Source organism: Adelges cooleyi, unplaced genomic scaffold (genome assembly GCF_023614345.1).
Source record: "Adelges cooleyi isolate 19-005CV unplaced genomic scaffold, UGA_ACOO_1.1 ACOO_flye_CR_arks_rails_tigmint_CR_PRNA_651, whole genome shotgun sequence".
NCBI lineage: Eukaryota > Metazoa > Arthropoda > Insecta > Hemiptera > Adelgidae > Adelges > Adelges cooleyi.
The window spans coordinates 3036851-3094991 of record NW_026096352.1 but is presented as its reverse complement, the minus strand read 5'-3'; the positions used below and the strand labels follow the sequence as shown (position 1 = coordinate 3094991).

The window sequence follows — 58141 nt, the reverse complement described above, 5'->3', positions numbered from 1 at the left end:
CGTTGAACGTTAGCCAGAATAACTTTAGAAGTACAATTGGAATATACAATAATAATAACAATAGTTGTGTTATAATAATAACGCGTTTGCGGACAGAAATATTCCGCGGAGTTAAATAAAATCTACAGTACAAGAAAGTACTAATTTGCAGTAAAAAAGACACACAATGTGTTAAATACATTGTGCATTAAATACTATCATTTAGTCTTAAAAGTTTTACATAATTAATAAATACAACAATAGGTAGCGAATTTTCAAAAAAAAAAAAAAATAATTAAAGAGTTTTATTCAACAGTACTTTTGTTTAACATTATTATTAAATATATTAAATACAATTATTCGAAGTCCACTTTATATAACACACTTTTGTAAATTATGTAATGGCAATGAAATATTATGTACTATCATTCTAATAAATATATATACGAATCTAAAATAACAACAAATTTAACTATAATAAGATGTATTTTAAAAGTTCTTCATTGGAAAAACGATACCTATCGGTGATGATATTATACATTATTATCAAAATTATTATAAATTTGTCGACCACAACCGAACGCTAACGGTCTTCGGTTAAATAAAAGAGAAAGGAAGGAAGTACGTATGTAAAAATTATAAAATAGTATTCGCGATCGTTACGCTTATCAATATATAAATATAATAAATATATATTGTGTATATTTATGTGCTTAAATATTTTAAAATCTACTATTGAGTTAGCGCGAGTAATAAAAAAAAAACTAAGTTTAAATACAATACACGTGGATAATGATATTTTTTTTTTTATAATACACAATATTATGTTATATTTGTTATTACTATTAATTATTTGAATGTTTTTTTAGTTCAAAATTCGTATAGCTAAATATATTTTAATCAATAATTATACATAGTATTAAAAATATTGTTCCAGCAGTCGAGCACTAAAATACTTAAAATAGCTCCGACAGCAAAATTGAACAACAATAAGAAGATATGGCCAAGTACATTATGATTCTTTATCTTAATTAGGTAAAAAAAAAAAACAATTTAGAATTTGTTCATTGTAACACTTCTTCAGTGTTTTTGTTGTTGTTATTATTATTATATTGGTGTCATTATTCGTATAGAAGAATTAAATATCTAATATGAAATTGTTTATTACTATTACTTTAGTTGATACAATTACGACGTTTATATACAGTCGTTAATGAGCATTCGCTTAATGGGAACTAACTATTGAATTAAATTCATCTAATTACATTAAATATAACTCTGGGATAAAATATTTCCCAAATGCTAATGCACAATAACATAACTAGGATTAATTTAATGCAAATTAACGACAGCACATAAACGTGGCAGTTAATAATTACAATCAAACCAAAAACCCGATTTTGTCAACTTTGTATATTATGCGGTACTACAAGACATGGTAATATACAATTTATAGTGAAGGTAAGGTTTATAGTTATTTTAAAAATAATATCGATAGCAGGTGTAGGTTTTCAGCAAGTAGTTGAACGTTGTTGAGATTTTTGAAAAATGTGTCCTGTATAGATAAAAGAATAAAAAGTGAAAAATTTGCCTCTATTCATTTAGTTATAATATATAGCATTATATTTTTACTGCGGAAAACCCACAAGTATGTGTACTACTTCAAGTGTAATATGTCTGAAAGTGTTGAAAATTATGTAGTCTCTGATGGACAGAAAATTGTTGTAGTTATCATTTTCGGTAAGGTTAAACAAGGAAAGTATTTTGTTACAGTTGTTTCACGGGGAATATTATTATTTACTATAGTTTGTATTTGTTTCGAAGAACATACATAATAGCGGAACACACATTAACACATAACAAGTATTGTTTTTTTCATCCGTCTGCAAATTACTCATTATATAATAGCTATGTAGCGGGTAACTATCAAATATTATTTGGCATATTATAAGATCTTATTACAATTATACGGACCTAATAATAATAATAATAATAACAACAACAACAAAAAAAATGTAATATAATTACAAAAAAATAATTGGACAGCCAATAGTATATAATAGTTATTATTACTACTGTTATTAATACTTAGTTATAATAAATAATAATAATAACGTTAAGACAATAACTGATGCCAGAGTGTTGACGATAACAGGTGTTACACTATAAAATAACTTATGTACATAATAATAGTGTAATTATATACATACATATTGTATTAGGTATGCACGCCGAGGGCGTTAAATTAGAGAAGCGACATGGTTTATGTGGCACCATGCCCGGTTTTCCATTGACCAATCGAATGAAATTACTCTTAAAAATAGTAAATACAATTTTTTTAACCAAAAATTTTACTTTGTATAAGTTAAGATAAATACTTGTTATAAATTCGCTAAAATACTGAAAAATCGACCAATTTTTAATTAATTAAAAAATCAAAGAGATGAAATTTTTTCAACCGACACAATACGACTAAAAGAATCAACGTAATATAAGTAAGTAATTGTTTTTATTATTATAATATGCATTTTCCAAAAAAAACATAACATTTATCTATAAAAAATACTTCACACGTTTAATGGCTTAAAATGATATGAGTTTTAATGTGCACATAGTTTACATACGATAATTACAATAACAATAAACTTCAAACATTTTTTTTTAAAATAAAATTGCCTATGCGAATGTATTTTCATAGGCAGATGTTAAGTATACTAACATTTTCTTAGTTGAATATTCACGATATTAATTTTATAGTTAATTCGTATAATTGAAATAATGAAATGTTTTACAAATAATATTTAAGCTATGTATTTTTTGAAAAATTTAAACAATTTTTTTTTGACACGATGATATATATATGTATATATCATCGTAATATCGTAATATATACACATCTTAATTTATAATGATTAATGTAGTATAGGTTTGTTTTTTAATGGGTTTTTTTGGTTAGTAATCCGGTCATTGCTTCAACATTGTAATTGTAATAGTAAGAACTAATAATAATGTGCCGTAGCCGAATCGCTTTTCTCGTACAGTGCAGATCCTCTGCTCCCTACCGCCTAGGATTAGTTTTCCAAGAAGGAGTTTTATCGCCCGTTTCCTTACTCAACACACGTACAATATTATAATTTGATTATTATTACTATGTTTGTTTGTTATTGTTATTTGTGCGGGCAGGCCGGTTCAGTAATGTTATTACAGGTCGGGTATAGCGGCAAAATGGTTGAACGCGCTCTCGACGTGCAGATTATACGGGTATTAGATGTTACCCGGCGACTGTAGCGGTCGGGGAGGCAAGGGGGGTTGTATATAGTAATTGAATAATATATATATTTAAAATGGTATTCACAACGCGCTACACTTAAGTCTATTGAAACAATTAATAAATATAAGACAAACAAATAAATAAATAAAAAACGTTTAGACGCACTAGAGGAACGTGATGCGCACATCCGATCTGTCGGCATCGGCAGCCGTAATGGACGGGGACGGCGGGTAGGAAGCCGTGCCATACTCGGCGTCCGAGTTGGGATAGGACTCGGGTATGTTGACTACCACGGACGAATTGCCGATGTTGGGTTGGCGGGTCGCTGGAGCCATGTTCACCATGGGGACGGAACCGATTCCGCCGCCGACGTCGATGTTGTCCGCATCGCTGCTCGCACAGCCGCCGAAGCCGCCGCCGCCGCCGGATCCGCTGGTACTCGCCACGGGAGTGTCCTTGTTCGATAACGCCATGTCACAGCTGTTGTACTCCAGAGAGTTACTCGACATGCCGACTGACATGGCCTGAGCACTGTTCACGTGCACTTCCACCAGCGTCTCCCTCGCGACCGGTTCGGCCGCTGAATCCGGCGAGCCCTCTCGGTCGTGCATCTGAAAAACGTCCAACTAGGATTATTGCAAATATTTTTAGTTTTCCCAATCAAAAAAAAAAAAAAAATACAAAATTTTAATTATACAGTCGCAACTAGGGTTAAAATTCTGGGGGAGGGGGGAGTCAACAGTCCTCACCAAAACTGTGGACTACCAATAAGCCGTGGGGGTCAACCCTACATACATACCATCACACGTTTTCAAACTAAATTTTAGTCAGAAGGGGCTAAGCCCCCCCCCTAGTTGCGTCACTGATTTTATTATAGCTGTGTCAGTACAACATGTTTCAGCGTACGGCACAAGCTTTTTAATACCGGACCGCGTGGTTAAGTGCTAATTAAACGATAACAATGATGACAATACAATAATATAATATAATATCGTTTGTGTTAAAAGTATTAATATATATACAGTATATAAAGACTAGTAGAACAAAACTACTTTTGAGCGGCGAGTGTGTGTGTCAGTGTGTTGGGGGCGGTAGAGGAGAGGAATCGTGTCCGTAATCAGACCGGCCGAGAGGTCTCTTTTGGTCGTACACCGTAGATGTGTATTTACAAAAACCACGGTCAATGTTTCTGGGCCAGAGTCGTGCCATTAGTGTTAGGTTTCCATTAATAATACACAATACGGTATACACGCTATCGTTGAGGCCATATTTTATACAGCCGGGTACTTACATGCATAGATTCTAAACTATATATTATAAGGTTTACTAGGTTTACTAATTAGTGCCTAGACAATAACTAGATTAATGACATCGATTACAATAAAGCCTTGAACTATGGCGAACAAGAGACCAGAAGCAATCTTCAGCTGTTAAAGTCGTTATAGCTTGTATACAGACCAAGCTGTGGTTAAAGAAATAAAGCGTAACAATATTGCATACAAATTATGTAAATGTAGATCATAATACAGTGGTCTCTAATAAATATATCCATAAGAAAGTAATTATAAAACTCTTTTAGTGGCTGCTACAGCCTTATACAACATCCTGTAATCGAATGTTACGTACACTAAGATATTGGACACGATATGTTATAGCATAAAAACGAATAATTCGACAAAATTCCATATGGTGAAAAAAATGGAAGAAGCCAAACTGAAATCAATAACCAAGGTGAACTCTTAAAACATTTTTGTAAACCATAAAGCTGTGTGCTCTCAAGGTTATGCTGTCAGTACAGTACATACATATTCAAGCAAACATTTTATTTTCGAATTAATGTAGCCTACTAAGATTAGTCGATAAAATATTATTCGGGTAGTATTAGATTACTTGAAATGTACATATGCGTTACGTTTTATTTCCATCGTAATTTATACCCCCCTCTATAATAAACTGTGTAATTCAAATTAAAAACTAGAATAAAATGACTAAGAACTGATTGAGTTGATTCTCAGCTACAGAATTAGTAGTTAATTTAGCGAGCTACAATAAGATAATAGTTTTAACTACATTAAGTATCTAAATTGACTAACAACCATTATGAAAAATATACATATTATATACTCTACTTATTATACCCACGTTGAATAGCTCCACTCAACGTGTCGCATGTATGGAATATAGAAACTAACAAACCTGATACCGTGGATTACAGCATCTTGTACAGCACGAGCTTAGGAAGTTCACCCTGCTTAGTGCCGAATGGCTTGGGCTCAGTAGGGGAGATGGCGAACACGGCCTTTTTGACTGAACATTATATGGCACTTCTAGTTCCACAAACTCTCTATCCTATCAACCGAAAAACAAATTTGTAATAATAATTATAATTCATTTTCATATAGTTTAATATTCGTATTATAAATCTGTAATTATTTAAACATTTTAATCAGGATGGCCCATAAAATGTCTATAATGTAAATTGTTAAAACAGAGTAAGATGCTTTTTTTTTACAAAACATTCAAATACAGATTGTCTCATTTATCACTTTTACAGTACTTATATCCATCTATACATTTTCTTATCGTTTTTCATTTATCCAAAACATAATTTTTGACCTCACTATAGTTTTTTACACCTATTCTTGCACCCTAAGTGTCAGTTTTTCTTTGTTATACAACACACCTGTTACCTTCTTCTATAACATCAGACCACACGATTTATTTTAGTTTACTCGTAATATCTTCGATTAAATTACATCATTCTCTTGAGTATTCCCAATTAGCAAATACTTAAAACGTTCAACTCTACATACTCTACTCTTTTTTTAAAACACCGCAGGTTTTCTACTTCAATTTCTAAAACTACTATAGCTTAACCTTAACTCTGAAGTATTGTTTTCTGTACTAAACCTACATACTTACACTCAAACGATCTTCTCCAATGTCTTAACCTTCATTTTTCTAGTCTAACCATACGCATCTTATAAATTGATTTATTACCAAAAAGGATAAGGCTTTAATAATGACTTTTATACAAATTAGGTATTTATTTGAATGTAAAAAGTATATTTCAACAAAACGCAATTTTTTAGGGTAATTATTTTACTCAGTTATTTTTGTATAGAAGATTAAAACAAATGTAGTGAATAACCCGTCTCAACGGTATTGTTACCTTGAAGTGACGAGAATCTAACGCGTATGAGTGATTTGTACATTTTACAGGAGAGAATAATTAAATAAAGTGTTCTTATGGATGATGTTTATTAGTTTTATTTAATATCTCTTTTTAAAAATGCAAGAATAATTATAAAACAACACAAATAATAAACGTCTTCTTTATAAATACTGTATGATCAAAAATTTCTTTTTGAAAAGTATTTTACTTATGTTCTTTGGTTCTTGTCGCTTTATTTATTGACTATTTAATTTAAACATTAACCACGAATAACAAAACATTATTTATAATTTTGAAATTACGTATCATTAAAATAAAATAAAAAGTTCAGTTGGCTCAATCTATATTAGATATGTTATAAGTAAAGAAATAATAAAAAAACAAGTGCAATACGATAAAAATAAGAACTAACTGTAAAATAGTTTGAAAAACTGTACTTTCACTATTAAATATCTGACTAAAAATGATATTTATATTCATGAATTTGTGTTTTATTGACAATATATTATTTTTTGAGAAGGAGGAATGGCCGAGTGGGTAAAACGACCAGTCCCGGATAGCGATTTCACAAAGAAACCATCTCATGATGGTAGCGTTGGGCCTTTATGGCCCGTTAAGCTAAATGATGATGATGATATTATTTTTTGGCATAATATCTTTTATATTATAAATTTTGTTTTCAAAAGAGTTTAAGTAAGAAAAAAACACAAATGAATATTATACAGGATGAGTTTTTAAGGAGAAAATACTTATTTATCTCAATATAGTTGAAATTTGTAGTTTTTTTTTTTAGAAACTTAATGAAAATGAATGTCATTAAGAATATTTGCTGAACATTTTTAATGGTCGATATCAGTTTTTGAGTCAGTACTTTTAAAGTTATTAAAGTTTAATATTTAGGGCGGGATAAATAAGGCAAATATTTGTTAATTTTATAAAATTTTACAACAACATAAATAAAAAACAAAAGTCTGTAATTATTTACCAAGAAAATGACTGACATTTTCCTTAATGAATCATTCCGTAATCGAGTACTTTCATTTTGCTCATTAATAAAAGTTCAAAATAAAATAACAAAATCGTACTGGCCATTTCGTTCACTATTAATTATTTATTTAATTGCTATGTTTATTAAATTATTGTCGGAGGGAGCAAAATAATTAGTATTTGATTTAGTTAGCAAGTTTCAAAATAACTAATTTAATTGTGGCCAAACGGTAAGCGGTGATGAAGTTGTATAATTTACTTGCTCCCTCAATTTTCAAACGTCTGTTTACAACCCGTTTTTGTAATTTAATTTTAAGACCCCTTAAATGATGTCGTCATTGTAATATGAGGTGATGGCAAAAGCTACTTTAGTGTGTTTGAGGGAATAATTTAATCAATAATAATGATATCATGAAAAATGTTTTCGCTAACAACGGAAGAGTGTTAAGTGTTTTATCATAAATTAACTAGGTCACGCGCAAACGGTGGCTTGTACGTCGTTTTGCAATGAATTCTACTAATCAGCCAGGCAATGTTTACACGGCGCCAAATCAAATTGTTATTGACCAAGCAATTTTAAATGGAATACAAAATGAAAACGAAAGTTTAAAAAAAATGGTATTAGATCTACAAGCGAATATCGCACAATTGCAGAGCCAATTGTTAGACTTCCAAGTGAGTAAAATAAATAATACTAATACAAATAAAAACTCTAGTCATATAGAGTTACATGAAGAAACGGGTTCTAGCTCAGGTGCTAGTTATAGCCCGCAGAAAAAACGCACAAAATTGGGAGAAAACACTTCTGTTAAAACTGTGCCCAAAATATACAAACCACCACCGATTACGGCTTGTGGTGTTCAAAATATACAACATTTAATTAGTTGTTTAACACGCGAAGAAGCTGCTGGTCACGAGCAACAGCTAAAAACAAATGCTAACGGTGACATAAAAATCCTAACAGGCGATGAACACCAATTCAGACGCACATTAAAAATTTTAGACGAAAACAAAATTGAGTATCACAGATATCAGCTAAAAACGGAAAAAAAAATGTCGTGTTGTATTACGCGGTTTACATCCAGATACTGATATCTGCGAGATCAAAAGAGACCTTGCCGACCTAGGTCATTCTGCAGTCGAGGTTTCGAATATCCAAATTAAAAAGAAACTTAACCCAAATGAAAAAAACAGCAAATGGAAGTATATAAAACTACCTTTGTTTTTTGTGGACCTAGATCCGCAAGCAAATAACAAAGATATCTTTGGAGTAGACAGTCTTTGCTACCACAAAATTAAAGTCGAACCTCCAAGAAAAAAAAAAGAAGTGCCACAGTGTAAAAATTGTCAATCCTTTTTACATACCCTCAATTTTTGTCACAAAAAACCGGTTTATGTCAAATGTGGCGAAGGTCATAAAACAGAGAAACTGTTCAAAACCAAAAAAATCAAAAGCTAAATGTGCAAATTGTGGGGAAGCTCACACCGCCAACTGGAAGGGGTGCTCTGCCTACAAAAAGGCTGAAGAACGGGTGCATCCAAAGAAGACAACTGCGGTACAGCGTATTCAGCAAAAGTCAGTTAAAAAAGTAACCACGAATAATACCTATGCTCAAACGGCTAGTTCTTCTAGTACCCAACAGATGACGACACAAAAGCCTTTACAGCAACAGCAGGAAAATAATGATGTCTCCTTAAAAAAGGTATTATCCGCTCTGGCTAACATTACAAAAACGCTAAACAATGTTACTTCTAGATTAGATAGGTTAGAAAATAATAACCAGTCCAAAGCTAAGAACAACGCGCAAAAGAAAAATAAATGAACCGTACACTGCGGATCATAGCGTGGAACGCCAACGGGTTAGTACAACGTAAACAAGAACTTGAAAACTTCTTAAACACTGAAAATATTGACATTGCTCTTGTATCTGAAATACACTTCACATCATGGACTGTTCTAAAAATAAAAAACTATAAAATCTATACAACTTTACACCTGAGTGGTAGAGAACGTGGAGGTACAGCTGTAATCATAAGAGATACCATAAAGCACTTCGAGCTTGAAAAATACTCAGAACTGTACATACAAACTACAAGTGTTCGTGTTAAAGATGGGAATAATAACCTCACGGTTACGGCTATTTAATGCCCACCGCAAGGAGGTGCAGATGAAATTAAATTTACTGCATTTTTCCAAACGCTAGGAGACCGATTCATTGCTGGTGGTGACTATAATGCCAAGCACTCTCACTGGGGATCAAGACTGATCACTCCGAAAGGGCGTGCTCTACTAAAAGTAGCTAACACTATAAATGCTGAAATAATTTCTACTAGAGAGCCAACCTACTGGCCAACCGATTCTAAGAAAATCCTCGACCTGCTTGACTTCTTCGTAATTAAAGGCATCTCCTCTAATTATCTTGAAGCTGAAGGACTAACAGAGCTAACGTCCGACCACATCCCTGTGTTATTATCGTTAAGCTCAAATGTCATTATGAAAAAACGAAAATAGTTTCTAACAAACAAATACACGGACTGGGACCTGTTTAGAAATATTCTGGAAGAAGCTATCACTCTTTTTGTGCGGTTAAAGTCGTCAACAGACATCGAAATAGTAGTACATAAACTGACTAATGACATTGTTGAAGCGGCAAAAACGGCAACATCTGAAGCTCAAAAAGGCAACGACCGCGAGTTTAACTACCCGAAAGAAATCAGAGAGTTTGTTCAACAAAAGCGGCGAACAAGACGAATTTGGCACAGAACTCGACACCCATCCGATAAAACCGAATGGAACCGAGTCAGCAAAATACTACACGATAAAATCAAAGAAGTGAAAAATGAAACATTTAAATCGTATTTGTGTGGCTTATCTGCAACAGCCGATTCCGATTACTCGTTATGGAAAGCCACAAGACGATTAAAAAGACTTCGCGTTCATATACCACCCATCCGAAAGGAAGATGGCACTTGGGCGCGCAGTGAACAAGATAAAGCTGAAGTATACGGACATTATCTCGAGCGTGTATTTCAGCCAAACAACATAATTTCTGAACTTGACAGCATCCAATGTCAGCCACTTATTTCTACAAGAGAAATCATACGGAATTTTACACCACTTGAAGTAGCCCATGAAATCGATACCAACATCAACACGAAAAAGGCACCTGGATACGACGAGATCAGCCCACGCATCCTTAAAGAGCTACCTAAGAAGGCAATCATCCACCTTACTCACATCTTCAACGCCATCTTTCGAACGAAATTTGTTTCCGAACAATGGAAAAAAGAGCGGAGGTAATTATGTTGCTCAAACCTGGGAAACCGCCCGAACAAGCCACCTCTTATCGGCCGATATCGCTTCTACCATGCATGTCAAAACTATTCGAAAAACTTCTTCTTAAGCGTCTTAGCCCACTTATTGAAGCAAAACAACTCATACCAGATCACCAGTTTGGATTCCGCCATAAACACTCGACCATCGACCAAGTTCATCGCTTAACGAACGTGATCAGTAAGGCGTTGAAAGAGAAAAAATACTGCTGTGGTGTATTCCTTGATGTGGCCCAAGCTTTTGATAAAGTTTGGCACAAAGGTTTATTACTAAAACTGCAAGAGCAGCTCCCACATACGTGGTGTGCACTTCTCAAATCATATCTGACTGAAAGACAGTTTCGTGTTAGATACGAAGAAGCGATCACTAACTGGAAGAGTATATCAGCTGGAGTACCTCAAGGTAGTGTTCTCGGACCTATTTTGTACTTACTCTATACAGCTGATATTCCAACTAATGACGACACAACGATAGCTATGTTTGCCGATGACACGGCAATACTGTCAACCAATAAGGACCAACAAGCTGCGACTGAGATCCTACAAGTGACAATCAACAACGTTTACGACTGGACAAAGCGTTGGAAAATAAAAATCAGTGACAAGTCGGTGCACGCCAACTACACGCTACGTAAAACCGCATACATCCCAGTCACGCTAAATCAACAGATAATCCCACAAAATGATTCAGCAAAATATCTGGGAATGCACCTTGACTCGCGACTTAACTGGAAACATCATGTACGCCAGAAAAAGTTGCAAATCAAAGAAAAAATGCGCAAACTGTATTGGCAAGTTGGGTGACACTTCGAGCTAGACCTAACCAGCAAACGTCTCCTGTATGTATCGATCGTTAAACCGATTTGGATCTATGGTATTCAACTATGGGGTTGCGCCAGTAAGTCTAATATCGAACTCATCCAACGTTGCCAAAACATCGCTCTTCGTACCGTTGTTGCAGCATATCGGTATGATAAGAACGACATCATCCACTGCGATCTAAAAATAACATCCGTGCAGGATGAAATTACCCGGTTTGCCCGCAAACACGCAAAAAGACTGGAGCTTCACTCAAATACAGCTGCCATACAACTCCTCGACAACTCGCAAGACATCAGACGACTCAAACGACTGAAGCCATTCGACTTAGTCTAATTATTAGATTAAGAATGGGACTACTTCACTGGAAGTAGAATCCCACACATGTTTTGTATATGTATATATATATATTTTACTCATATGTATGTAGGTAGGTATGCGATTGTATTGATAATTAACGACCTGGACTTGTTTCTAAGTTTCAAATAGTTTTTGAAAATACGAATAAAGTGTTTTGGGTTTTTACTATTTAAGTGAACATGGTAGTTAAAAAAAAGGCCATTCTTGTGATTTTAAATCACTAGTTCAACGAGTTGTATGCTCAAAGGTAAACGGAAAATGTCAAAAAAAGTGTTTATACAATTACCTACTTCAAAAAACAAATAGCATAAATATTTTCCTCCCATTATCACCTGCGTTTGATTAATTTATGGCAACAAGCTGTATTTTACTGCAGAGGGTTTTGAGTTTGTATTGAAATTAAACATTAATTTCGTTTGTTGAACTTCTTGAGATACTCTAGACATAGACATATTCATAAAGCAGACAAACAACAAAATCATTGTAATCCAGATCCCCTCAAATGGTTTGCTAATAATAACTCTTAGCCAAAAACCAGATATATTTATTACCGTACTTGTTTTTAAACGACACAATTATCTTATCTTATAGTTTAGTTAGTATTGTTTATAGTCTAATCGCTAAAACAATTAGAAGATAATTATTATTTTTCATATCGACCACGTCTTTGTGTTCTCTAGTATTTGACAGATCGGGTATATTATAGTTATATTTTGAGGGTAGACGCTCAAAGTCCTCAAAATAAAATGCATTAATTCATTTTAAGTCTATAAACAAACAAAAGCGGCATATAAAAAAAAACAATAGTGCATAAAAAAAGTGTATAACAGCGTTTTAAAATAATGTACCCGGATTTTTATAATTACCGTTCAACACATAAATTTATCTCTGACGCATTGTGATTAAAATGAGAGGACGTACCATCATAATAAATAAATGGCGATACCGCAATAAATAATAATATAATAATAATAATAATAAATACATCATTATTCTCCAAAATACTGTGGCTGGATTTATCGACGTTTCGTTGCTATATAATGAGCAAATCACTAGAGAAAAATAGATTCGTTTTATGGCATTTGACGCTTTACGTGCGTATACGATACACTTAGTGTCAACTTTTTTAAAAACAACATTTATCATTTTGAAAAAAAAAATGATCTATGGGTCATAATTTGTCGTGCCAATTTTGTTATTCGTACATGATAAAAACCTGAAAGCTCTTATAGAAAGTTGGTCGAAGTTCGACCTTGTTTTATTCTACTTATAAGGTTACTTGCGTTTGCATGCATTGCACTGTTTGATTACATTGAAATATTTTACTTCTTCAAAACAATTTTGGACCACTGTTCTGACTTCTCAGTGTAGCACATTTGTACTGTGCTTTTTTTAATTTGCCAATTAGCTAGTCGGGGTTTAGTTAAAAACTATTATTTTATCAAGATGGCCATTTGATTATCTTTTCATAAACATGTAAATGCCTTAGTTTGAACTGCCATCAGGCCGTCAAGATTTTCTCTAAAGCAATTTTTAAAATAATGATTTCTTAATTTTATTATTTAAGGATTAAGATATTTTTAGGCAACCCTTTTTTATTTTTAAAGAACAAAAAATCTTAGATCCAAATGGAGTTTAAAATTGGAATTTGTATTTTTTTTGACATTAAAAATAATTATTAAATTAAAAATGTTTTAAAGTTAAATATAAACATTCAAATTTAAGTTATCATCAATAGCAATAGATTCTTGTATTTTTTAATTAAATATTATACCTAGCTGTTAATAAGAAAAGATAAAAAATAATATAATAAAATATTTATATCAATATAAATATACTAATTCTGATTTGTGAAATTATTTAGTTTACAATGAAATAATAATTTTAATATGACTATCAAATTGATTTTTCTTAAACATAGACACTTGTTAAACGATTTGTCATTACAAAATGTATAACTAGGTTGTCATAGATCTGTATTATATTTAGCTTTAGGCCATGGTAATTTGTGTAATATTTGTAATGAGTTTTTGAAGAATTGGACATATTGTGTTGTTAAATATGATTGGATGGTTAAAAAAATAGTTACATTTAGTACATTTTGTTTTTCTCGATAAGCTTAGAGTTGAACATAGTGTATATAACTAAGTGAATATAATAAATATAACCTTCAGTAGTATAGTAGTTTTTGTTCGTATGATTACAAATGTACCTTATGCACGTTCCAAATGTAACACAGAGAAATATTCAATTTTACCGTTGAAGGTTGGCCGTTAGCCTATTCGTAAAAAAAAGTTATAGTGGGTCGCTACACAAAAAGCGTTATTCGAATATTTGACAAGGAGCAAAAAGGCTAAATGTAGGTACATCAGTTATATGTGTTTAGACATTTTATTGTCATAAGAAAAAAAATTATCGAGTGTCAAACTATTTGACGGGGTTCAACGTTTCCAAGTAGGTAAGGCGTTGCAAAACCTAAGTTTTATATGAGGTCCTTTCCGAACTTTTGAATAGAAAAATACAGTAGAACTTATTGAACTTTTGACCTTCCTAAGTGGATATAGTGATAAAAACGATGTAAGATATTTAAAACTAAATCTTCTGAGCCAGACGCATCAAGGCTAAGGTGATTCTTTCAATGCATCAGTCTTACTGTTTATTATATCTTTTTGGTTTCTCCAAATTATCCACAAAATGATTGAATTAATCTTGAAAGACTGTGAACCTTTTCATTTGAACTCGGTGTAAGTCAACATTTCCTGAACGTATTTTACTGTTTTCGCGAAAAATCCACCGTCTTAATACTTACGACACACATTAAACACGAGGTGTTGCTCTAATAATCACTCTTCTTAATCTATTTTTTATTTCGTACAAAAAATGTGCATGAATGTATAAAATGAAAACTGTATCGTCGACGTGGTTTTGAATGAAAAGTATTTTTGTCGTTTGGAGACTATATATTCGCTCAAACTGTATCTACGTATGAAGTAAGCTAAAAGTTTTAGACGTCCTCGGCATAATTCTCATTTAAAATGTAAATCTGCCTTTTCCCGAATGACCCTAAGATTAGCTACGAAAAAGTTTCATTTTAAAACCGAAGAAGCTAACGTGAAATCCGTCTCTGAATTATTTTTACGTTGGGCATATAGTTAAACTTATAAATTTCGAATATTTGTTTACCAACCGGGTAGAAATAAATGCTTTGCCATCTATCTTTTTTATTTGCAAATAAATTAAGCTTATAAAAAAGAATATTTCAACGATGATTTTAACCGAAACACTACAGTAATTATATGTCCTTATCTGGGCGGTGGAAATTGCTTAGGTAATGTATATATATGTAAAATTAAATTTTTTTATGTACAAATAGACGTGGTTATTGCCTTTATTAAGTGTTACTATAATTGAGGTGCCACGCCGTAATCGTAATTATGACTTAAAGTGTTATTTTTCACATGGGGTGGACTAACTAAACTTTCTCTCAAATTCGTTTCATTTTCGTATAATGGAATCCGCGAAGACCGTCAACCCTCGGTGTACGTTATAACAGTTAAAATAACATTTTCAACTTGTGAATAGGTATCGTTTTGATACCTACAACAATGAAACTCGCTCGACCGTTATAATTGCAATTTGATAATGTAAGCTAACTTATTGAAAACGATGGCATAATATACTCGTGATACAAGTAAAAATAATTGTCCATTGATAGACTGCTGAAGTACACTGTATATACTATATACTATAAAGTGTCGGTGTATACCAGTGTATCGACCTTATTTCGGAATAAAATCCAAAATTTTGTATACATTTTATAGGATTTTTTCTTCGAACCTGAATCTGGCTACAGAATTTCTCTAGCACTCCAATTTATTTTTTAATTACCTTTAAAGTTTTAGACAATTTACAGACTTACTTACTTATGGTTCTTAAAATCGTATTTTACAGTGTTATTATTTATTACTATTCGTAGAATACGAATATTTCCTATTACCAATTTTTCACTGACCTTCAGTTTTGTTAGATATTTTCCCCCTATATTTTTTCCCGTTTGACATTTTCCCTTTTATCTGTCATATATAAATGAACTGTTGTGCAGAAATATATTTTTTTTACAGTATATACTAATGTAGAATATGTTAAATTTGGCAATGATCTGCCAACAAAGTAACTAATTAATTACAAATATTGTTTGATTTTATTATGGATTTTTGTATAATGTTTTATTTCCATAATAATAGTAAATAAAGAAAACTATTATTGACTCGCCGTATAGATTTTGTACGCTTCGTCTATCAAAACTCAGTCGATATCCTTATACGGTTTACTCGAAAACTAGGTACCTTTAGTTCCTATACTATTAACTATGATGTTATGCAGTCGGCCAATGAGACATAAAACAGTCTCATTGGAAAGTTAAACAGCTTTCTTTGTTTCGTATCGGTTAGGTTAGATTAGATTAGGTAAAGGTTAGGTAATATTTGATCTATTCATGTATAAAGAATTTTTTTAATAAAACACTTTTTAACAAACATAAGAACTTTAAAAAAAATGCATTCTCGAAAATCAATACTGTAAATATATGTATAGAGTGATCAACTTTAAGTAATGGCCTCATTATCTTAAAAATAATTGCAATTTAGTAGTTTTTCTTTTTGAAATAATTTTTGAAGGGTTCCGGGCAAATTGATTGAAGTGTCAAAAGCATACGAGTATATGCGGAAAATGAAAAAGAAACTCTTCAGTGTTACTATGGTTTTCAATGCTTTTGAACTACAAATAAAATTGGACAAACTTGTATAAGAGCACGCTGCATTAGCAGTAGTTTCCAGATTAACTGCCATAAAAAAGACGAGTTTATCATTTTTTTGATTTTGCCCCGAAACGCTTATTATATTTGGTTCATGTTTTTTTGCAATGTTTTAAGATGCCCTAATATAAAATATTTATTGTTTTTGGTATTCTAGAGCTCTATTAACTTTAGAAGTTTAAATTGTAACGTATATATGTTATCATTACTTTTTAATCATAGTGTTTTACTGAAAATGTTGACTGGTCAGCTATGAATAATTACTTATAGAGTTAATACACATAAGCGTTAAAAAGATGAGATGAGCAGTGTAGTGAAATATAATTTTTCTTTTCATGTTTTTCGTATTACATACCTACGGATTATTCCTGATACCATTTCGAGAGTTTCTACTATAATATAAAACAAATCGGTCATTAACATAATAGCGATTTTAATGTTTGTGAAAATCGAATAATGGTTGATCGTTTGAACAGTATAATCATTATTTTTAACAACTTAGTTACTATTTTTGTTTGTCTTTTATTTTTTACACAAACAGCATTTTCGCAATAACTAAACTAACAAACCTAAATGATTGAGGTTAAGCTGTGTCGATTGATGCTTGATCCCGGATGGGTGACCACCCGAGATTTTTAGCGGCGACCCATGCCATGCCATGCCCACAATAAACAGCAAAACCGATCAACAGCTAATGGCTATAGTAGTCGAAGCTTAAAAAACAAAACTTGCTTAAATAGATAAAACATTTCGTTTTGTATCTTACGCGACCCGCGTGATAATAAAACGGGCGGTGACTGATACATTTTAGGCTCAAGATACAATCTTCGAGACTAAAAACCCTTTCAGCTTTTAAATGTTAGCAGTTATTTAGGTTACACAACCGATATTTGACGTACAAACACGGTTTCGACGATCCAGATCGATTAATCTCCGTTGCGATGTAATCGAAATATAATATTATACAACTTATAAGTGAACGACTATTTGATTAACGGTGTAAGTATAATGAGAATGGCCGGGGTAGATGTCAAAGCGGTGTTTGCCGAGGGTGGAATACGGTTTTCGCTTGTGTACACACGAGATGTAGAAAAAATATTATTTGACCAGGAAAATATTACAATGAACAAGTTGAGTCGATATATGAGAGAGAGAAAGGGAGAAAAACAAATAAAAAATAAAACATATCAAACCACACAATATGCGATAATTTACTCACGGTGGTTCGTTCCAAACATCGGAGCAAATGATGATGTTGCATCTCGAATATGTCTTCTTCTCTGTAATTTTCATCAAGCTCTTGTCCAGATTCTTGAGCCGCCATCCTGGCTTCGGCTGCCTTCTTTTTGGTGACGAACGCGGCCCCTGACGATGCTTTTGCTATCCTAATTCTCGCTAGCCTCGCTTTCTGCAACACGCCCAACAACCCACATAGTGAATATCGTCAATACCCGCACAGTCATTACGCCCTTTAAGTATATACAGGGTAATTCATTAAGAACAAGCTACTAGTTTTCTTTTAAAATAGTTGCAACTTTGTATTTTGTTCTTTTCGAAAACATTTTTGTTACTTTACAGTTTACAATATTGCACAATTACTAAATATTTATCTTATTTAGTATTATCCAAAGCTCCACCGACTTTTGAACCTTGAAACGTACCTATTGTGTAAATATAAAAGAATAATTTGCTGGAAATTATGACTGGTCGATAACTGGTCTTGGATAATTACTTCTAAGTTATCAAATTTAACATTTAGGACGAAAGGAAGGACTGTAGAATTATTTTTATCTGCTCCACCTACCGTCCTAAATTTTAAGCTAAGTAACTTCAAAATTGCAAACATTTTAAGAGAAAATAAGTAGCTTTTCCTTAATGAATCACCCTATATATACGTTATAAACTCACCAAAATCCGGCAGTATCCTATACACTTCGTGAAAAGATATTTATTATTTTATTTTATAGCCAAGCTAAAAAGAAAAAAAACCCTGTACCTCTTTGTGCATATACGCACACGAGTATACGCCATTAATATTCGTCGAGTGGATCCGTGTGACGGATATAAAAAAGTGTGAAATAAAATATGCGTTAATATTAATCATATTGTATAAAGTCACGAGGGCAATATAAAGAATAAAATGATATAAAATACGGGGGTGCTAAAAAATATTTCTAGTAATAATTGATTTACTTATCGAACATGGGCTAAATTTACTATTATTGCATTACCTGCTCCTACTGTACCGTTATTATAATATCTAATCTAATAAATAATAATAAAACAGCAAAGAAAATATCTCGAATCTTGTCTGTAAAGATTTTATTTCGGTATGTTATGATGTATATTAATATATGTATATACATACACTATGTATATTATTTACTTATTAATTATTTAGGTTAATTGTATATAGTATAGAATACAATTATTGGGTTTGTTCTACCACTGTATGTTTCTTTGACAACATATCTACTCTTTGCCTTAATATACTTATCACACTATTATAAACTTGGAACTTGTCAGCCGTAAACCTCAATTACCGTGTTTATGTCGCTCAACTTTAATCATACTAAAGTATTAACTTTTTTTTTTTGAAACAGACACTGTTTCAAGATCACTGTTGATCACTCGTTATTCATAGAAAAACAAATATATTAAGAAAATTAATATAACACCAAACGACTTTAATAAATACAAACTAATTTTTGCCTTTTTACGTTATAATAAAAAACTCTTTATACGTTTTGAATTATAATTTTTCATATATTCTAAACTTTTTTGAACAAACGGAGGGCATAATATTTTTAAACACACGTCTTAGCTTCTCTAATTATTCTTTATAAATCCATTAATCAAAATAGCAGTAGAGACCTGAAAAATGTATTGTGTTATTCATTGAAGTTAATGTATTAGTATGTTATAAAGTTAATACTCGCGACTTTACACAAAAACAATTACTATTACACATATTTTAACAACGCACATTTCTTTAATGTATATCACACAGAGAAAAATACTATTTAATTTTCCAGTCACACAAATAACCATGTTCGGGTTTTAAGGGTCAAACAATATTCAGGATGAAAATTAATTGTTCACGGTGCGGGTTTTTTTTTTTTTTTTTTACGAAGTGGATACATTTAAGGATAACCGCCGCTTGTTATTTAATTAATAACACTTCGCGTTTATTAAATGATTTGTACAAAAGCCTTACCCTTTGCGCTTTTCTCTTGTCCGCTCTTTGGCTTTGATGATAAATACGACTGAAGTTGGAAACGATTACAGGAACTGGAAGAGCTATCACCAGCACTCCGCTCAACGAACATACTCCACCGACGATTTTTCCAGCTATAGTCTCTGGGACCATGTCACCGTACCTGCCCAACAACAACACAAACGTTAAGCTGGTGCATTTTTCATAATCATTTTCATATTTTATTCTATACACTAATACACACACATATATATATATATATATAACGAAAAAATCACCCTGTATATATATATAAATTTAACACAAAAAAAATATATATTTGATAAATTAGTTTTATATTTTGCTGTTTAAATTACATAAATCCTGTTTTATTTAATTTTAAGTGTGAATCAAGCACCTTTAAATTACATTATTAATATTAGTTTCAAGATCTTCAATAGTGTGTGTATTATGTTTATAGCTTTTGAGTTCAGTAAGTATAATTATATAATTATAAGGGATTCTAAGTAATTCTAGTAATTCTAGTAATTCTAGTAATTCTCGTAATTTTAAGTGGTTCCTATAGATCCTTATTTTCCTCATTTCATTATCACATAAAAATATATTTTTCATTAAAATCGATATAATTTCAAACTTAAACAAATTTGTAAAAATTCAAAAAAAATTCTGCAAGCTAACATTTGTGCCTTTAAAACAATTATATATATTTGAAACTTTTTCTTCGTTTTTTAAATTAGTTACAATGAATTAAAGTTAGTCAGTGCACAGTTTGAGAACCACTGCTTTAAACCATTGTTTCTATTAATAAAAATTAACAAGATAAAATGTCTAGTAAAGTATTTTAAAGTTAAAAGTGTTAGCTTTTGGAATCTTTTTTAAAATTTAAAAAAATATTTATACGTTCTAAAGTTATGACGATTTTAATGAAAAATATATTTTTTACGCGTTAATCAAATTGGGAAAATATGGCTCTATAGGAACCACTTCTAGTTGTCCTAGATGTAGCTGGACATTATAAACATTTCTTCTTTTCGACAAATAAAAAACATTCAGGGGGGTAGCGAAATATGTTTTTTTCTCGAACGGTCTAATATCATACATGTACATATCATTATAAATAACTTTTCAGTGAAAAACGCAAAGTTTTGAAAGAATCGACAATATTTCCAACAAAATATACTATATGGGTTGCGAGCCTTTTATAGCGCAAATGCGTCGTCTCTTTCGAGTGGTTTAATCGTCAGTTATAGCGCGTTTAAACTCCGCAGAGTATCATTCTACACTAACCCTCAAGCTAAAAGGAAAAAAAAAAACCATACAGTATCGATTTCAAAAGCCGCTACCGTAGCCTCGGTCCCCTCTAGGGAAAATTCGACGGATACGATTCATATCTTTTTTTCCATCATTTCAAAACGCACAGTAACAATAATAATTATATGCTAGCAACACTGCCCTCAGATTTCATTTTTGAGCTATCCGAAAATGCGTAAAAAATTTATTTTTCTACGTTGCTTTTGATAGGCAGAAAAAAAAAAGAAATCTAACGAATATGTAACAAAAATGTGATCTCACGAATAAGGCCATAAATAAGGCTGCTTGTTATAATATTAACTTACAGTATTAATATATATTATTAGACCAACGTTTTTAAAGTAAATTATGTTATCGTACCGACTGGTATATTTAACGGAGGATACTCATTTTCTCGGAAAATAATTAAAATTAAGTTTTTTGTTTGAAATCGTTTTGGCTCCGATGCGTAGCTGAAAAGATATTGACAATGGTGAGTTTTTATATTTTATTAATTTTTTGTGTTGGCAAAGTCAAACTGAATGGAACTGATTGATAAAAATGAAAAATTCAAACGCATTTTTTAAAATGTGTTGACTACATATTTATGGAATTAAAAACACATGTTCCCATTTGAAAAAAACGAGGTCCATACTTGTTTGGCGTTTAACGGATGAAGATAACAATTTTCAACTTATTAAAAAATATAGTAAAATATGTACCTACAAGTATAGGAAAAAAAAATTTTCAAAATATTCATAATATCCGAGAAAATGAGTGTCTTACATTAGATGGAACATTCTGTACATTATATGTTTATACTTACAGGTGTCTTCAAATAAAGGGCATCTAGGTATAAAATATATGTTATTCTTTTTATTTTTTAATCCCAAAGCTATGAAAATAAAGTTCGTATTTCATTTAATAATGATAGTTTTGAATTAGGAGAAACAAATCTTGTTGAATTAATATGTAGCTAATTTTTTTTATTTTGAGTCGCATATGTATGCACAGCTACAGGGTAGAGCCGACATATGATCAAAATACTTTAAAAAAACTGTAATTATGTTTTGTTTTATTCTTAAATTGACATACATATGTTTGATGTCGGGAGATTCATCCAAAATTTAGCAACATTTTTATGTCAGGATGTGATTCGAGATTAGATGTAATATAGTAAATAAGAATAGACTTATTCATGATCCAATGAATTATTCGGAAACTCTTTAGGCTGCCTTTAAAAAAGTCCTATAAATTGTATTTACATAAGTTAGAATTCCAAATAGTAAGAAAGTATTAAAAAAAATGATGATTTATGACTCAAACATTAAAAATAGGTATAAAAATGTATATATAAAATTCATAACTCGTAATTTTAAAAACTTATTTTGTTTTCATGGTAAATTTTGGTTGAAGTTTAAAATACACAGATGTCAACTAACTCGTGAAAATTACGAATAATGATTTGATGTTTTAATATTAACGTGGTAATGGTTTTAGGTCGTAGGTCTTTCCATAAATTGCGTGACTATTCGAAGAATGTAATATGTTTTTCTTACATCGAATTCATGGCTATGATTTTCTTATTTACCTCCCTCTCCCTCCTTCCCAGTCCTTCCCTTCCCTTAACAAAGTCTAAAAACATTATCGTGCTTCGGTCTTTCAGCGCTTTGACGTTAAAATACTTTTTTAATCAGTAAACTGAAAAATAAGCAAAAAATCAAGTAAAAAAACTTATTCCCTACACTAGTTGAATAACATAATTCACTTTGTAGGGCTTTATCAGACTAAGTATTTTTAGCCGTACCGCGTTACCGTTATTCGCTTAGGTGTATTATTTTTATGCATACATTATATTTAGCATATTATGCACATTAACGGTATACCGCACCATATACTTTCTGATGATGTATTTTAGTTTCACCTAGTACCTAACTCTGAGTACGCCATTACGTAGACGGGTAATGGTAATGTATCGGGACATGGGAAAATGTGCCACGCGCCAGACCATGTTGTTCGTCAGTTTTTCGAAATCGTATTAAGCCTCTCGCCGCTCCCGAGGTAGGCAGCGGCTAACACGTGCGCTTTTACTTGAGTGATTTTATTAGCTATTCGGTTTCCAAAGAAAACCCATCGCACAGTGTACCGCTGGGAAAAGCCGGTGGAGAAAGGGAATAAGACGGCAGCATAACGGCATTACGATATTAAAACTCCCGCAACAAGTTAACGGGCCAACAGAGTGCGTTTGACGCGTGTCAATTATAATAATTCGCGTTAAACTACTTTTGCGGGAGTGCTACCTTTGCATGCGGCTTTGTCGGAAACCTATACAAAAAGCATTAAACAAATGAGGAAAGCTCCTTACGCCTCCGGTAAAAAAATCCGATATTTTAAAAAAACTGAATTTTTTGAAAGTAGGTACCTATATTTACCGAATTTCGACAAATTACACATCTGGCAATTATGTCCAATGGTTTAAGAATACTGCAAAACGGATTTGTTTATTTTTCAATATGAACAAGGTTCAAGACAAACGGTTTTCCAACATAGGAATAAGTCAAGCCGAGTTTTTTTGCTTGTGCTTGAATATAGTTTCAACGGTTAGTATACGCGGTTTAGGTTATATTATTTTATTTGCTATCGCCTGTAAGGGCACAGGGAAACGGTATACAGGGTGATTTTTTTATCATGAGCCACTCAATATCTCACTGGGTTTTATTAATAATTTAAGTTTTTTTGTTCATAGTGTTTTTATATAATGTGATCTCAATTTTCCACAATTAATTATGTTTCTACCCCCTCCCAACTTAGTTTTTTTGATAGCACCTTTTGAAATTTAAATGGTAAGTGGTAACGCATATATTTCATTATCTTTTTAAATTTAGAATAATGTACTAAACATTTTGACTGGTCGATAATCAGTTTTGGATAACTGTTTTTAGTGTTATAAGTGTTTGAAAGTTATGATGGGAGGGAAAGTGCGGTTCGGAAATGTGCGTAGATAAAAATAAAACTACACTCTACATTTCCTCCTGCCCTAAATTTGAAACTTTAATAACTTAAAAATTGTTATCCGAAACTGGTTATCGACCATTCAAATTTTTTAGTAGAATATTCTTAATTTAAAAAGTTTAAAAAATATATATGTTACCATTTAAGTTTCAAAAGTTGCTATCAAAAAAACTAGTTTGGGAGGGGGGTAGAAACATAATAATTTGTGGAAAATTGAGATCACATTATATAAAAACACTATCGTTTTATTAAATAAAGCTTGTGTAAAAATAAGGAGTCTATAAAATCGTGTTATATCTGTGATTACACAGATATTCTTTATCGACAATATTTAACCAGGACATGTTAATTTTGTAAGCTATCCTCTAAATGAATCTTCTCTGAACTCTTTAAATTGTATCCATTAAACCAAATTGCCGTGAGTTTCACAGTATGGATCCAACTTCTAAAGTTGAGCGCACTATTGCTTTTTACAAAGTTTATAAAGGCATCGGTAATTTATAACCACACAATTTGGCTTGGTAAGTATAGTATTCTCAAAGCTATTGCACAGGATTAATGGCGATTAAAGGATAGATCAAATGAAAAAGTTTTAACGAGGTCTCTAATTTCGTTAACAATAGGGATGTTGGAACCGTTAAGTATATATAGTGACATAAAATGGGTTTAATGTAACGAGATATCTGCATGCATATTAGTACAAACCACCACCATCCGAGTATGGACTTCGGGTGACGCACAATATAATTATATTATATTTAGATACATTTTATAATTTATACCAAATCTATGGGCATTCGGACACCGAACGTGGAAAGGGCTTTGCGTTTAATGGCTATTGGGTCGAAGCGAAAAAAACCGCACACTGTTGAAATGAGATATTTTGTATGGGAACCCGTACCCTAAATGATCGTTTGTGTATACCTAAATTTATCTGTGCTCCGGAGGGAGTTGTTGTTTATTATTTATTTAATTTTGTTTTTATTACTTTTTTATCAATTCATTGTCGTGTAGAGTCCACGGGTGGTTTCCGCGCGTATAAAAGGCCATTGTTAGGGCGTGTTAACCCGCTTGCGAAAACCGCTGCCAAAAAATAATGCATAGTCAAACCCATAATAATTTTGTCAAAATATGTTAAAACCCAAGTGTATGAATGACGCACGTTTAAAGATAAACTTTTGCATTAGCATATAAATGACGATGAAAATTCTTTCTTAATCCATACGCTTTATTTAGTACTTAGTATCATGATTCATGATTGGACGTCGTAAGGTAACCGAGACACAATAAATACATTTTATAATAATAGCAAATTCAATTTTTTTTTTAAAGTTATTACATTTTTGACACCACATATCAAAAATTAAATATTTAATGAGCAGTCTGTATTGATTTATATGTATTGCTATTGGTATCAACATATTTACTAATCATTTTTATATCATCAATATAAATAATAATATGTGATCAACTTATCGTGAACCACTCAATATATATATTTATAAATGCTCGAAAGCTTAGACTATCATAGTAATTGAAATAGTAATAGTATATTAAATCAATGCAGTGGCGAAGCGACATATGAGATAATATCTACCCACTTGAAATATGGACAAACAATTTTTTAATGGTTAGAATGGGCGGGTCATATTTGGAGGTCGGAAGGTATGGAAAAAAACACGTTTACTGGAAGACTCGACGGAAGAGACCCAGGGGTCGATCGAGATAAAGATGGACGGACAGGGTGAGGATGAATCTCACGGAAATCTCAGAAGAAGCAAGGATTGAAGACAGCGAAGACAGAGATAGGTGGCAAGGAGTGGTTGAGGTAGCGAAGGTCCTAAACGGACTGTAAAAGCTGGAAAGAGAGAAGAGAGAGAATTTTTTAATTATTATGATTCAATTATACATTTTAATGAAACCAACAATTTATTCCCTGGCCTAAAGACTCATGCCATACTGCATTGCATGTAGTTAAATGTATAGACACAATAAATATATTAAATTGAATTAAGAGTAAAATGTTATTTTCGTTTAAAATTGTATAGCCTTTATTTTTGGTGAATTCGTGAACAATTAAAAAAATGACATTCTATTAAGCATTAACGTACGGCAGAAGCTCGACTGACGGCTTTTAGCACGTTTAATAGGACCACAATACCTAATTGTGCACTAAATTTCAGCTCAAAGGGAATTAACAATTTAATCTGACTATACTACAAATACATATAGCAACAATTATCATACACTTCTTATTCTAGTTGAAAAATTCACGGTATTATATAATGTTATCTTGAAGCAGGAGTTTACAATATCTAAACCGATAAGCTTCGTTGTTTCTTTGACTTTTTTATAATTATTAATGAATTATTATACCGATTTATGTCAAATTGGTGTGAAAATATCAAAAATATTGTGTAGATTATCGTTTCGTTATAATTATTTTATAATCCGTCCAGTAGATCTAGTAGCCTGACTTGAGATAACTGGACGGGTTATACTTATAAAAAGTGAAGTTTAGTTTTGAAACAATATGTGCTAACTTTTTTATGTAAAAGTATAAGTAAAGTTCACACGACGCGCCCGTAATGATAGTATTTTTACAATGTTCACCACTTGACTGATTGTAAATAATATGAATTATATTTTATAGTAATTGTATTTAAGGGGTATTCTGAGATTTACAAAATAAAATAAAATTCCGCTGCCAAATCATAGGCACATAACTTCCATAATATTTTGTTTTTTAACGCTAACATAACCAAAAAACACTTCTTACCAAGTTCTAAGTCTAAAACAAAGTTCAATTGTGAAGCAAAAAGAGACTTCTTGTCGCAAAATCAAATTTTACTTATTGGTTATTCCAAACTCTACACTAAATTCTGAACATTTTGAGACTAGAAACGTTTTCCAATCTCGAAAATTGGTCTAGTTATATGTGTTTAAATTTATTTTTAGAAAATGAGTTTTTTTGAGAAAAAGTTTTAAATTGTTGCCTACTTTTTATTTTCCATACTTAATGAGTTAAGCTTAACCAACAATTTTAAATAAAGTTACCTTAAGCAGATAACATAATTTTTGTTTTTTAAATATGTTTCCAACCCTGATCGATATGTTTTGGCCACTTCTGCGATTCTCGCGACAAGAGGTCCATTACCGTTTTGACTTAACAATTCACAACAGAAAAATTGTCATAACTTTTACAATTATTAAGCTAGAGAGCCGATATTTTTAACACGTGTTGAGTTAGTTAACTACATAAGCTGTGCAAATTTCAGTTAGGTACTCACGTACTATAATATCGCGAGAAAAAACATTTTCGTCAAAATGAAACCCAATCACCACCAAATTTTAATCAGTTCATCTAAACAACAGAATAAACTTTAGGGAAAATTCGAATCTCAAGCGGCAAGCGTAGGCCATAGGAATTGCACAGACGAACAAGTTCACACATCCACGGACAGAATGCCAAGTTATTCTATTGTCGATCACAATACACAATATGGTCTTGCTCCTATCAAGATATTTGAAAAATATATTTTTTTCAGGGGTTCCTTATGTAGCTTTAGAGACGGCAAATAAATATGTATCTGTCATTAGAGTAGATTATCAGGAATACGAATAACCATAATCTAGTTGGACCAATTGAATGAACAAAGTGATTAATACATCAAGTCGCGTTTTCGTGAATGTAATTAAAATAATATATCCAACTTTGCAGTGTGAATGTATAAAATAACATGGAATTTTACGAAATCGAGAATTTTTTGTGCTTAAATTTGTTTTGATTTGCACGGGCGTTCAACTCTGAACTTTATTTCCGTGGTGTGCATAACGCGGGGTTAGGCAAATAATACATATTTTCTGTGACAGTAAATCAGCCCTTCGTCGTCTGTAGAACATGACAGAAATCTATACGAGACCGCAGCAGCTGCAGGACGACCAATACCCGCAGGCGTTGCGAGCACTCTAATGAATAGGGTACAATAATTTGTATTTTATTTTTGCAAGAGACACATTGTGTCAGAACTTTGTGTGGTAGCGACGTGCGGTTAGGTCTACCACGTCTGGAATATATGCGAAAACCCCAAACGTGTCCATTACCGGTCCGGTCCAGTCCAGTCCGGTCTTAACATAACGCTGTGACCATGACGAAGCCAAGTTCACATAATCAAAAGACCAAAAAAGTTTTGTTTAAAAAACTGCAAATGTACTCTAGAACATTTTTACTGCAAATAGTTACGACAAAACAGTTGATTTTGAATAAGGCTGTCCAAATAATTTTTCCATTGGTAAAGTTTCAGAACACCCAACACCCCAATATTTACCAATTGATAAAAATAAACGTATAAGCATAAAACTCATTATTTATTTCAAACTAAACAGTACAACTAAATGCATTACCCTCCTTCCACTGTCGGGTATAAACATTGGAAATAAACACATAACGTTTCTAATAAATAAATAAATTGCTCTCATTAATGCATTAATAAAATTTGACTAAACTTTATATTTTTTAACTAATATTTCTACAAAAATTACTATTTTCCATGTTATGACCACTGTGCTGGGTTTCTTTTTTAATGTACCTATAAAATGCTGAGCTAGATGAATACCAAATTATTTTACAAACATTCTTACTATTTGTTTTTATTTCTAATTAAAATTTAATTAATTTTATTTAATGGGTTTATTGCAAATGATTCGCATCGAATCTTTTGTTTTGTCTCAAAATGGTTTTATCACTCAGTTATAAAATTTCAGAAGGCTTCTCTGACCGTACTATACTTTGTCCCAACCATGCCCTAATTTTACTGTGGTAGCTTTTCTGTTTATTTATTTAAGGTCTATATAGTATTTTAATTATGTCATTGATTTTTGAAACCTTCGTCATATTTTATTTACTTAAATTAAAAGCTCACAATATATAAGGTAGAATAAAACCGACCAATTGCGTCAATGGGTAGAAAATCTTAGTAGTTAATATGTTTCATGAACTTTATAATGTTATACAACGAATGGAGAATGTAGAAAATCTAAACTAGGAGTTAAAAAATGTCATAAGAGGAATATGATCTCGTCCGAAATTTAAAATAAAACTTACATTCCGCAGTTGTTCCAACTATGATGGCGGCTTCCATTCTACATATAATAATCGTTATACTTATAAACGTTTCGTAATTTTTAATTAACGTATCAAAATTCTCGGAATTTAATCTTTGTATGGGTTTGCGCCGAAGGAGGTGGTGGTGGTGGTGGTGGCGGTGTGGTGGTAATGATAAAAAAAAACCGCATGCTTTTAATTACAGAAGTCCGTAACTCGTTAACTTTTCCAATTTGCATATTTTTCATAATTCACGAAGTTTGACGTTTATTTATAATTAAAATGACGGCGTAACTGGAACACGGATAAAAAAAACTATAACTAAAGCCTACAACAAATACCTACTGAATTCGGTTGAATGACAGTTGAACAACGACACGTTCAAATAAAAAAACACAAGTAAATCTCATTAAAACGTGCGGTTTTTACTATGTTAGTTAACTAGTTACTGAGATCTTCTTTCTACTTTATAAGCGATAAAAATGTTTTTCGCGTCGAATATATAGATAATGGTATAATATTATAGCCGTATTAAAATTTAAAAAACTGCTCGTGTAACTAGTCGTGACTGACTGATTATTTCCACCAATTGCCGGAGCAGTAATTTTAATTTAATCATAAGAGAATTGCAATCATAGACGTTGGTCATTCGAGTTTGTTAGTTAGTTTGCTATAAACTTGTAAATTATAATCAACTGATAACGTGGAATCAACCAAGATAGTTGGAGATTGACTGAAATCGGATAAGAATTAAAAATCAAAACAACCTATCAGAGCACTTTTAGTAAAGGCTACACATTTTATTTTCCAAAATGGTTTAATAACTTCAAAAGATGAGCTTGTTCTAAACTGTCATGCAACTAATATTTAAGCCGAACAAGCATAGACTCAAATTAAATCAACTAAAATTTAATTTGGTCCTCACGCATAAATTATACTGATTTTGAAAAACATGTCGCAATTTGAAATGTTCTAACCGAAGTATTATGTAAAAAATTTCGTTTTTCAATAATGGCAAAATATATTTATAAAAAAAAAACCAAATTAGTAAATTTTTAAAATAATTGTTCAGCTTATTTTTCCTAAAACCTACGGAAGTGATGACTTTTTTACTGATGACCGTACAATTAAAAGTTGGTCGAGTATTCGATGTTTGTGATTCTATTTAACATGGATATGTTATTGAGCTGGGGGTCAATCGGAAAATCTGTGCGAACGCTTAACGTTACCGAGAATATATATATATATATAAATAAAATTATATGTATAGATATATCGGGTTTCCAGTTGTAATTTTGTTTTTCGAGTTCGGGTAACGTCTGGGAACAACTGACGGCGGAGGGAGCTTCGCCGGCCAAGAACTTTCCACAGAGTAGGACGCATTTTGCGAAAACCAAGTTCGTTGCTATACGTTGGACCGAATATTAGGCCTTTAATCTGAAAAAAATTACTTCTTTCTTAATGTCCCCCGAAAAGTTTTGCGGCTTCAAGCTACACTTATTGAATAAACATTGCCCAGGCGCTGGGTTATTATGCGGATCGTCGACTAAATCCGCCATCCCGTCAACAGCTGTTCTTTTTAACAATATTTCATTTTTTTTTTTTTTATAACGAAAAAATAGCTGTTAACTATGACCGGCCATGACGAACCGCGACCTGGTCGAGTTCCGGATGTTTCTAATCGTTTCTTCATCTGCAAGGCGACGTGACGCGACAGACAAGCGCACCGCGAACGTCGGACCGAGCCAAGTGCGGCGGTTCATCACTAATACATACTTGGCACCGGTCGTCGCGATTACTACAATATTATTTTTGGTGTGTACCGATGGACCGACCGGGGCTAGCATGTGTTATATATTGTATATTATATTAAAATAATAACGGTGCCCATACCCGTATAACTGCTCGGTATCGAAGGATATTTAAATCGTGTGTATGTGTGTAGTTTTTTTGTTCTCGCTTTTATGCAACACGGATGGATGGAAAATAAAAATGAAATGAAAATTATCCTCTTCGAAGGCGTACATACTAATAGTTGTATATTATATTATAAGTGCACGTCGGTGTGCAATAAGGCAATGCTCAACGGACGACCACTGTTTTCTAATGCCTCCTTTGTATGTTATCCCAACTATACATGCACAGGTATTATACTATACATAAACATACACACACAAACGAGAAAGCTATTTCAACAATAATACAATTTGAACAGACTTCTAAATCACTTTTAATTCGATTTTACGATAACCTAAAAAAAAACGAAATGCAAACAACTATGAAATAGTAGGAACAGTGCAAATAGACAGGTGATATAATAACAATTTTAATAAAATAAGTACAGTTCATACAGTTCGACTCAGACTAGAGAGCTAGTTGTTGTATTGCAATACAAAAAAAAAAATAACACAATACATTTGACTTTATCTACATCTCTTGAATATGATCGGGTTATGAGTTGTAGATGCTAAATCCGTTATGCTAATCTATATGTAGTCATCAATACGAATAATTTGCATGCGAATTAAGTTTTTGCGCATTTAAAAATAGAAGATATTAATTTTGGAAAGATTTAAATGTATTTTTGGAATCAAATTCAATACTTTATTCTTAATGCGCAACAAAAATGGGTTACATGCATAATAATTCTGGATAAACTCATCTTGGTCTGATAAGATTATCCTGGTCTGCATTTATTTATTACACTTTATTACTTTTTACTTGAGACTACTTAAGACTATATCTGAAAGTTTAGTAATAAGTACAATTATATATGTACGTAATGTGTTGCCAAATGGGAGATTGTGGTTACTCTCTTGAAACAAACCTACCTGAAATCCACGCCACCGCCAAATTGTAGCGAGTTTTCTTAGCTAGTTAACTAAACTAAATTAAAGCGGTTTTCGATGTATCTCTTATATATAAACACGTGAAAGTGTTATGTGAAAATAGTCATATGAAAATTCCTGTCGGAAATTCGGACCATCCTGTATAGTCGAATTTTAGTCAGATATTTTGGTAAAACCCCCCCTCCAAAAAAAAAACAGATCGCCTTTAATCCCCTTAATAATGAGTATTTTCCTTCTGTTAAGAAAAGGTCGTTTATGATTCCTTTACAAAAATCTGGTAATATTTCTAATGTTTGTAATTATAGATTATTTTGAAAATTTCCGTTATACCAAAAGTTATACCTGTGTCAAGTTTAAAAACAGTATTATGTCTTCTTTGAGTTCAATCTATAAAGAACTTAGTATTTATTATTTTGTTATTGTATGTATTTATATTTTCTGTTTTTAAAAGATGGTTTATGAAAATTGCTTGAAACAACAATTACCATGATACGCAGTTTTCCTATTTTAACTTGAGCAAGTTTCTTCTACGCGTTACATAATATAATTAACTATTATGTCATTTTTTATTCATACAAAACAATTAATATTATTATTAATTATATAATAATTCAAAATAGAACCACTTATTAATGTATTATTTTGACATTCTAGCTGAAAAAACACAAAATTGCAACAATTTGCTTTAAATCAAGGCTAATTATTTCTTACATAAGTTTAGGAGAGTTCTAAACTCTTTAGTTTTTTAAAAAACGAGTTTAAATTTATTGCAGGTAGAATTTATTTGTTTAAAATTACTGAAACCTGTTTGAAATTGTAAAGGACATTTTTTCGCTCAAAAGGATTTTTTCGGCAAAATTGATGAGGTCTTGTTGTTCAAGCTACAGTCATAAAATACTTCTATTGTTATTAGTTTTGCTATAGAAATCGCCATATTTATATACAGGGTGATCATTTTGACGTAAGATACTCATTTTCTAGGAAAATATAAAATATTTTTGTTTATATTATTGTACAATATTACAAAATAACCAAATATTTACATTTATTAATTTTTTGCAGGGCTTTTTCAACTTTTGAAAATTAAATAATAACTTATTTATCTAGCTTTTAAAATTAATAATAATTTGCTGGAAATGTTGAATGGTCGATAGCCAGTTTTTTTATAATTGCTTCTAAAGTTATTGGAGTTTAAAATTTAGGACAGTTGGACAGGAGGGTAAATTCGGTCGAGTGATCCACGTAGATACAAATAATACTGCACACCACTCTGCGTGGAGTGCAGGGAGAAAAGATGATTTATTTTATGCACGCACACTGTGCTATTTGGTTAATTTTTCATCTATAAATTTAAATACTGTTAGTAGTAGCGTGGAACTTTGTATTAGTAGTATTATAAATATAAATATTTATATAAAAATGGTTATCGGTTATAATTTTCATTAAATCTTAATCAAGGTCAACTATAATATATTATTATATATTATAGATATTATTTTCTTTACAAACTAAATAAAAAAAATATGTATAGGATTGTTTGTTCTTAAGTTTTTAACAAACATTTTGATCTCTTTGTTTGTTTTTGACACTCAACTTTGCAGTAAGTTATTGTTTATAATTAAAAAGTGTCACCTATGTTTACAAAATTACATACCTAGTAAAAAGTTTGTTTAACCAAAAATAATATTGGTTAAAAATCGAAAACTTTTTTTCGATGGGTATTAAATATAAAAATATTTGTCAAAATCCGAGGTACATATTTTCTGTCTAACGGGGTTGAATACCCCATTAATAAAAAATTCAAAACGACAGTTACGTACTTAATTGAATTCCGGTTAAATAACTTCGTCGGTTATTTAATTACAGTATTAAAATCGTCGCCTCGTTCATAATGTTAATAATATGAAATATAGCATTTTTGACAATTACCTACTCGCTTTCTTAATTTTATTATTTATTTAATCTAACTTAATGACCTAAATTTCATCACTGTTTAAACATTGCGGCTATTTTATAATTTATTCCGCTTTGATCACGAGTTTAGAACAAATATATCTTTACCCTTTTGTCTAATAGTTGGTCGTGTCTAATTGTTAGCAAAGTATTTGCATAACAACACGGCGCAGTGTTAAAACTTTTAGGTACTGACAAACAAACCAAATACTTATATCGAAATACATATGTCATATGGTATGAAAGGACTTTTACCGGGTCGCATAAACGTTTAATGAACCAATAGCACGTTAATGAATTATGGACTTTCAAAACAAACCTTTGCATTATTAATGCATCATATAGTTGAAGATATCGAACATGGTACTTAAGCAATAATTGTGCGATATCTCCTAAAAGTTTTTTGTTTTCACAACTAATAATAGATGATGATAATCTATTATTATTTTAAATTTTTCAAGCTACTAAAAAATTTATAAGATCACTTTCCTGGTTCGAAGACGTTTCTTTGGAAATTCTTTTATCATTAAACATAATAGGATTATTTATTACAATTTGCTTTTAGCATTGTTTAATGACTATTGACGAACCAATTGGCAGTTCATAGTACGGTTCTAGCATATAATCGTGTTCATAGTTAATAATAAATTATTACTATGTTGAAGAAGTACTCTTCATTGTGCTTGTGCATATAAATATACTTTTGGAAACATAAGCTCAATTATCGCCGAACAGTAAACACAAAAACAGTTAGGCACATTAAATATGTGAAACGTAGATGATATTAGAGCGTGGGATACACTTTGAATTTCCAATAAATTCATTTAGTAAGTGATTCGACATTTAGTTTCGCGAGTATAACACTATTTCATATAAAATAAACTAGTTTTCATAGATAAAATAAAACAATTAGGGTTTGGTCCGGTTAAGTTGTCTCTTGCATTGATAATGTCATAATATATAGCAAATCCATTAAGAGTATTAATTAAGTTTTTTAAGAGCTTTCTGTTACAAAATTATTACAGTTGAACAAATTATTACACAAAATATCAATCAAGTACAACGATAATTATTTGTACAATAATTATCGCAATAGAACATTTTTAAGATGGCTTTCTTGCGGATAAATTATTTAATGATGAAGTCTATCGAGAAAATGACGAGTAGATAAACTGAGTGTAAATTGGAAAGGAAAGTAGACAGAATATTTTAATGACGATCTTGAGTATAAAATATGAATGAGCGATGAGACACGAGTGACAGATCCATAAAGTGGTTGAGAAGGTTATTGTTTTGAATTTTTATTCATTAAGATATAACATTAATATTAAAATCCTAAGGGCAAATATTTATCCATTTAGTTTTTTAATTAAGAGTTTGTTACAAGTAAAGTTAAATTGAAAATAGTGAGTTTTTAAATGATTAGAAGTCCGTTGTTACATTTTGTTTGAATTAAATCAATTTAAAATTTCTATATCAACTTATTTTGGTGCCCATATACAGGAATATTCAAATTTTATGTTACAATGCTAAAAAAATATTAAAATAAAATCCTTATTATATGCAATTCCCAAAAATTATATTTTATATTTAAGTTAAGAATATTATTTTAAAGGATAATATTAAGAGGGTGACTTTTAAAAGGTAAATAGCATCCTATGAAAAGCAAAATAATGTAGTGAAAACAATAACTGAATGAAATCAGTTTTGGATAAATACTACTTGAGTTATTAGTATTTTAAAGATTCACACACGGCTCACCCGTACTTCCTTGTTCACTACATTTTTCATAATAACAAGTAATATACAATTTTGATAAAACTGTAAAATATTATGATTGAGCTTCTTTAGTTACGCTTTTAACGCTGTAGTTAGGTATTGTAGGTTGAAGTTAAAACCAGCACACATAGATCATATGACGATATAAAATTTTATAGAAAACAATTACATCTTAAGGTATGGATTTGTATCGCGAAGTGAGCTTACATATGTCATCGAGAATCACAAAGCCTTACATACATTTATAACTCAAAATGGATAGGTAATATTGTTATTCTGGAATAAATAACTTCGGGGTACCGTGAACCGTTATTCATTAGTACAGTTCAAACTTATGTTCATGAACGTTAACTATAAATAATGTCATACATTTATTTATTCCGAGAACGTTGGAACTGATTACTGATGACGTCATAAATTGTTTTGCTTCAGAACGTTATAACAAATAACGTTTAAAATTGTTTAGCTCCAAGAAAAAACATTTATTTGTTCTGAGAACGGCATAACAAATGACGTTATACATGTATTTGCTCCAAGAACGTTAAACGAATGTCGTTTTACAAATTTGTATAATATATTATTAATTTTATATATGTGTAAAAATTTCATTTCCATAATTTTTATACAAATATTATTTATTTATTATAAGATAAAAAATTTTAAAATTGGTCAATTCATTTGATTTTGGGGTCAGATAATTTGAATTTGGCATTCATTTAATAAGTCTTTTAGTCTCTCTAAAGTAAGGTGTGTTTAGTTTAAAAGAGATGTATCTAGCTATCCAAAAAAGAAATAAAGTGACAAATTTAAAAATATTTATTATAATGAATAAAATAATGAATAATTAAAAATTATTTATATCCTTTTCAGTTAGACTATCTAAAAAGAAACAAATGTATAACGTTATTCGTTTTAATGATCTCGAAGTAAAATTAAATTAGCGTTATTCGGTTAAACGTTTTCTAATATTATGTTTTGTTGCGTGGGCTTGATTTTTGTGTAGTTCAAACAATTATTGAGTTCATACCATTAATCGGTTAAATTGTATAATATTTAGTCTCTGTAAGTTTATTAGTGAATGAAAAGAGAGAGAGAAAGAAAGTGAGAAAAAATGATGAAATTCGAGAAACTCACGCTGTTGTATTGACTAATATTAAAATAATCAACCTGTTTAAGGTGAACACTAAACTGATGAAATAAAGAAGTACTCGGCCGAGGAATGTGAACCGTTCAAATAACACTTGTTTGCTCCGAAACCAATTACTCAAATGCTTACAACTGATTATTGATATTAAATTAGTGCGTTTGTGTTATTCATCGCCGTATAAAATATGATAAACGGTTCGTTGGAATTACATTTTGGATAGAATTAATGGCCTAATTATTTAGTTCGATAATTTATTGGTCCTAAAATGGCAAAATCAAGGTACAAGACTTGGTTTTGTGTAACAGACTAACAATTTTAACTTCGTTAAATAATGGAATCGTTGACAGTTATAGTAAAATAACATATTTTTTGCAACATTTGACCAGGTTTCATATTAACTAATATGCCTAGTATGCATAAGGTGTTGATCGTTTATTGTTTCTCTTGTCCACTAAGCTAAGTGTGTGATCACTATGGCAGCAATTAATAACGCACGACCACATACGTTGTGGGGCTATTAAAATTCAATTGGCGTAAAAATAAAAATAAAAAGGCTCGACAGCAGTAATTGGAATTAATTAATTCGGTTTTGTTCGCGTTCCCATTGATGCCGGGACTCGGGAAGAACAAAAGCAAGTCGAGTATAATATAATAACAATTAAAGCGACGGCCTCTGAAATGAGTCTTTTACGGTATGACACAACAGCTGATCGTAACCACTTCTCCTATATATATGTATCCAGTAGAGATGTACACAAAACCGTTGCTTTTATCTGCCGTGGAATTCGATGGTTTGTGCAAAAAAGTACTTAAATTTGTGTATAATGTACATTATACAATATAATGTATACTATACAGTAGGTACAGCATATATATATATAATTATATCGATCGGCTTAAAGCGTGCCAACGGCCTCTCGGTTTACACGAGCAGTCGAGAGACGTGTAGAGGAACGTAATAACGGAAATTCAGTAAATTTTAAGCCAGGATTAAGACCGAAGACCCCTCGCGTGACGACATTCCGTTAAGAACATCACTGACGATAAACCGATAGGATGAAAATTAATATAAATTTGTTATGTGTGTATTACAGGGTGATCAATTAACCGCGAGAAATTGATTTTCTCATAAAATAATTCCAATTTTGTCGTTTTTTTTTCAGAGCCCGTTATCAACTTATTATAGTAACTTAAATGGTAACATATTATAATATATTTAATTAACTTTTCAAACTAACAATATGTCGATGACAATTCGATCGATAATCAGTTTTGAATATTATCTATACTTTTAAAGTTTATAAATAATATTTAATTTAAGTGGTACAGTAGTATATATTTAAGTATTATTTTTACCTCCTTCCTAAATTCTCTAAAAAAATGAATTTTCTGTCGGACGCGGACCTGCAATAAGGTGTCAGTCTAACACTATTGGAACGAATTCAATTAATATTTAAATCGTAATATGTTCGAAAGGGCGAGCTGCCTGATGGTCAAATGTTGAATTATTTTTGTAAACAAAGTGTATGGTGTGTTTCGGTTATTTAATCGAGTCGCGGGAGGACCGTTTATCCCACGCCGATCATAACACACAAGTATGTATGTGTAATATAATATTAGGTTTTATTATTTTGCCGTTAAGATGCGTGACCGTTTTCCCATTGGCGTTGTACACGTCATATATCCACACACACACACACATATATATATATATATATATAGTAATACTGAAGCTGACCAAGGCTGCAAGAGGATTATATTAATACGGTGACGTGCAAAAACAAAAACGTCCCACCCTACACGCCGGCGGACAGAAAGCTCGAGGGGTTAAAACCGAGCTCAGGGTGTACTGTTGTAAACCCATCATCGCTGTATATTCTGGCACAAAACCGTTCTCATATATACACAACCCCGCGATTATTGCTTTACCGAGAAAGGCCGTTAGGACCGAACTCGCCGCCGCGTTATAATTATATAGTACAAGTTACGGCAAGTACAGCGAAAATACATAGCACAAAAGGGCACGCAGGCCGATTAACGACATATCGGCTAAGGGTAGATTGCCGTTCAATAGCGCCTCGTTGATCCCTCGCAACGGCAAAACATTTGTGTCTACTGAACGGGTCTATACACCATCTATACATTATGGAACCCACATCGAAATTACTATTTACTATTTATAGTGATATGGGTTCTTTTCAGATGTCCCCACATCGTATTATTTAAGAAAAATAAATATTTGACTGTGCCACCTGTTGAGGGCTAGGAGTGCACATGGATAAATTGCACGAATGGACAAAAAATATAACAAAAAAGGATTTGGCGGAAAAAAACTCTTAGGGCTTCAGTTATGAATACGACTGAAACCGGGTCTCTGTCGAATAAAAACCGTTAATTGTTTTAATGAAAGTAAAAATAGAACTTATATTTATACATGTCGAAGTATAAAAGTTGTTTTTTGAACTTTTACTTTTATTGATAGAAGTAATTTCAACGCCGTTATTTTCTAACTAGAGTTATAAAAGTTAACAGTTATTATAAATCATTTGAAGGGTAAATGATTTAGCATGAATAGGGTAAATGAAAAAAGTAATATGCTTTTACGTTGTTGTTAATAAGAAATGTAACCATCAATATACATAATAGAAAACTTAATAATAATTTTACTATACTATGCGTTTAACATAAAAATATTTTTAATTAGTTGAGAAATTTAATTTAAATAAACAAATGATGATAGTGTATCAAAATAATATAAGTATAATCAATATAATTGAATTTTATTGTACATATAACTTTTATTTAAGAGGGAAAATCTAAAAGCCCAATAAAAACTTTTATGTGGCATTTAAATAGATATTAAAATAGTTAAAACTTTTTTAAGCTAGAACTTCAATTTAACAGTTTTGAAATTTTTTTTTTTAACCTTTTATAAATAAAGTTTTTTTTTCAAACAGTTGAACTCATTTGTAAAAAAAAAAGTTGTTTCAATACCTGTTATTTTCTATAGAGCGCTGAGGTCTTAAAAAATGTATTTCTATTACAAGGTTATCCGTAAAATACAGTTAAAATATAATATTTTAGTGATTTTTCAATAGCATTTTAAAAGTTGAATAAACTGACTTAACAAAAATGTACTGTAGAATAAATTCTGTCGTGCTTACTCATGCCCATTAGCACATAGTTTGTGAACACCCTTGACTGTAATTATCCATGTACTCTATTTAGGTTTGACAATATTCTAAAGTTTAAAAAAACGCCGGATTCGTTTGATGAACTCGAGTATACGATTAAACGAACAAACTGCCGCCAATGCAATAATAGTGAACTTTCAACAACTGTTTGATGTTCTAAGATCATATTTCCAAAATCAAACTGTGAATTACAACACACATGTTTGTACAATATTGTTGTACAGTAGTTTTGTTGGTGTTCGAAAATTGTGTTGATTATGTCTCTATGTTGTATGATCAAGCAACGCAAATCACTGGACCAGTGCACGTGTTTACATAAAAAAATATGTTATCATTAATCGATTGGAATTAAAACAAATTCATGGCGTGGCGTTGCGAGGAAGGGTTTTGTGAATCGACCTGTCTGGTGTCGGGAATGCAGGTAATCCCAACGGTTGTTTGGTATTAGCCGCAGACTAAAGTTTACCTTTTAAACGATACGCGGTCTTCTGTCGTCAGACAATTTAAAATGTTGATATGTTTTTACCCTTTGGTAATACTATAAAAATAACACTAATTGTTTGACTCTATTTGTTCCTACTTGTCCCACCCGCTTTCGAATTCGAGTATCTTAAGTAATAAAATAATAATTAAAACTTTATGCAATAAGTAATTATACCAAATGAAACAACAAATAAAGGGCTACATTTTTTATTAACACAATTTTGTTTTTGCATTATAATTAGTAATTATTTAATTGCTTTTGAAAATTACCCTGTTTTGAAAAATGTACCTACAACTTAGTCTACGAATCAAGCTGCGCCGAGCTTCACGCCAAAAACTGGTTTAACATAAAGCATAAGGTCTATTGAATATATTTAAATAGTTCCTAGCATTGAATATTAGCGATTTTAAAATTAATGCGTGATTATAATTGAAAGATTGCCTAAAAATTATAATTTTTCGAAATTTTACGGTTTTTTACTATTATTTATCGTTTTTTTTTTTTTTGTGAAATAGCAAGTACGCATAAATCGATAGGTCACTTGAAATTAATCTTAATTAAAATATAACATCCCCCTAACCCCATTAAAAGAAGTCAAATTTGGACTCAGTAACCACAACAATTTATTATTTGACCTATTTTCATTTAATTGCATTGCCATTTAGTTAATTTTCCCACTACATATTTACAAAATATACTATCGTTGTTGAAATAGTGTCACCGTTGTCCGTTGGGCTTTATACCGGTCAGGTCTATTTAGGGAAATGTCAGCGCTAAAGACGTATAATAATTATAATTATATTGTAAGTAAGATATTATTCAGCGGGAACGCTAAATGCCTTTTCAAACGGTTATTTCAGTATACGAGCGAAGCATTGGCCATTGCTCTAATGTTATTATTATTTATTACTATAGTGTCGTAGTGAATTGGCTCTAAATAGATTTTCTTCGACTTTTCCGCGAGCGAACGATGTGCCGCAAAGGTGTTGTACGACCGGAAATCATAACATAATAATAATAATAACACGTTTATATACCCAAAGCCAATTATGTCATTATTTTCGTCCGTTATTTTCAATTACAGCGAAACTAACGAGCGCCGCACTCTACGTTTTAAATGGATTACCTACGTTAAAAATGCACGGCTCTAACCCAATTACATAAGCTGAATGATCTCGGCCTTAACCTATAATGTAATAATAATAGAATTATTATTATACATCAGCGTAACCATTCGGCGGTACAGCTTAAAGTTTATGTAACATGCGTTTAACATTATTAATACAAGGTGATTTTTTTATCACGGGCCACTCAATATCTCATGGGGTTTAATAAGAAATTAAATGTTTTTTTTTTCATATTGTTTTTATACAATGTGATCTGAAATTAAGAATAATGCACTAAACATTTTGACTGGTCGATAACCGGTTCCGGATAACTATTTTTTAAGTTATTAAAGTTTCAAGTTTAGGGCAGGAGAAAAGGTGGAGTGTAGTAATATTTTTATCTGCGTGCATTTCTCAACCGCACTACCCCTCCCATCCTAATTTTTAAACTCTTATAACTTTAAAAATAGTTGTCCAAAACTGGTTATGGACCAGTCAAAATGTTTAGTACAGTATTCTAAATTTAAAAAGATAATGAAATATATGCGTAACGCATACAAACGCACTTACCGTTTAAATTTCAAAATTTGCTATCAAAAAAACTAAGTTGGGAGGGGGGTAAAACAAAAAAAATTGTGAAAAATTGAGATAACGTTTTATAAAAACATTATAAAAAAAAAAAAAATTAAATTATTAATTAAACCCAGTGAGATATTGACTGGTTCATGATAAAAGAATCAACCTGTATAGGTCATAGATAACACATTTTTGATAAATTTACTATTGATGGAATGTGTTTTTCGATTGCCGCGATAACATTTTTGTTATAAAAACAATACATTATTATGCTGATAAAACATTTACGTGGTCAATAGCAATTATGTATTTATCAAATTAGTCTACATTTCTATTGAATACAACATTATTTTTCGTTCAGTGCAGAAGCCAACATAGATACGGTTTATTAATTAATTGTATGGAACATTCCGGGCCATTAGGTTAAGACGCCAACACATTTTTATTGACATTTTTAAGACAATAGTATAAAAGTAAAATAGTAATAATATCCTAACGACTAGAAATGGAATTATCACAGTAACGGCCGTCACTAGTAGTACTGATATTTTATCGATGATTAATTTTGTTATAAAAATAAATTTGCAGTCCGCAAATTTTGTCTATAGATCTTAGCATGGAACATGCTTTATCCTTGACACTTCAACCCGAAAACGACACTAAATTGCGATGCTAAAGTAGCGCGCCTACTTTAAACGTATAATAACCCTCGTCGTCGTTATGTAAACATTTGGTCAGAAAATATTATAATTAAGACTTTACTGTAATCATAAATCACAAAAGAGATAATTGATCAGAAATAATCACTATTCAGGAGCCAGCAGGCTAAAGCATGTTCCATGTCTTATAATTTTAGCCGTTAGGCTTAAGTATACTGTAATTTTTTTTTTATTGTCATTTAATTAAACAATGCGAAATTGAATTATATACATATCAAACTTCGAAAAGACTGCGGTCTCTAAATTTAAATATATATTTTTTTTCCTGGCCGAGAGGGTGCGATTGCAGTTACAATAAAATAATTTCCGGACATTGCGAATGGCAATGCACGCGTGCAGAATAATTTTAAGGTAATTACGGGTGTGTAATAGGTTATCGCCTGCCATATTTTACACTAGGGGCCTATGGTCTTTTGTTAATTAATCCTTTTGCCACATACGGTTGTGTCTATATTGTCCATTGGGTTTGTTGTTGTTTTGGCTTCAACGCGAAACCGTCAAGTTCAAGGTTTTCATATTTTGTCTAAGCGTTATTTTTTATTGTTTCCGACCGTTTTTACTGTCCTTACAGACGTAATCGATTTTAAATAGGATCCAGTGACTGCTCAAGAAGTATAAACGCTTATGTATTTTCTGTTCGTAAGCTCCTTTGATACAAAACTACAAATCATTACTTCATTTAAATAATTTAAAGAGAATCATTGTGCAAATGTGAAATCGATTGAGCTTTCTTTTTATCGCAAACAATTATTTTCTTTTAGTCACAATGTCTTCACAGACATTTGGCCTAAGGATCTGTTTAGGTAAATTTTATTTGTCTTAGCCAATTGATATTTATCAAGAAAAAAAATTTAGAATTATTAGAAAATGTGTTTATGATAAGAATTAGTTGGCACATTAAAAAACGGAATTGGTTACCAAACAACACCTCCAAAAACTCAAACTTATACTTATAAAAGTCTTACATTGTTTATTAATGCTAAACTAAAGAAATTATAGGTACAGTAAGTATTACATTTTTTTAAACTAACTAAAGAAATAACAAAATATGGTCTTTTTATTCGATGAAACCATCTCAGTTGTTTGTTTTGACCTATCATGTGTACATCACGGATTTGATCGTTTTGTAGTATTATCCTTTTAGGTATCTTTATTTAATTTGAACGGTTCGACAATGGTTTTTGAGGATTTGCGTTTAAAATACTTGTCGTTTATTTGCTGCTGTGCAGTGCAATGTGAATGATAAGAAACGAGTAAGCGTCCGTTAATAAACTCTGACCCTTTTTCTTAAATCAGAGAGAAGCCTCGTGAATATGGTCGGCTTTTTAAGAATAATTGACGTCTTGTGATACTGGCTAAGGGACCAGCGTGGACCTTTTTACGTTTCCAGCTCTTCACATAACATATATAAGCATTTAGGATTCAAACCATCTGGTTGAGATAAAAAGTATTGCTTGAACTTAATACTTGGGAACTAGTGCACTTCTTGTATTTAATGTATTCTTTAATAGTATAAAAAAAGTGGATACTATTTTATGTTATTAAAAAATAATTAAAATCAATATGAATGTAAGATGTATATAGTTATTAAATATAGAGTATAAAGAGAAAGAAAGAAAGAAGTTAAACAATCTTGTCATGACCTCTGGATTTGAATCTAGGATAAGTATATACTGCTTATCTGTTACACTCATGGGCGTAACTTAACAAAAGTTTGAATTTGATATCGGTATTTACATAGGTAAAAATTGTTTTCCTGTATTTTTGGTATAGTTGCATTTTGTAATAATAATAGTACTGCAACTATTCATTCGGAAATCGTTTTTCACGTTATATTAAAATATCGATTTTTCTATTAAATTTTTAACATTCTATTTCTAAATATTCTGTGCTACATTTTAAATTATTAAACCACACTTGTTACACGCATCTTGTCTTAACTGCAGAAATAGTAATTACTAGCATAAAGTTGTACTTTTGGTTGTATTTTTATGCTTATTCTGACTAGACCAATAACATATAATTTCAACTGACTACACTTTTTGTTATTCCTTAAACAAAATTCACTATAGAATTTCCATATTATATCCACCACTATGGCGTTGCCGTCATTAAAAATGTTTTTATTGTTTTTTTTTTTTGAACATTATACTGCCGTTGTGTGTTGGATTCTACATCTGCGCCTTGTATTCGTACCTATTTTTAAAGTGAGTGTAAATCATATTACTAGCTTTGCATGTGCCTTTTTCGTTTGGTTGTTTTATTGTTGGTGCTTGCAAAAATGAGCAACGCGTCTAATGCAAAATTGTATACATGCAATAAATCCTGTGTTTCTACACTTCTGTATTTTAGTAGCTACAGATATAAAAAAAAATAAAAAAACGTATATTTTTTAATAATATTATTATTTTGAGTAAATATGTTCGATACACCATCTTAGCTTTAATAAAAAATATAGAGTAATATTTGAAAATGATTGAAAAAACAAAGAATGGAGTTTTATATTGGCGTATAACATTGTATACGGTTTAAATATTATGATACAATTGTCATAATACATATAAATATATAGTGATCGTTTTCCAAGCAATAGAAACGGGACTGAAGTCCAGTGAGTTGTATACATATACAATATCTACTAACTAAAGTATATTATATTTTTGTCTGGATTTGCAGTGCTCTTGTTATGAGAGACGTGAGATAACATATAAACAAACCGTTTGTTTGATTGACGCTTGCACGAGTAAACTGTTTATTACCAATCGCTATAGTATGGATGTTTGGCGTTCATCAATGATGATTTCTAAAATAAAATACTTTGCGCCATCTCAGCTGTTAACACTACTGATCACAAATATTCAGTCAGGTCGTTTTCGCACGATTGGGCAAACCATATTGTTAATTATAATCTAATATATACAGGGTGACCCGTTTAACATAAAGTCTTTTGGCTAAGAGGGTCTAAAAAAATGTTCGTCATGTTACGTTTATGTCCCGTTAAATATCTAATAATTTTTAAGTACAATCAAGCCGTTACTCGGGGTTCAAACCAGTTTGTGTACGGTCATCTCTTTTCTTTTGAAAATAATAACAAATTTAAAAATATATAGCGCTCAGGAAAATACTAAAAATAATAAATATTTCATAATTTTGTAGAAATAAAATAAACAAAATCGTTTTTAAAAAAAACACATAAGTATAATTGTTATTACTTTCTGAGAAAATTAGCGTCTTACGTTAAATTTATTACTCTGTATACGTTTTAATAATATCTAAATACCTAAATTTTAGTATTTTCTAATGATTAAACCATTTCTTTGTTATTTTTTGACTTCAGCGTTGAACGATTATGTTATCTCAAAATAAAATACAAACAACGCGATCGGTCCAAGAAAATTGTTTGAATTAGGTACTATACAATAATATTTTCATTTGAAAAAGCAGATAAATCTATTACATTATAATATATAGTGGAAATTGCTTCGGGGAAAACTGTACACTATCGAATGTGAGGTAACGCAATCTTTTTCAAAACTAGTTATTTAACTATCAATTTATAAACATTACGAGAAAATTGCAATTACCAATCTTATAAATAAAATCATTGGCGACCGTGTGAATAGTAATGGATGGGTCAAGTTCTAGAAAGAATCATTTCTTCGACACAACATTTTTAAAATAAGGTTAACGGTTTGATCGTGATTTGGCTTAGCATTTGATTGGAAAACAAAATGATTTGATAGTTTTATCCGTTAGCTCCAGCATATGTTTAATTTTGATAACAATTTATAAATTATAATCAAGATGTGTAAAACAATACGTTGTATAAGTGTTTTTACTACATTACTTGATTGAAATGATTTTCTCACCTACTTGCTTACATTATAAAGATTTAAAAACGCATTTGGGATTTATATTATGCTAGCAAGAGTGTCTGCTCTGGTATTCTCAACAACATTATAAACAAAGCAGACATAAAAACGTCAAAAGACAACCTTTGTTCATAGCCGTAGACTATGATGTTTTTAAGATTATAAGTAGGGCTGAAATTTCAAAGTACTTTGCATTGTTTTCCAAATCTAGCTTGCGATGCTCGTTTTTTGTTACAAATCTGTTTCATGTACTTTTTGACAACAAGAAATAGTATTTTGCATTTTTTTTTAAATTTGTTGGTTTTAAAGTATTTTTTTTAAATTTTTTAGACCATTTTGTAGATTTTGAGACATTAAAATTCGAATTTTAAAACTGTAATTTAAGATTTTCACATGCTAACAAGATTTACTATAGTAATTTTTCGAACGTATCCGTATAATGTCAAAACCCAGATAACTTTTTTAAAATATATTTTTGTTCAAAACTCTTCATTGATAAGTTATCTCTATATAAGTTTCAGTATATTAGTATTATATACTTGTCATTTATCGAAAATAAAAAAAAAATGTTATTTTGAATTTTTGTGGGTTTTTTTTTATTTTGGAGGAGTTATAGGCTTTATTTTAAGTCAAAAACGAAAAGTGCCGAAAATACAACCCACGCGACACGCAATTCCTTCTATGTAAAACTTGGTATCGTAAGCATTCAAAATTTATTGAATACCTGTAATGGATGTAGGAATGCAAAATAATAATTAAAAATACAGTGGCTGCATATTTAGCATTACTATGCGTTATAATATTGATAAAAGTAAAAAATGATCTTAAAACGATAGGAAATGTCATAATGCCAACAACTGTGAGTGACTTTTTTTAAAATTATTAATAATAATTACTGTAACATAGATTTAAAGTAACATAAAATCATTTTTTTTTCAATATTTCTTGAAAAAAAATTGCCTGTAATATTTTTTATAGCAGAATAATTAAACAAAACACATTATATATTGGTTTGGTCAATTAATATTAATATAAATAACAAAAAAATATGCAAATTGTTTGTCTATAAGCTAACACGCATGGTTTAATATGCTTTAACCCATCTAATATGCATAATATTATGGAGAATGCAATCTGGTTAATGGATTTCGTTTGAAGTGAAATGTGGACATTTAGAGGGTCATAAATATCGCATACACTCCACATAAACATGCAAATATACAATTGCGGGCGGCACTGCGTTTATAATAAAAGCAAAATGTGCAATAACAGCGTTGTATAATTATTATTTTGTTATACGATTGTGGTGGTTTACTGTTTGAACAACGCGGGTCAAACTAATATAGCTAACAAATAATAGTCGATTTATGTTAACGGCTCTCTACAAATGCAAATTTTTACATAATCAGTTTGTTGGGAAATGTGAAAAAGAGCGATGGCAAAATGCTCAATACTTCTCTCACCTTTGCGATCTGCCGAACCTCCGACATTCGCAATCCTTAGACCGGCCGGACTCAAATCAATATACGGTCACCCAAAATAGACGTAGTTAAATACACGGGTACTTAATTGACCGTGTAAGTCTGTCCGTTGCTGTAACGTTGCCAATTTGAACGCTTCGAAATTAATTTTGCACGTGGACGGGCCACGGTGATATATCTATCATTCTATTGGTCCACGTCTTAAACGGGATAACAGCCTGAAAGCTGTATCAAAGATGACGTTGGCTTTTTTACGTAGACAACACAACTTACATCCGTTCATTGATCAAATAGAATGTATGATACTGCGCGCGTGTGGATTTAAAATAATATGATGTAGTGTTTCAAACATAGCTTATACAATAATAAATGGTGACGGTAGATACGAGTAACAAATAAAAAATACCTATAATACATAAAGAACGAATATTAACTAGCTCGAGGAGTTCTAAAAAAATTGGGATCGGTTATGATGTATCTGAGAGAATGGTAGAATTCAAGAAAAATACGGCAAGTGGAATAAAGTGCGGTCGGATAAGTCCATATGCGTGGCAACAGGTGTGCCAAGTAAAAAAAAAAATGCCTCGTTTATGATGAAAGGAAATGAAAGTAGTGGAAAAATAAGAGTGCTGAGATAAATGTGTGTTAGTGGCTCACACTCGTTTTGATGAGGGATGTCGAAAAACTTTTTTAAAAGGCATAAACCCACTACCGCAACAGGGTATCAACTGTACTTTTTTTTGCGTAGTAACTAAAAAGACTGGAGTTATTCGAATCGATCATTTAGAAGGTAGGTTGTTGAAGTTGCAGTAAAAATAAGACAGAATTTACAGTAAACATGAATTGTAAAGGTAGAAAAATCCAGTAAATATAAATATAAAAGCCAAGATAAGCAAAATAAACGGGTGCATGTATTATTATTAGTCACGGACAGAACGTTGAGACACAGAGATGAATGGCTAAAAAGTGGACTCGACCTCGCTTGCATGAAAGACGGCACCGTTATTTAGTCTTGCCGAAGAATTTCTAGAAAGTTAACAATTAGATCCAATATTAAAATAATTGTTTATAGTTTTTGGCACAAAAGAAAAGAGTTTTTAACGTTTTTGGTGAATTTATTTGCGGCTTACAAGCGAGCCAAAGGCTATAGAGTAAAGTCATTATGAAAGAAGTTTAAATCGTTAGAACGACGGTGTTTTTATTGTGCGGGTTATATAAGGCGGCTGAATATACTGCGTTGGCACTTTGAACGTGCATTTGAACCACGCATATAGTTACGTTCTAAGGATGTCTGATGGCCGTTTTGCAGTTAAAGAATAAGTAAACTTGATTGCTATTATTACTTTTCTATAGGCAGCAACAATAGAACAAGAGTTTAGCACACGGGGAAATTAGTACCATAAGACGGTTGTAGTAGTAGTAAATTAATATCACATTATAGTAAAAAGCGATAATTATTCGAATACTGTGAAAGCTTGTGGTCATGCTTACCCGAGAGTGGTCATGGTGACGATGGTGTACCAAAACGCGGCCGGTATGGACGTAAAATTGGTGCCTTCCACGTTCTTCTCGGCGTAGAACATGACCGTGGCGAATATGATGATGGCCATGGCCAGTGAGAACACCAAAAACCCTAGCTCGGAGGCGCACGACTTGAGCGTGTAGCCGAGTATGCGGAGTCCTTGCGAGTGCCTAGAGAACTTAAATATTCGGAAGACGCGGAACACCCTGAGTGTGACGAACGCACCGGACACGTCGTCGTTATCGGTGACACCCAGTCCGATGTAGTACGGCAGTATGGCTACAACGTCTATAATGGACATGACGCTGCGCATAAACTTGCACCGGTCCGGGGCGGCATACAGCCGGAGCAGGTACTCGGTGGTAAATATCATCACGCACGCCGTGTCTAGGCAAAAGAACACGATCTTGTAGCGTTCTCCGCAAGGCAGTGTGCCCACTCGACCGGGCCGATGGCCGCACGGCACCGTTTCTACGACGTTGGCCATGACGGAGACGGCGATAAAGAACCCGGTGACGTAGTAGAACACGAGGGCGGCGGTGGACGTGTGCGGGTTTCCGAATGCCCGCCACATCTTCTGTCTCAAGTTGGTGAGCTGCGGCAGATTCTGGTCGCTGTTTTCCGAGAGCTTGTCGTCCATCAGCCTTTCAGCGTTCTCCCGCTTCCTGTCCCGGTAGTCCTCGTAACAACAGTCTCCGATCACGTCGGGCAGTATACCGAAGAACGCCAGTTCCTCGTCGTAACTGGTCAAGCACTCGTGCTTGGGATAATGCAACTTGCCGGTTCGATAGTAGTTGAGTATGTGCCGGAATATGTCCGGGTCCCGGTCGAAGAAGTACTCTCTGCAATCTTCGTCGTAGAAGAACTCGCGTTCGTTGGAGCCTAACAATGTGTCCGGGTACTTTTCTACCGTGTTCCGCCACGTCTCGAACCGACGTCCCGACACGTTGATCAGCAGCTTCTCGTCGTCGATTTTCCGCTGATCTTTCGGCACCGGCGCCGGCGGCAGTGGGTGCGTGGCGATCGGCACCCAACCGATGGCGGCCGCTCGGGCGAACGGTAGCCAAGCGGCCACCGAGGCCATGCTGCGCGGAGTAATGACCGGGGTATCACCGTCGACGACGCCGTCGGTCCACGCGTCTCCGTGCGTACTGCGGTGTCATCGTGCCCGCGACGCCTGGCCGCCCCGCTGTTCTCGATGAGCGGCTCGTGTCGTAGAACCACGAAGACCACGACGGCAACGATTGGCGGCTGTTCACATCACCCGGTGGACGACGGGTCCACAGCCGGGGTGGTCTCGTCGAAAACGGGTCCGGGGTCGGTCGCACGCGAGCAAAAAACGCACACGCACACCGGGTTGTTACACTCAGTACGGCCACTCGGCACGCAGACAGCGAGCGTAAATGAAAGCACACGCGCACCGTGGCCGCCTGGCATTCGATAACAACAGCGAAACGCACCCGGCGTACGCGCTTTAAGCTGGTACACTGAAGTGACGACTCAGGCGGAGTACGAGAGAGGCCGCGTATGTGTGTGTGTGCGGCGACCGTCGACGGACCCGACTCGCCCGCCGTAGTGAGTTTAATTTTTTTTGATTTTATTTTTATTTTTATCAAAACGCCGCCAAGCGCGCGCGAGTTACGGGACCGGGCGATACGCGCTAACGACGACTTACGAAACGTTTTGCGCTTGCGCCGCCGATCGATTTACAACAGCCCCGATGGTGGCGGTCGTCGGACGTTTTTATATATTTTTATTTTCCCGCCGGCACACGCTCTCACCTACACGCCCAGACATACATTTACAGGACTTACGAGGGAATACCGTCGCCGCCGCCCGTTCCCTAGGCAACCATCACGGCGTTACGTCGTGACGTACACCACGGCCGCCGCCGCCGCCGTCGTATAGGTGTACGTTCCGCGACCTGATCACATCACCCGGTGGTGTACGACGACGATTCCGCCGCTGTGTACATATAACACACTATGAGCTCACAGCTGGCACATCCCGCGGCCACCGCCACCACCGGAAGCCGGTAGTGCCGTCGGTGTACTCCCGCCTAATTTCGACCAACTCCTGGCCACTGTTGGCTATATAAACTTGTAAATTTATATATATATATATATATATGTTGTAATAGTATATAATATATAATATATAATACATATCTAGTATCTAGCGTTTCAATAATCAGCTATTGGTTGACACGTCTGGTAAGACGTTTGTGTGCAATTGCATTTATTTGTATATATAACAAGATAGTCTAGCACAGCATTAGATTGAAAACGTTTTGATCGCACATCAAGTGACAAGATACAACAAGCGCAGCTGTGACAGTAGTAATGGGTATAAAACAAATCAGGTAGGATGTATCCCGGAACAGCTGCAAGTTTTTAACTTAAATAAGTTGCCTGTAAATCGGAAGCAACAAAACCACAAACATTTTATTAAATGGACCGCGAGTGAAAACCAAATTATTGTATCACGTGAAGTGCGAAAAAAACAGAGTTAAGTTTGGAGGAAGTAGTCTGTAAACAGTTCCCTTCCAGGTTAGCGATTATTTGAGGGAAAAAAAAGGTTAGAATATTTTTTTCCATATTATTCGCCTGAATATTAATGTATTTTTTCTTGTGCTGCGGTACGATTTTTATTATTTTCAAAATAAAAACTACCCATCATTTCATTTAATGGGTTTTTATCGGCCGTTTGAATCTGACTTTATTTATGCGACGTCAAGCGAGTTTTTTCAATTTAAAATACTGTTTTTATCATCCATTGCCAACCTATGGATCCATGCATATAATGCAAACATTCTCTGCTATTTAATTGGCAATACTCTATACCTACAGTCTATACGTTTTTTTCTGTTATCTTTCTATGAGGTCGAGAGTATAGTAGACTATCACACAAATAAGATCTCTGTAAGCTTCACGCAGTTAAAACTATGATATAATACTTATTATTAATGAATAATTAAAAACTCCTTCTCCCCTAAGAGGAAATTTAATTAAAAAAAATTAAATTAAAAACTTTGGACTTTAATTAAATATTTAGTTAGAGCATGCATAAGCTTATTAAGCATCGTTCGAAACTTAAAATGAACCGTATTTAAGTATAACCGCTAAATTTAAAATGTATTTGTGGGCCATATTCTCAGCAATAAGTTTAAAAGATTTAATACAGATTATAATAATTAGTATGTTATACGCAGTCTATTAGAAAAATTAAATTTATTTAAAGATATAATTTTAAACTTTCTTACCACTCGTATTATTCATAGTATCAAATTTTACCTGTTGATAATTAAAAAAAAAATACCAATTCTAGTTGTTATTAGTTGTATTCATATCTCTGTTGATAACATACAATTGCTTGATATAAAATTGAAAAGAGGTATAGATAGATTCACAGCGATTGTTGAGAAACTAGCAACTTTATTTTGAATATTTAAAACGGCTTATTTATATATTATTAAAAATATAACAATTATTTCAAATTTGCCGTAAATAAATTACGAAACCAAGCACAATATAAACCGGCACAGTAAGAATATATTATACGAAGTGGGTAATAGTAGTAATAGTATAAAGTGAACAAGGGAGGTGGTCCATTGTTCTCAGATACATATACAAATATCGATAAAAGCATTATACCTAATGATGTCAATGTTGTGCTTAAAAATTAATTTTTAGTGTTAGGGTGGACATGATGAGGGTTCATCGTTTGTCTATAAAAATGTATTACCATTGTTACCCATATATTGTTATAAACATCATAATGAAAATGTTTTCAATACCTGTTGACTGTTGATTCACTCATACATAGCACTCTGGAAATTGACTACGGTTAAAGTGTAATTTTCCCATTTTTGGGGGGTTTTTCCTTATTAAAAAAATAGTTTAACTAAAGATTTTTGTAGAGTCTGTAGATGATAGAATTGTACATGTTATAGTTTCATTCTATAACTGGGTCATTCCACGTGAAATCACCTAATGGGTGAGCGACTATACTCTAAAAATGTTTGAAATTGTTATCATACATTCTTTATAGGTCCTTAATAACAAAAAAATTTTAAAAAAATGTTTTAATTTTTTTTTGGACCTAGGTAGGTTAATTTAAAAAAAAAAAAGATCCAAAAACACCTCATGTTCCCGACTCTGTAATTTAACCGCCGATAGTGGTATAAACATGAAACCTGCACAGTTAAAATTCTAATTAAGTGTACTTTAACTATATTTTAAGAAAATATATTTTTTTATTTTTTAACCCTAGAAATTTTTTAAATTTTTTTTGAATTTCTCAAAAACTTTTTTGGGGGTGAAAAAGTTAAAAATTGAAAACAAATATTTTGTTTATATAAAATTTAAGTTATGTTCTTATGATCCATATCATCTTTGAACCAATAAAGTTTTTTGTTTGCTATTAATTTACGGCTTCAAACATGGGTATTTTGCTGAAAACTACCTACTTTAATGACCCACAACACAAAAGTGACTGAACGAAAATTTTCCAAATTTATGCAATACTTACTTAGAAATGAGTAGAACATCTGGTAAAAGTTTGGTGATGGAGAAATTATTTTGACACCAGAAATAAGGTTTAAATTTTTTTTGTTGAATTTTTCAAAAACTTTTTTTGAGGTTAAAAAATAAATTTCTTTAAAAAACTGTTTTTATTTTATAAAATTCAAGCTTTTAATGTTACGCAAATGTACTGTAGACCTCAGACGTTATATTATATAGGTAAACTCAAAATTCGAGTACAACAATAATAATGATAATACTGAATATTAATAGGTATTGATTTATTTCGGGGGAAACAATAGTAGTTAATAACGAGTAATTTCCCAACGTACGGTGGGTTGTGCGCGTGATAGACACAAAGACGGTAAAATATAATGAATGACAGCGGTGCATTATATTCGCAATGGGCTTGTACACGTATTGGCAGTTTATTATACCTATTATTAAGTTCCCCGCTGCGACAAACGCATGGAAAATTCGTATCTCGACATTAAACCCGCTCGCAGTGGCTTTACCGTTTCCTAGTCGAGGGTTGCTGAGTAGTACAGTGGTAAATGAAAGCATTCCGATGGAGATGAAAAAACCGTTAAAATAACAGCTATAACGGTTTCAAGTGGTTTTGCACAACAATAGCTCAACATGTAATATCAATACCGCGGAGCTATGCGACATGGGACAATAATTTCCCACCTAGAATGGTTTTTTTAACAAACGCAAATTTAACGACTATTTAAATACAAAATGTCCCGACCACCGACCCTTTGCAGGTTAAATTTTTAAAAATGCAGTAGTTATTATGTTCTCATTTAATGAAAATATCGATTGACGCGCAGGTTCTATGATGAGTGTACGGATATGATACTGGAAATTCGCTTCGCTTTGTTGACTAACGATAATATTATTGTACTTTGTTAACTCTATATTGTCATGTCGACCAAAGAGTATTGCAGCACTAACGTATCTGTTGTCGAGACAACACAATACGACAGTGTCGTCAAACAGAAGCGCTTTACTAATTAATTGGAGGAGGTGCTGAGTTGCTGTTGTCACTGCCATTTATTGTTTGCCTTTTCCGGTTCGGTGCGCGCACCACGAACAGCTTATAGAATTTTTGATCGATTGGCGCTGTGCGAATGCGTTTATTCGGATTAATTAATTAAACCCTTTTAATCGTCCACAATGCGACATGACCATTTTTTTTGTGTCGGCCACGTTTATGAATAAGGCACGTACTAACCCGTTTCGTGCTGTACCCATGTGTCCGTTTACACACGTCCCGGATTAAAATGTATTAATTCTTTTAAATAATATGTTTTCCATTTTTTCATGAACCTTTTTTTTGTGTGTGTGCAGTATTTGACCCGTAGATGAATCACTGTCAGTATCACATCGAAGCTTTACGTACCGGCAATCAATCTCACAACTAATGAGCTTTACGTGCAGCTTTGACGTGGTCCAAACTCAAACTCATTCCCATCTCTGCACACCTTAGAACGAACAAAATGCTAGTACCCATCGGGCGTCTGGTCTCTATTTAAAAAAACACAACAGGTTTCCGTAGTACGTTGAATCAAAATAATAATTTTCATATAAAATTTAATTGTGCTTTTATTAGTACAGTAATGAGGATACTTCGTAGGAAGTTAATTTTTTATGTCGTAGGATTTATTTACAATTTTTTTAAATATTTTTGTCATTGATTGATTTACAAACCCACTTTGGTGGCCCTTGGACAACAGTATCACACAACGTACATCAGGAGGTATTTTCATTCAGCGTTTCTTTTTATTTTTATTGAAATAATTGAAATCAGAGATAAGGGGTTTTTTAGAAAATGAATAAAAATCAAGTGACAAGAAAATTTATAAACAATAAACACGACGAGCATATCACAGGTACTTACTGTGTATAACATTGTTTTCTAAATAAAAAATGTCTAAACTTTATCATACTACAGACAAAAATGGATACCTACTTTAAAAATTAAAAATTTGTTTTACATAATAAAACAATATGATCCTAAAGATTCGAATACCCTGTAGAGTGTAGACTAATTGATTATAATCCTCCGAGGTTAGATATTATAAAAAAAAAAAATAGTATATAAGTCTCAAATGTTTCTATAAAATGTTTATTACTAAATGTGTTATAAGCGCCATGTTATAACATTTTTTTTAAATATCTCCCATTTTTTTAAATTATTAATTTGAGTATAACCAATGACGTAAAAACTTAGTAAAGGTAATAATAATGTTTTTTTTTATATCAAGATATAACGTTTTTATATAAAGTACAATATAGCTTATGAAAGAATCGTCGCACTAACGCTTGTTCCCTCAGATTAAAGATGTTTCATTATTATCACCTTTTTTTTTTATAATGTATGTATTTACTTTTACTGGATAAGGGGAGAGGAGGAAAGGGTAGGGTTATATCTTCATCGCTGTGTTTAGCCTCTTATTCTTTATTAAAAAAACAATAAGTAAAAAAGTAAACAAAGGAAAAATAATATAGTACAATATCTGTATAGAAAGTATTTTTTTTTCCACAGGGTCTTGGACGAAGATGTAAACGTGTACAATAATTACCAAACGGGCTTTTAACTTTTTAAAATTATTATTTTTCGGTACCTACAGGTATAATATTATTCCGTTGACTTATTTATGCGAATCCGAAAGGCGAAAGTAGCCGTTGGTAATCAATTTGGTTTCGACGCTGGCAAAACGCACCCTTTCATCTCGCCCCATCTGCGTTTAATTAATTTAAGTAACAGTTTAATATCGCCGAGTCCTAGTGTACAAAGACGTTCCTACCCTGGATACCGCTCAAAGTTAATTAAATATCTGCTCAATGGTATAATAATAATAATATATAATACACCGTATAAGAAACGTACAATGAAATAATAATTATTCAATGAAACGTTTTGTAAATAAATTTCCATTAAAGTTAAACACGCTTCGCACATTATTGTAGGTGTACAGTAAATACCTCGTTTGGCTCATACTTATAACGATTATCTCCAATCGTTCCGTCTAAACGTCTTCGTTTTTGCCGATTTACCCTCAGGTGGCAATAAACAAACGGGTGAAACGGCGCTCATTTGACCACTACATAAAAGATGATTCATCAAAGTTAAGACATTCGTTTTTCCTTAAAACAATAGAAGTTTTGAGGTTTTTATTTTTGAAAATATATTTGTTTTTCGTTTTGGAGATACTTTAACTAATGTTTATTTACAATACCTACTAGTAAATATCCAAATTTGTATTTTTATATTTTTTTTCCAGAGCGCTATCAACTTTTAAAACTGGAAATTTTGACTGGTCGATTTTCAATTTTGAATAATTACTTTTAAAGTTTTCAGAGGTAAAATTTTAAAACAGGAGGTAGAGTGCAGTTGACAAAAGAAGGGCAGATAAAAAGAATACTACACTCCACTCTTCCTTCCTTCCTAAACTTTAGCTTTACTAACATTCAAAGTAATTATCAAAAACTGGTAATCAACCGGGCAAATTTTCAGAAAATTATTCTTAATTTAAATTTAAATTATATATATATATATATATATATATA

The 58141-nt window shown here is 32.2% G+C and overlaps 1 protein-coding gene across 3 annotated transcripts; it reads right to left on the bottom strand.

Moving 5' to 3' along the window:
• Nucleotides 1-262: 262 nt before the first annotated feature.
• On the bottom strand, nucleotides 263-51581 carry LOC126844643 (potassium voltage-gated channel protein Shal). 3 transcript variants are annotated; one of them, XM_050582973.1, is made up of 5 exons: nucleotides 50012-51581; nucleotides 19955-20117; nucleotides 17957-18145; nucleotides 5447-5599; nucleotides 2658-3861 (listed from the first exon to the last, which is right to left on the bottom strand). In XM_050582973.1, the coding sequence occupies exons 1-5, from the start codon at nucleotides 51124-51126 to the stop codon at nucleotides 3415-3417; spliced, it is 2067 nt and encodes a 688-aa protein (XP_050438930.1). In that variant the 5' UTR covers nucleotides 51127-51581; the 3' UTR covers nucleotides 2658-3414. The 3 variants fall into 3 exon arrangements, with proteins under 3 accessions (XP_050438932.1, XP_050438930.1, XP_050438931.1); XM_050582974.1 differs by lacking the exon at nucleotides 5447-5599 and having other exon boundaries at nucleotides 2659-3861; XM_050582975.1 differs by lacking the exons at nucleotides 5447-5599; nucleotides 17957-18145 and having other exon boundaries at nucleotides 263-3861.
• Nucleotides 51582-58141: the final 6560 nt, after the last annotated feature.

Coding starts and splice junctions, on each gene's coding strand:
- LOC126844643 (XM_050582973.1), bottom strand. CDS start 51,126: ATGGCCTCGGTGGCCGCTTGGCTACCGTTCGCCCGAGCGGCCGCCATC. Junction 20,118..50,011: donor GTCACCATGACCACTCTCGG/GTAAGCATGACC, acceptor GTTGTTGGGCAG/GTACGGTGACATGGTCCCAG. Junction 3,862..5,446: donor GCTGTAATCCACGGTATCAG/GTTTGTTAGTTT, acceptor GACGTTTTTCAG/ATGCACGACCGAGAGGGCTC.